General features: G+C 40.7%; 3 protein-coding genes across 6 annotated transcripts in view; 1 reads left to right on the forward strand and 2 right to left on the reverse strand.

Moving 5' to 3' along the window:
* The first annotated feature begins 31,029 nt into the window (after positions 1-31,029).
* LOC108918737 (leptin-B-like) lies at positions 31,030-32,976 on the forward strand. Its single transcript, XM_018726226.1, has 3 exons — positions 31,030-31,044; positions 31,834-32,003; positions 32,603-32,976. Exons 2-3 carry the CDS (start codon positions 31,854-31,856, stop codon positions 32,969-32,971), a joined length of 519 nt encoding a protein of 172 aa, XP_018581742.1. The 5' UTR covers positions 31,030-31,044; positions 31,834-31,853; the 3' UTR covers positions 32,972-32,976.
* A 22,468-nt stretch (positions 32,977-55,444) lies between these two features.
* LOC108918734 (transmembrane protein 53-A) lies at positions 55,445-58,257 on the reverse strand. Its single transcript, XM_018726224.2, has 3 exons — positions 58,048-58,257; positions 57,270-57,756; positions 55,445-56,221 (listed from the first exon to the last, which is right to left on the reverse strand). Exons 2-3 carry the CDS (start codon positions 57,739-57,741, stop codon positions 55,860-55,862), a joined length of 834 nt encoding a protein of 277 aa, XP_018581740.1. The 5' UTR covers positions 57,742-57,756; positions 58,048-58,257; the 3' UTR covers positions 55,445-55,859.
* Positions 58,258-63,969: 5,712 nt separating this feature from the next.
* LOC108918784 (inosine-5'-monophosphate dehydrogenase 1b-like) overlaps positions 63,970-72,089 on the reverse strand; it is a 16,173-nt gene continuing 8,053 nt past the window's right edge. For all 4 annotated transcript variants that reach the window (XM_018726322.2, XM_018726323.2, XM_018726321.2 and 1 more), the window contains exons 5-16: positions 70,779-70,880; positions 70,554-70,628; positions 70,225-70,431; positions 69,945-70,032; positions 69,605-69,804; positions 69,084-69,174; positions 68,766-68,861; positions 68,479-68,622; positions 68,188-68,332; positions 67,947-68,090; positions 67,652-67,735; positions 63,970-66,680 (exon numbers count right to left, since the gene is read on the reverse strand). In XM_018726322.2, the coding sequence (XP_018581838.1) occupies positions 66,659-66,680; positions 67,652-67,735; positions 67,947-68,090; positions 68,188-68,332; positions 68,479-68,622; positions 68,766-68,861; positions 69,084-69,174; positions 69,605-69,804; positions 69,945-70,032; positions 70,225-70,431; positions 70,554-70,628; positions 70,779-70,880 (1,398 nt within the window). In that variant the 3' untranslated portion in view covers positions 63,970-66,658. The remainder of the gene's footprint in view (positions 66,681-67,651; positions 67,736-67,946; positions 68,091-68,187; positions 68,333-68,478; positions 68,623-68,765; positions 68,862-69,083; positions 69,175-69,604; positions 69,805-69,944; positions 70,033-70,224; positions 70,432-70,553; positions 70,629-70,778; positions 70,881-72,089) is intronic.

Genomic DNA, 72,089 nt, shown 5'->3' on the forward strand with positions numbered 1-72,089 from the left:
TAAATGCATCGCGGGAAGGTGGGGGGATTTTAATGTTACAAAGTGTAACATTGATCGGAGAGGAGGAAAACAGTAAAAAGATGTCCAAGGTATTTTTATAGAAAATTTTCTCTATTCCCAGTGGATATTGTAAAATACCACAGTGTCCCGGAACACTGGATTCACGGTGAGATGGAGCTTTACCTTCTTTCCTTGGGTGTTCATTAGAAGCAAATGATGATGGGGTGGGAAGGGGGGTTAATTCCTTGTGCAGTACTACCATACTCCCTTTCTTTTCTGAAGTATTTGCTGTGGGGCACAGCCGTTGAGTGTTTTCAGAGCACGAATCGTGTCCGCACACTGATGGAGCTTCTCTAGAACCCGTCCGTCGCGCGAGACAGGTAACACACCGCACATCACTGAAACCAGCGTCCGTCTCAATTCGCATTTTGTAAAGCACACATACATAGCCCGTGTTTCACTTCGTATTACGGTCATGAGCATGCTTCCAATTTCATTTCCCCAGGGATGGTTTGAGAAGTTGGACGTAAGAGAAATATTGCCGTGACTAATTGACTGGTGGTGCGTGTTGCTCTAGTTATTCGTGCGGTTTTGGTCGTTAAATAATTATAATGCGATTCTGAACTTAATGTCTCGTTATTTTATAGCTTCAACTTTACGCATCAGTTCTGGGAAACTATTTGATGCATAAATATCACAAGCTTAACTCAAAGGTGATGTTAAACTGAAATATGAGACATTTGGTGCCCGAGTCTGACACCACGCATGATTTCCGTAGGCATCTCAGATTTTTTTTTGTTCTTGAAAGGAGGGGTGGAGTGCAAAGTGTGTGTGGGGGGTTGAAGATTATAAAAGTATTATATATCAGTATAAACACTGAAAAATAGCCTCTTCCCCGGAAAAGACAGTGCACATAATATAATCCATACATACATACATGCTTTTACATTTAGTTGTGAGCACATTTTGACCCAAAGTCAATGTGTATGTAATCTTTGTAATTAAAAACGACCATGTTCAACAGCATTTATTCCCCTTTTTGTCTTTCAATTCAATCCCCTTCCTTCTTCATCTTGGCCATAATTTGAATGGAAGGGCGTTCACCGAGGCGATGGAAGGGAGTTTGGTTTCAGAACCATGGACAGCAATTCCGTCTGTCCCCAGCCTTCAGTCCCAGGGTTCAGCTGCTAAATCACCTCAGTACCTTTTCGTATACAAACACCATGTTACAACGGAATGTGATTGTCATTGCTTCCATTGATGGCTATTAACCAGTAATTTTTTTCTTCTGTTACAAGCTGATGAAATCGGTGAATTAAAAGCGACACAAATGTCAAAATAAATAGTTGCATTTCGATCATAAGCAGAAACGTTTTCGAATACACCTGTGAAAGTCATTACTGGTGTTGGAGAAGATGCAGGCAACTGTAGAGAAATAGGGAAAGGTTCTCCTAAAAGCATATAAAAACATGTTTGGCTATTTTAAAAATCTTTGGAATTCCACATATCTGTACATTCAGTCAGTCTTTTTTTTCTTTGATACAAGATGCAATAGAAACCTAAAACTATTTGATGTGACATGGAATAAGAACCTATTTCAAAAGCTGTAAAATAAGTATTACAGATTTAAAGCTTCATGGTCAATTTGATGGAAAAATAACATGTCAAAATTATTTCTCCAATAGTAAAATATTATTCTTAATTCTTAAATCAGTTCAAAGGTAGTTTTTTGAGAATGACATATGTAGCAGAAGATTTCACACTCAGACACAATGATACTGACTTCTTCATTGAAACATCTTGAGCTTTGATATATGTTAATGATAATTAACCTAAGATTAATTGCAGTTAATCTAATTTAGTTGCATTAACCTCAGTTGTTTTATTCATTTATAAAACAAGGATCTTTTCAAACATTACATTCATACTTGAATTATGCTTCTAGCTAAGTTCTGAATGGCCTTCACTGAAACATTTATAAAGCATACAATCCTAATTACTGGTGCAGTAAATTACATATTGGTGGTACTCCACAGTAACAAGAGCAATATTGTTTGAATATAGTATTTGTGTGCTCATTTTAATCTCTCAGTCTTACATGAGCACTCAGGCTAGATAGCATCCGGATGTGGTGGCCAACAAGAGACCCCCTAAAGTCCCACAGACCCCCACCAATGTCCCATCTCCATAGCCAAACTATGGGGAAGAGGTATGCCAAGCCAGAGCTGCAAAGAAAGAGCTGCAGTTGACATATATATGACAGGTGTGTTTCACAGAATAGCATAAAATATTTATAAGGCAAATAAAATACTTTTACAGGCACATACCAATTTTTAATGCAATTTTTTTTGTTTTAATAGTTGGCAAACCTATTCTTGGCATGAATCAATCTTATTTTCTTGGTCTCTCTAAATACGATAAACATAATAAGGATCTTGATGATTCTGAGATGCCAGTGGGTGCATGTGTAAACATGAGTGTGTGTGATTATCCATTGATCGACTGGCATCCCATTTAGGGTGTATCTCATGCTCCATGCTTCTAGACAACAGTGACCCTCCACTGGATAAATAGTTTTAGAGAGAGAGAAAATGAATGAATGAATGAATGAATGAATGAATGAATGGCAAAGATCTGTGTAAATTTCCCTATGATATTAATCCAGTTACATAATTTAAAGGTAAATATGATACAAACCAGTCAGAAGTAACTAGGCTGGTTCCTATAGCATATTACAGAACAGATAATTATAATTAGTAGAAAACTATGATAACTTGTAGTGTTTGTTTTTATTGCTTCGGTAATACAAGTTCTAAATAATAATACAACCCAAAGTGTGCTTTTAAAGCCCATTACCTTGATAATTGACATTGTGCTTCATTACTTATCATAATGGTACTCTGAAATATGAAAACATGAAATGTATTTTTAAATGTTATCTTGATATCAGCGAAAGACCACTTCAGATGTATTTTGCACTTAAAAGGTGTCAATTTGCTTGAAAACGGTGAATGAAAGCAATGAAACCTCCAGGCTCTGATGACAGAGATTTTCAGTTTAAAGTGGACTTCATGCATTATTTTTAATCTGTTTCTTCATAGACAAGATGAAAGAGGATTTCATGTGTTCTCCTGCTGGACCAGGATGAGTGCAGGTAAACAATTTCCCTGCATTAAATCCAACAACCATACAAAATCCAGAATTTAATAGAACAATACAATCAGTGTTGCACTGAAAAAGATCTCCAACAGGCCTAAAATCTTTCCTTCTAAGACTGGTTAAAGTACACCACAACCCTGACACTAGTTTGTGTCTTATTGTCACAAATGGTAAATGTGGATTATCACAATGGATGAGTATACATAAATACTACACAGTAAAACATTTCTATTTTCTCCTGTGCAACTTGCACCACAGAGAACAACAGACATAAGGATAATGTGTAATAAGTTATTGCTGCAATCAATGCTGAACCAGACTGTTTCATCTTCAGTTCCTGTTATATTTGATTCTACCCTTAACTAATAGTAATCTAGCAGAGCTGCTAATTTGTACTTAACCTAATTTGCAAATATTTGTATTGTCTGTGCACCTTGTCACGAGTATTTGTTCTTTGTGTTTGTGTAGTGTATGTATGTCTCTGTATCGGCAGCTGTATGCAACTGAATTTCCCCCAGGGATCAATAATGTATTTATCTATGTATAATATGTGGTTTTAATACGATACAAAGCACATAGCTGTAGTTAAATATGCTTGCTCTCATTTTTGTGTTTGATCATTCAGAAATAGAGATGAATGCTGGAAACCACGTGAGCGCTGTAAATTTTCCTGTCCTTTTCAGATCTTTTTGCGGTCTGGGCTTGCTGTTCCATGAACCAATAGCCAGGAAGCCCTTACCCCAAAAAGTATTTGCGGAGGACATCATCATCGGCTACATTTTTTGAGTACGGTATCAGAAGCAAGTTTCAGGAATAAAACCCACCTTTGTATATAATAAAAGTAAAATTATGGAAGGTCATCTTCAGAAAGTTGCTAAATGCTAGTCTTTCAAGTAAACCATGGCACCACACCCCCTCCTGTTTTACAGTTTTAAACTGAAGAATAGCTCAGAATGGTTTTTTTGTCAGAAGGTAGGCCAACAAAATTACCAACCCCTGTCATACCGCTTAATCACCTCTATTTCAATCAACAATATGTCATTGTCTGGAAATGTATTATTTCTGAAATACACAAGGGATAGACTGAGAAACTGAAGTAATGCTGAGATCATACTGAGATCAATTTTTCAATGTTCTTGTTTTTCAAAATTTTCCTTTTTGACCGTGTTATAAGTGTAAAAACTGAATTTTGGATTTATGTTTATTTCAGTAGAAACAAGGATGTGAAGTAGGGCAGCTTGTTTTCACATTTCTGGGTTCTGTGCAGTTTGTGAGGAAGAGAAAACTTCAGTTTTCTAAAATAAACTCAGTATTGGAAAAACTATACTGATATAGTGAAAACCTTCTTAAAATCTTGATCACATTTTAGAACAGCTCAAAAAGACCTGAAAAATTCACAGATGACTGATAGTAATGAAAAAAATCATTGTGAAATAAAAATTACCTTGTCATGTACTTCAACCCTATGATTCCCTAACTTGTAAATTATTAGATATATTTCAGCATAATTTGCTTTCCATATTTAGCAAGGAGAATTTTGATTATATTACTTCATGCTGTAGGTCAGTATACTAAAAAAAAAATAAGAAGAAAAAAGTTAAAATCACTGAAAAGTACACTCTCTGAGCCTGATGTAGGAAAAAACTCCAACAATTAAGTGAAATAAGTTACTTAAGTAGTTCAAGTAACCTTTTGCTGAATATTCTGATATTGTGTGTAAACAGAACCAAAAGGTATGATTAAAAAATCTTACATGCCTAACTTTTTCTGAATGCCCAGGTTCCTCTTTTCAGCTAAATTAACTGCTGCCTGAAAAAATGGCCAATATTTCAACATTCTGTATAAATATCTGTTGTTAATATTTTCTAACTGAAATTCCCTATTTTGCATATATTTGGAATTATATGGCTTTAGTGTCCTCTGTGTACCCCAGTCACTGTAGTCCCTATATAAAGGCAAGGAAGCTGCTACCTTTGCTTTCTTTTTAATTTACCCAGGACAGTTCACCTCATGGTATGTGGGTACAAGGCACACTAGAGCCTTTAAAATGAAGTGATTAATTTCTTAGTCATGGTAACTCAATATTTACTGCAGACTGGATTGAACTTCCTGGTTGCTCTAAGGCTGTATATCTGCTCGTGTGTCTGCAAAGGTAGATACCAAACACAGAATTTAAAGTACCCTATTTTTATTATGCAGCTACATATGTTACAGGTAGTGCAGCTTTAGTTTGCCATGGGACTCAAATTATGGGTTCTGTTTCTTAACCAGCAGTAGTGATGCATCTCATAGTACAAAATCTGAGCCACTAGCGGAACGTGAAACCTGCAACCCTCCACTATAAGTTCAATGAATCAGCTATTCTACTTCCGGTTGCCCCATAGCAATAAGCTTGTCTAAGACAGTAAGTGGAGATTGTGTTAAAGAGCTAAGCTTTACAGTAATTTTTCAGAACCTTGAGAGCTGGACCATTTATTAGGTACAAACCAGTGAGAATGCAGTGTTGTGGGAACCTTCTGAGATACAGACAGGCCCTGTGATGAAGCCAAATTCATAGCCTGTCACCTTTGGTGTTTATTATTTATAGCTTCTAAACTTAACCTGTTGCCAGACTTCAACTTCATTCTGAAATAAAAGCAGTTTCACAAATTGTCTTTATAGTCTGAAAGATCAAACTTTCAAAAGCTTGCATTTTTGATTTTATTTTTTTCTGACCAATGTTACATTAAAGATGTTACATTTTGGTCAGTTATCATCTACTTCTGTATTTTTCCAAGTTGTTTAACTACATTGCATTATTTCATTTGGCTGATAATTTTCTCCAAAGCAAACTACAATGTTAAGCAGCTTATAATTATTTACCCATTTATACAGCTAGATTACTGCAGGAATCTATGGTAAGCAGTTTGTTCAAGGGTACTACAGCTAGAGGGGGAATTTGAACCTGCAACCTCCAGGTTGAAAGGCAGTAGCACTAACCACTGTGGTACCAGCAGTTAGTTAATCAGTTGAATTAAAAAAAAAAAATAAAAATCTTACTGAGATGCCATGGCAATTGTTAAAGTAGAAGGCCTTAATATTGATGTACTGACGGAAGGGTGGCATACGATATCCAAATTTCTGGTGAGATGGTTCAACAGCTAGCAGAATGCTAAAGAACTGTAACAAAACTAATACTTACCGGATCCCTGATTTTGAGAAAGGAACCTAGATTGGCCTGGTAATAGTGACAGTAACAATATTACTATAACCTATGTCAAGTCACAATGGTTGTATCTGTAAACTTCCTACAGGTCTGCTCTTATAGGTGTTTGGACTTGATAGACTAATCATTTTACTTGTACATTTATTTATTTACATTTACTTTCATCAATTTATTTAGCAGATGCTTTTATCCAAAGCAACATACAACTCAGAAGTGCATTCCGCCAACAGACGGAGAGATATGAACAGATGGGAAAGAATTTGCAGACATGCAAATTTTAAAGTTACAGTAAGTTTGTCCAATGTCACTATTTAAACTAGCATACATTATGCAGGCAGCTGCAAACAGAACTGACAGGAAACACAAAGGTAACAGACAATTTCATGCAAATTTATGGAGTAGATAACAGATCTGGAGAAAAATGAGTCTGAAAGATATATGTTTTGAGACCATTCTTGAACATCAAAAGGGATTCTGCAGTTCTGAGTGAGTTCTGAGATCATTGCACCATGTGCCAGCCAGAACTGAGAGCCTTAATACTTTGTTTTGGACCTTTTGTACATGGGACTACCAAGTGTCTACAGCTGAAGGAGCGCAGCAAGTATTCAGGTTATGGCGGTATCAGGGAGCGGATCCATTGATGGTCCTGCAGGCCAAAGACAGAGTCTAAAATTTCATACAGGCAGTTACTGGCAGCTAACAGAGAACCAGGATACCACAAACATCTTAGTTTCAACTGTGTCCAAGCACACATCATTCTGACAGCTGGACTATCACTGTGTAATAAAGTCTGAGATATACAGTGCATTCAGAAAGTATTCAGATCTGTTCACATTTTTTATGCTGCAGCATTATACTTAAACAGTTTAAATTCATTTTTCCCTTAATCTATTCTCAATACCCCATAATGACCAAAAAAAAACAGGATTTTAGAAACTTCAGCAAATTTTGTTAAAATAAAAAACTGAAATTTCACATTGACAAGTACAGTATTCATACCCTTTGATATTACACTTGATGGCCTTTAGAGGGTCTGTAAAATGCAGACATGTCCTGAAAATAATATTAACTAAATAAAAGTTTAAAATATAAATACTACTTGGCTATTACTATTGTAGATATTCTTTGTAAAGGTAGTTTCAGTGAAAATTAAATTTGTGTTCTAGTACACACAAATCCCAATAATTCTTTGTAAAGGTAGTTTCAGTGAGAATTAAATTGTGTTCTAGCACACACAAATCCCAATCAGCTGCAGGTTTTATGGAGGTAATATTAACAAAAAAATGTCACGAGTAGCCATATCACTCAAGCACTGTTCAAGGAAAAAAATTTCCACTCTGACTTGAAGTCAAGAAGAAAAATACACATTCAAAGGGGTGGGAGAAGTGTTCATTCTGAGGTCCTCAGGGTGCCTTTCTGCAGCTTGTCGATGAACAGTTTGTTATTAGAAAATTATATTTAACAATACACAATTCATAAATGGAAACCCCGTAACATTCAAAGTGTTGAGCGCCATAGCTGACCACTCTACCCCGTGGGTCCCTGGCAAGTGCTCTTAAAGTCATACACCTTACATGCACACATCTTCAGAGTGAACACACAATGAACACTCCTTAATAGAATGTAATGACAGAAAATGATAATGTAAATTTAGCATTGCCATAAGGCAAATTGTTAAAACCCACTCTATCAACAGATTATTAGTATTACAGTGTAACTCTTAACAGAACAAAACTTCACTGACATTAACAAATACCTTAAACTGGTTTAACTTTTTTTTTTCTTTCTAAAAGAAAGTACTAATAGCAAAGCCAGAAAAAGAAAAATAGTGCTTACCTATTCGCACTTTGGATCTTGTGGATTCTGACTAACTCATTTGTTCTTTCAAACCCTGTGTGGCTCATCTCATCATGAATGACTACAAATGCTGTATCTCATGACTCTTGGGTATCATAAGTTGAAAAAGTTGTCCTCTTTAATTTTCAGTTATTTGGTAGAGGACTCCTTTCATCAGAGTAAGTCTGGCTCCCTCCCACAAGAGCAATCTAACCTCAGACAATTCCTGCCTTCTGTTCACAGCTTCTGGGTCTAATCCCATTTCCAGTAGTTCTCTGAAGAATGGCATGGATGATCTATTAAATCAGATTTTTTCAGATCCAACATTTCTGACTCCTCATCATGTTCTGGCAATTGTTGTGGGATTCCAGAGAGCCCATCTGCAACTAAATTTTTCTTCCCAGAGTTGTAGTAGGTTGTACATTAAAAGGGACAGAAAACCATCTACAACTGGTGACATATAGCATAGCACTTTATACTGCCATGCCCCAGACCACACCCCTAGCAAATTAGGGAAGCACACCTGCACCAAATCAAGGAGAGGCATAAAAACAGCTCCACCAGCCACACCACCAGCAGAATCTCATTGAGACAAATGTCTACTCTTCTCCACCTGTTTTGATGTATGTGCTGACCTTTAGCCTGGATTTCAGATTTGCCTCATGGATAACCTTCACAGCTTTGGCTTTGCCCTGATTCTTAAAAAAAAAAAAAAAAAAAAAGTACTTGGGCCCAACCTCTTGTCTCCCTGTATTCTCTGAGCATCACTATTAGAACATGTGTTAATGGGTTGTTTTCAGTAAGAACTTAGACAGAAGCCTCATATAAGTAATCATGAAACTTCAGTAATAGCCCACTTAAGGGTAAGAATTTCCAGTTTATGTGCCGAGTAGTTCTTGTCACTCTTGGTGAGGCCACGACCAGCATATACTGCAATCCCAGTTGCCTTCTTGAGCCTGATAGAGAGGTGCACCCAACCCTGTGGTCCTGGCATCAGTGTGAAGCGTATATATGGCAGTCTCTAATCTGCAAAACCAAGAATGGGTGCTAAGTTAACTTCTCCTCAGTGTCCTTAAAAGCTCTTTGACACTCTTGACTCCGTGGACTCTCCAGTGCCTGCAATTGTGGCCTTCATCTATAATTCAAGTCTTTGTGTCTGGTTGCAATGTTACTTTTCAACGGGTCATTTAGTTGTCTGAGAACCTTAGCATAGTTCTGTACAAACTTCCTATAATAGCCTGCAAATCCCAAAAATGACCTTAACTCCTTTACTGTTCTAGCTTTATACCAGTTCTTTATAGCTGAGGCTTTATCAGAATCAGATTGAATCCCTTCTGCAGATATGGCATGTTCCAAGAATTTCACCAGAAAAATTTGCATTTAGCAGGAGACAACTTAAGCCCAAAGTTTGCAATCCTTTTCAGCACTTCCATCAATTTCTCTTCATGATCTTCTAATGTGGTACAGAATATCATCAAATCATCAAGGAAAGCAATAACCTCTTGTAGGTTAATCCCTGCCATAATCTTCTCCAGTGTTCTCTGAAAATTAGCTGGTGAGTTTGTAAAATCCCAAAGGCATCTTCCGAAACTGCCATGTCCCAAAATGAGTAGTAAATGCAGTTTTGGGGAAATCTTAACAGTTCCACATCTAGCTGATAGTACCCACTTATTAGATCTAGAATCCAAACCATTCTGAACTTGCAGAGCAAATTTCTCTTTAATACAAGGCAAAAGGTAAACATCTTTCTTGGTTAAGCTTTCGGTACTCACCATTAGTCACCATTTTTCTCATGCACAAGCACTACTAGAGAAGCATAATGACTACTGGACTCCTCTATGATTCTGCAGGCTAACAGGTTTTGCAGATGACATCATAAGTCATCAAAGTCAGCAGGCAAGACACTACTTGTGTGTTCTTTAAAAGAAACATGAGGCTCAAGCTCAATTTGATGTGACACCAGCTAGGTTTCCCCACATCAAGAGTATGTTTAGAAAAGACAAGTGGCACCTCCTTGTTAATCTTAGGCAATACATGTTCTTTAAGCTTCGGAGAAATAAGACTACCCACAAAATCAAGGCTTAAAGCATTCTTATCTACAAAACTAGTGTCCTTACCTGAGATGGCTACAAAGAATATGGAGTCCTTTCCTCAGCACACTGAGCATTAGCAAAGTTTGAACACATCACTGGTATGGCCCAATCTATGGATGAGCACTCAGCAAAAAACCCAATCCTTAGCTGGATTTGCTGGATAGTCCTTTAAGATCAAGTAGCTATACGCTCTTCATCCCAACAACCTGCTTTAATAATTGGATATTAACAGTTTTGCCTGCCAGTCCCTTCTTCAAGACTAGAGAGGTAATCAGAGTTCACTTCAAATATGTTCTGATGTTTCTCCAGGAACTGAATTTACAGCTTTTCACCATCCGCTACACTTCAATACACATTCTCCAACTCTTGAAGATACACATTTAGGTTTATATTCTCTTAAACACACAAGGCTACATTAAAGCCAGGAGAAAGCAAACTGTCAAGGAGCTGCATGTTGCATGTTCTTCAAACTGGCATAAAATCCCCTTCACTAAATCACGTAGATGTTGAACACAACTTTATCAAATAAATTAAATGCTTCCTACACATCCCTTAGTGTAGTACCTACGTTAACCCCTTTAAGAAAGAAGAACACCAAATCAAAATTGTACTTTCTGGAGAGATCCATGTTTCGGGTTTTGACTTGAAAATAAACACTCAACTAAAGCAACATATAACTAAATTCACAAGTGCTTTTTAATAGTAGTCATTATTCAGTGCATTCCAGCCCCATGCTGGAAGCCAAATTTTCCTTAAAAACCTGATGATTAAATGATCACACAAGGTCAAGTGAAATTTCAAAAGGGGTTTAATCTTGAGTTCCAACCAAAAGGGATTTGGACTGGATCGTACTTCTTAAAAATGAGATTGAATTTTACACAAAAGATTGACAAAGGAGAAAAGAAACTTCACGCGTGAAGTGAACCATGAAACCCTGTACCCTTCAATTTAGGGACAATGAAATTAATTACATTCCGACATACACACTGCTAACACAAAAGAAAGAACTGAATAATGAGTACATACATTTTATATTTACATCTATTTAATTAACAGACGCTTCTCCAAAACGACTTCCAACGAACTCAACTCTATTTATCAGCCCACACACCTTATTCACATACATACATATTGTATATTTAGTATGATAACGGAAGGTGTAAATGAATATATTATATGTATAGAAATATACACACACACATACAAACATACCAATCGCCTGCAGATTTTTTTACGAAGGTCTTTTTCTTCACCCTCTGTTACGCCACTGGCGTGTAGGGCAGCTTTGGCAGAGGTAATATTAACAAAAAAAAAAAAAAAATGTATGGGTACCCGTCTCAATCAAGCGCGGTCCAAGGACAAAACAATCTCCGCTCTTAGTCGGATTCGAGGAGAACAAAAAGAGAAATATACATCCAAAGGGGCGGAAGAAGTGTTCACTCCGACCTCCTCAGGACGATCCGCAGCTTGTCGGTGGTCAGTCCGCTATTACGAAATAATATGATATGTAGCAGTGCGCAATTCATCAGTGGAAACCCTCAAGATCCGAAGCGCACAGCTCCTCACTCTACGCCGTGGGTCCCTGGCATCATGTGCGCTTACAGTCACACATCTTCACACTGTGTGTCACTGGCTACCACTTAAAATAATATATGTCAGAGTGAAGATAGATCATTAAGTAAATTTACTACTGTCATAATATGCAAAAATGCAGCATATCAACAGACGTACCGAGTATTTACATCGCTGACCTGGCGAACACCTGGTCTAACTTTTTTCTTTTTTTTAAAGAAACTATTGATAGCAAAGTCAGGAAAAGAAAAAGAAAAATAATGTTACGTATGAGGAAATAATATTCAGCAATGCACAATTCACAATTCGAAGTGCCGAGCCGCGCAGCTCACACTGTGTTTGTACCACACCGCGGGTCTTACCTGCTCCCCTGTTACTACTGTATTTCGGTGGTGTTCGCACCCAAAACGGCAAATCAAATGCATCGCTGTCATTTTATTAAAAGTTTCATTTATTAAGAAAGAAAGAAAGAAAGAAAGAAAGAAAGAAGAGCTATGAAATGTTTCTCTGAATTAACTTAATGACACATTTTTCGGAGGGGTCCTATCGTTCTTCAAATACTTACTACTGGGTCCATGGCCTATAAAAGGTTAAGAACTCGCCCTAATGAAGAATGTGTTTATTCACTGTATTTTCTCTATGATACTGATGTGTCCTTCCCTGCATGTTCGCGGAAAATAAAGTCTCAGCGCATGAAGGAAGAGAAAGAGCTTTTTGCAGGCATGTCACAATGACGCAAGCGCGTAATCATCGTTTTTCCAGATGTCATCCGACCCACTGATGAAATCACGAGACAAGGTTACTGTTCATAATAACACTGGAGATTTAACCAAGCCGCATTTTTTAAAATCCCAATGAAAGTTATTGGCAAAATATTTCTTTTTAAAAATGCATTTTTTTAAAATAAATAGCAAATAGTTTCTAATCATGTGCTACTCCAAACAAACGAACATAACACATGCATGATCGATCACTTGTGTCACGACCCACAGAGACAATACCCTTCGTGACCAAAGGAGGCGCCTCTCAGTTCCACCAGTCCAGACCCCTGTACCAGTTAACAATTAGGTAATCAGTCGCATATAAAAGATCAAACAATTGAGGCAAAGTTGTGCATTCTTAAATAGCGTTGTATTGCGATTTCCTTGCGAACCTTAGTTACGCAGTTATTTTCCAAGTCCTGTTCCATAGGTGTTTACGTTCCAGTCCGGAGAGTGTCTGTCCTGTCTACGCCTGCCTTCTGTGCTTCCGTCCAGGTCCAGAGTTCCAGTCCGGTATTTCGGCACACCTCCGTATTCGAGTCCCGCTCACGGACACCTTAGTGACAATACACTTGTGCGTCTCTGTGTCCCGTCACGTGTTCGCTCCAACTTCACTCTATGCTTTAGTTTGCGCTGTGCATTTATAAATTCTCTGCACGTGAAGTCACTGTTACAGCAATAAAATAATAAGCGACCATGGTGGTTTATTTTGCTAGAACTATTTTATTTCAGAGGACATGATGATGTGCAAATAAAAGTGCTGAGTTCTTGCTATGACAAAACGCAAATCCTGGACAATCATGTTTGCAACTCAGCTGTATAGATATTTTATAGATATGATCGTTATTCCAGAAATCAACTTCAGGCTTGTATTACAAATGTTTAAACACAGTTAAAAATTAATATTAATTAAAAAAAAGAAGCAAACTCACGGGTACCTATTTTCACTGCAAGAAGTTAGAATCATGACAATAAATAAAAGTAATTTCAGAATATATTATTTAACAAGGAAAATGTAAGTTAAAAAAAATTAATTTGTTAAAAAGTTGGCTTTTTGTCACTTGTGCTAGTGAACATTTTTACTGCATAACTGTCAGTTATATTTCATACGTCAAACTGGAACAATGGCTGTTTTAATTTTTTGAACTGAAATGTGTTCACATATATACTGGCAGAAAAATAAAGAATTGAATATTTATGTTATAGTATTCTCTTTGATGTTAGCTTTTTAAAGTGCCTAATAGCTTTTAAGGTTGACTATAAAAATTATTACTGTTCCAAGTATTTGTGTGTGTGTGTGTGTGTGTGTTTAACAAAAACCTCAGCTTATATTGTGAAAAACTAACTGCACATAGAACTTACCTCTGACTATTTTCTGTTTGTACAAGTGACTATACAAGGAAGGAAGTGAATCAACATTTTTAAGTACAGTACAAACTGTTTCCAGTATTTCACAACTTTCTACCTTAAATGATGGCATACCTGTCAATACTGTCACTGGAAAACCAGTTTTCACAAGTAAGTCTCAGCTCATGAACAATGAGTAATGCTTAACTTTCACAAATCTACTTTACTCATGCTGAATCAGAACATTCAGTTAAACCACTCTGAAGCAGTTTTGGATCAGGGAGAAAAAAACAAAAACTCCAATGAGTAGGGGCATCAGAAAGGGAAGCAACTTGCTGTTCCTGCAGCACTGTACTACTTGGTCCGGGATTTAGACCTGCGTGATTCAGGCCTGACCAAAAGCAAGGACTTTCCTAGAATCTCTCATGACTCACCGCACAAGGGAGGCTCGTAAAGGGACATCTGAGATCTGACAGCGCTGGAACAAAAACCTCCACGACGCCTGTTAATTTGGAACTTCCTATGTTTTCGCAGCACACAGGCTCCTTAACGGAACACCCTACCCCCATTGAGTTAGCAGAGTGAGATGGTTTATGATGTGCCCGAAGCAGCTGTGGCTTGTCTTACTGGGTCACCGAGAGGTCGTATGACAATCTAACTCTGCCATTGGTTATGATCTATAAAACACAGCATATTTAATGCTAGCTTTGTATATTCAAGGTCTTCCAGTTCCTAATGATGAACTCTTCATAGTGGCATTTGTTCTTATCAAGCTGTTGATTGGGCTTCAATTGTGCTGCTATTAGAAATCATGTTTAAATAACAATTGTAGATGGATTTAAATTACAGTATTTTTGAAAGATGGTGTGATTAAACATTTAGGTGTTTTATATGTAGGAGGCGCGGTGGTGCAGTGGGCTTGGCTGAGTCCCACTCTCTGGTGGGTCTGGGGTTTCGAGCCCTGCTTGGGTTGCCTTGTGACGGACTGGTATTCCGTCCTAAGTGTGTCCCCCTCCCCCTCCAGTCTTGGGCCCTGTGTTGTTGGGTTAGGCTCTGGCTCGGGATGACCGGTTTCAGTCAATGTGTGTGAGTGGTACATTCAGATGCAGGTGTGAACCTGAGTCTGTGTAGTTTCCAAGTTCTCCTTATCTCTCCATAGGTTTCCTCAGGGTGTTCCACTTTCCTCTAACATGTCCAAAGATGTGTTTCAGGTGGATGGAACCTCTAAATTGTTCATAAGGTGTCCATGTTACACTGCTCTATTATATACTGTAAATGGGTGAATAATTAGGGGGGTGTGGTGGCGCAGTGGGTTGGACCGGGTCCCACTCTCCGGTAGGTCTGGGGTTCAAGTCCTGCTTGGGGTGCCTTGCGATGGACTGGTGTCCTTTCCTGGGTGTGTCCCCTTCTGCTCTGAGTTGTTGGGTTAGGCTCCAGCTCTCCGGGACCCTGCATGGGACAAGCGGTTCAGAAAGTATGTGTGGGTGGGTGGGTGAATTAATAATTAAAGGATCTTTAATGTAGTGCATCTAGCATTCTAAGTTACTTTAGACAAACGTGTTGAGTAAATACTAGGTAATAATTATTGCATGTGACTTTGGAGAAAAACATTTGCTAAATGAATGTGTATGTGTAGCTGTTACCTGTTTTTATTAGCTGTCCAAAGTCCACTTTAATCTCATTCCACCATCATACAAATTTATAAGAACAAGATAGAGTTCTTCCTGGGTCAAGGTGCAGTAATACACTTAGACAGCAAAACATCACAAAGCACAGGGAATTAAGGGGTGAAGTCAAATGGCACTCAGTTAGCAGCTGATGTAAAGCTAGGTTGAGATACTATACATATGTGCATAAGAATAGTGCAATAAGTAGATAAACAGATAAATATATAGGTATTTACACTAGATTCAAGTAACAATGTGCAAATAAACATTGTGAATTACACAAGTCCTGGGACACAAGGGTTGTGTGAGGGTGGAAAAACAAGCACAGACAATAGACAGACACACAAGTATAAACATTGCATTAAAACCATTTTTATACACACACACATTTTCTGAACCGCTTGTCCCATGCAGGGGTCACAGGGAACCGGAGCCTACCCAGCAACACAGGGCATAAGGCCGGAGGGGGGGACACACACCCAGGATGGGATGCCAGTCTGTCGCAAGGCACCCCAAGCAGGACTTGAACCCCAGACCCACCAGAGAGCAGGACCCGGTCCAACCCACTGCGCCACCGCACCCCCCTGGCATTTTTATATTTACATTTTTTTCATTTAGCAGATTCTTTTCTCCAAAGAGATGTACATCTCAGAATAATACAAAGATTGTATTACATTAACAGAAGGACAGCTTTGGATGTATACACGTGACATGAGTGTAATCAATTTGTCACTTACCACCATATGAACCAGTATATATTACATAAGTAGGTGAATATAGGCTTTTCCATTATTAAAGAAATTATGAAAAATCATTAGACGTAACTAAGCATAACATTTTTTAGACAACATCCTTGTGTTCATTTAGAGTACATGAGTAAAATCAGACTGTTAAAAAAATTATGGTCAGATGAATTATCTTAGAGTAAATGCCATCAACAAATTAAATACACACACACACTTTCTAAACCGCTTGTCCCATTCAGGGTCACGGGGAGCCAGAGCCAAACCTGGCAACACAGGGCATAAGGCTGGAGGGGGAGGGGACATACCCACAACAGGACACCAGTCTGTCGCAAGCCACCCCAAGCGGGACTCAAACCCCAGACCCACCAGGTAGCAGGACCTGGGCCAACCCACTGCACCACCGCATTCTCCGCACAAATTAAATACTGAAATGTAAATCATAATCCATTTTATCTATTGGCGTGTTCTTTCAAATTCAGACCTTCTGAAAGCAGACACAGTGATTTGTATGTAGTGGAGAATTAAGAAATCAGAAGTGTGTGTTTTGCACAGGAAAGTATCATGTGTGGTAATAATGGTAAGTCTTGATTAACAACCTCCCTTCCATAAATGAAATGATGGTGTGAACAGGAAATGGAAAGCTAAATCTGCGGGTGGGTACCGGGTATAAAGAATAACGTACACTGCTTTCCTGTGAAACACAGACTTTTTCACTGCCATCTCGGACACACAAGAAGATGACCTTTAGACTTAAGAAGGGTCTTGGCTACAGGGGTTCATGAAAGACACACACCATTGCATCTAATGGGAGTGCAGCCTACTGATCTACAAGGAGCCAGTTTTCTGCAGCTTTACAAGGAGTTTCATTTAACACCCCTACATTGGCTTACAAAGCATTTTTTCGTGTTTGTGAACACCAAATTCGGATTTCGTGCTTCCCAACAGCCAAGCAGTATGAAACCACAGCAATGTGATACCATGCAGTCTTCTTTTGCAGTTATAGTTTGGCTTGTGCTGCAAGTTCTCAACTTCCAGTACCCCTTGTTTGCTAGTTTCAGCCATTAGAATCTCAGTAATCATGGCCCCTGTTTGGACTTGCCAAACAATGTCAACTTGTTTCGTGAGTGTGAATTTCTTTGTCATTGATATGTTTTGTCTTAACTATTACAAGGTTGGATTAATGCATTGTTTCATTTTGTCAGTTTTGGGGCTCAGAAACACAAACATCTTTACCATGGAAATTAGTGGCACTAACATTTTCAATTTGAGAATTTACCTTAAGAACAGTTTTTAAGAACAAATTACTTTCATAAGGCGGGACTGTGTGACGTACGTGCAAAACAAAATCCGCATTGCCAAAGATGGGGTCTAAGAAGACTGAACAAAGCGCAGTAGGAACTGTGTGGCCTTTCTTATAAGTCCATTCAGAGCTTTCAGGTGGGAAGTGATGAGAACTGAACTAACAACAGTTCTCCTGCAAAGTGGTGTTCGACATGCACTGTGTAAAGATAGACAGTTCATCAGGAGGAGCCTGCATCAGGTGTCAAAGCATCTTGACAGACATAAGACCATGTGTTCAAACCTGGGGGCAATTTATCACAAGCATTTAGTGAAGAAGTGAAAATAAACAGTTGTGAATGGAAAACAAAATGAGAATGTATGTCATTTTTTTATGTCTTAAAGCCTTAATTAAAAACAGTTTTCTTCTGAAATTCTGTTAAACATTTTATTTAGTCAGCTTTACATGACCATTTTGTAAGAGGAAAAAAGAGATTCTGTGTGTTGTTAGCTTACTGGAAACAGACTTGCAAAGCCTTACGGTAACTGGCGTGAAGTGATGAAATTTGGCACGTAGTGTGCCTGACTCTTAATATTTTTCAAAAACAAAGAGGCAAAGTTTACTTCTGAAACAATGACAGAGCAAAATTATTCACTGATTCAGCTTTATCGCACACATAATTGAGAGTCAGTGAGGCATGATCTTATCCATGATGGCACCTCAGACAGTGTCTCTTCACACCCTGCCAATTCAAATTACCATTTGAGACGATGAAGATGGATTTGAATTGTTTAAAAACTACAGAAAGTTATTACTCAGTCATTGGTCTTTGTTTAAATCGACAAGAAGCATAGAAAATGTGTCAATTAGAACTGTGGTTGCTGGCCTACAAAAGTCTAATGAGTTTATTCTGTCAATGCACTGCAGATTTTCAGTTTCAAACAGGAGTCAAGTGGACAAACATGGTTCATTCTTGGGGATATGTTTGCCTTAGCATTTTCACAAGAAAGCTGTGTTCCTCAGAAAAAAAATTCTCAAAACATTATTGCTACAGAAGGTGTAAACGTTGTTAAAAACAGGTAACATGGTTCCAATTTTGCAATCATTACATCTACATTTATTTATTGCTTTGCTTTTCTCAGACGCAACGTACATCTTAGAAAACAATGTAAAAGTGCATCACGCCAACAGATGGAGCGATATAGACGCAGAGAGATTCTAGAAGGACAGTTTGTCTCATACCGCTGTATAAACCCTGACGGTAACAAGATATTTTTCCTATTTTGTTAATTAACTGTCCCGTACTACCAAAAGCCTTGTCTCCTTCACAACTGCTGAATTGCTCAGCAGAAACAGATGGACCTCCCACAAGTCTTTAGAAGATGTCTGGGGGGTAACTTGTAAATTGTGTGGGAAGGAAATGGTAATGTATGTTTTCATCACAATAATTACCTGTAAGAAAAGAACGCTCGCACCAATAAAACAAAACACTTAAAATAAGCCCCAGAATGCAGTTATTTCCTGAAATTCACATGTTCTCAGCATGGTATGAAGCCGATTGTTTGACCACTCGGCTTTACGAGCAGCAATACCTTTGTTCAAGACTGACGTAGAAATAACAGAAATGCACATGTGCACTGGCGTAGTGGGCCACACTACAAGCCAGAATCAACACACACGCTGGCTGAGGCCACTCATCCCAGATGGGGGTCACAGTGAACCAGAGCCCAGCCTGGCAGTGTGGGGGTGGGGGGGAGAGGGGACACATTCAGGACAGGACACGACACCCTAGGCAGGACTTGAACCCCAGAGAGCAGGACCCAGCCAAACCAACTGCACCACTGCATCCCACCAGCCAAAATCAAGTTCAAAATTATTCCAGACATTTAAACAAAGAGAAAGGGAGACAAAGAAGTATATTATTAAAGCACTTTCTAAACTTCTTTAAAACCAGACTGGCGGATGATGTTTCAGCGTACAATTTTTTTTGTGTCTGATAACTTACATTGTTATTAGCAGTGAGCTAATGTGTAATGTTCTAACATTGCAATACCTTACTCTGCATTTATTTAAAATATCTTTATATACTTATGAAAATGTGCATATTTATGTATGTTTCATAGGGGCAGTTGGTAGTTAATCTAATAGTTAAACTGCTGCATTCTACTTGAATGACCCCAGGTGAAATCTATCTCTTGCTGAAGCACCCTTGAGCAAGACACTTATTTTGAATTGTTCCAGTAAAAATGACCCAGCTAAGTGTGTAAATATTAGCAGAGACTAAAGACATCGTATTGTAATGCTTTAGCCTGATTTTTGCTATAAAGTCTGTTTTTGAGATTTAAGGTTCAAGACTGCAAAATATGTATTAAAAAAAAGAAAATCATTACATGTGTTTTCCGTTTTCTGAGGTTCAAAGCGATATTCATTGTTGAAATAGTTGAAAACAGATTAAATAAACCTGCCAACCGTAATTAAAAGTTCAAAGGTAAGCAAATAAGTGAGGGAAAAACTGTGGTATAAGGATCAGGAAGGTCATGAAACCCATTCAGCACATGAATATTCTTTCTTTCTTCTGATAATTAAACTTCAGAATTCGGATTTCTAGTAAAAGAAAAAGGAGCAACAAAACCAAGAAAATGTTTCAATATAGAATACACAGCACTAAACAATGCAGCTGGTGGCATAGTGGTCAGAGTGTGACCCAAAGGTCACAAATTTACATTCCACCTCCAGCTGTAATAGCCTTGAGCAAAGCACTTAACCAAAATTAATTCAGTAAAAATTACCCAGCTGTAGGAATGGGTGAATCTTTGTAAGAATCAACACAAGAGCCTTAAACAGAGGTGGTTCTAGAATGCCCTGATATGGTGAGCATTTTAAAATGTTTGTTGCACACACGTGTCTATTGGTGTATTGCGCTTTTGCGTTGCTTTCTGAGATGTATATCACTTTGGAGAAAAGTGCTTGCTAAACACACACACTTTCTGAACCGCTTGTCCCATATGGGGTTGTGGGAAGCCGGAGCCTAACCCGGCAACAGAGGGCATAAGGCTGGAGGGGGAGGGGACACACCCAGGACAGGACGCCAGTCTGTCGCAAGGCACCCCAAGCAGGACTCGAACTCCAGACCCACCAGAGAGCAGGACCTGGTCCAACCCACTGCACCACTGTGCCCCCGCTTGCTAAACAAAGAAGTATAATGTAATGTAGATGTTTTTGGTAGTAGAAATTGATGTGGGACAGCGAGTAGCATAGTGTTTAGAGCTGCTGCCTGTGGACCCAAAGGTCATAGATTCGATTCTCACCTTTAGCTGTAGTACACTAGAGCAAGATACTTACCCTAAATTGCTACAGTAAAATTACCCAGCTGTATAAATGGGTAAATAATTGCAAGTACGTCAACATAAGTTAAGGTAATAATTGTAAGTACCTTAACCATGCTTTGGAGAAAAGCATCAGATAAATGAATAAATGTAGATGCTGCAAATATCAATGTAGATTTGGATTAAAAGAACATGGACAGAAGTGCACAAATGACTATTTACAAGACATGTAAATAATGATTCTTATTTTGCATCTCAGTTCAGTTCATTTTTATATGGTGTTCCTCTCACATGGTGACATTGACCTTTTGTTCAGTGCTCTGAGACATAATACAAACAAAAGGTTGGGTATATATTAAATTACTATAATAAAGTAGTAATTTATTCTCTCTCAAATGTGGCTTCCCTGCCCTCTTTGTTACTTCACTGCACGCCTCTGATCATTTCTCTGGTCATCTCCTTCTACACCTGCATCATCACTGCTAACGCCTCTCCTACTCCTGCACCCCCTGTCACTTTCCACCGCAATGTAAAATCTCTCTTGCTCTCTTCCCTCTCCTCTGTTGCACTATCCTCATTCCCTTCTGCTGCACAACTCTCAGAGCTGTCCACAGACAGTACTATCAATGTCTTCCTCTCAGCCCTATCCTCCTCTTCAGACACTCTCTGTTCTCTCCAGACCACCATGGCCCAGTCCCACCTTATGACTACCATATGTACTACATGCTAACAGGACCAAACTCCAGGTTGCAAAGCAACGATGGCAGAAATAAAAGGCTCTCATTGACCGGGAAGTTTACAAGGAACTCCTAACAACTTTCCATTCTGCTGCTTCTTTGACTAAAACCATCTTCTACGACAAAAAACTACAGTCTACAACTAACAATCCACACACATTTTTCTCCACCTTCTCATCCCTTTTCTACCCTCCTCATCCTACCTTCTCCCTCGCGGTGGATAATTTTGCCTTGTCCTTCAGAGAAAGTCAAACCCATCCTGGACAAGGTCTGGTATCCACCTGCCCCAGTATGCTAGACCTCTCTGCGAAGTCATGCTCTATGCGGAAACTGAAATACCTCGTGCTGTCACACTGAGCCACCACCTGCTCCTTCAATTCGATCCTTTCGCCTCTATTACAGGACATTTCCCTGCAACATACCTCTTTTATCTCCAAGCTCATCAGCTCCTCACTTTCTTCTGGTTGCTTCGATTCAACCTTCAACTCTGCTCTCATTTCATAGAGGTTACAGAAACCCTCTCTGGATCCAGACTCAGTACAGAACCACACACCCAATATCTCTCCTCACTTTTCTGTCAAAAACTCTAGAATGGGCAACCTGTTATTAACTTTCTCCATTCCTCTCCCAGAACAATCTCCTCGACAGGTTCACGTTTCAAGGGTTTCAAAGCTGGACATTCTACCGATACAGTTCCTCGCAGTATCAAATGCTCTCCAGTCAGCTATAGCAGCCTCTCTCTCTTTGGTCCTCATCCTCTATTACCTGTCTGTAGCATTAGACACTGTCAACTACAGGTTTCTACGCTCCTCTCTTGGACAGCTTGGCATCAAATTAACTATACTAAAACGGTTTGAGTCCTACCTGTAAGTCTTACCAAGTGGCCTTGTGGGGCTCCCCTCAGCCTCTCTCAACTATCATCCCACAGGGCTCAGTACTCTCCCCCCCCGATTATTTTCAGTCTACACCTCTTTCCTTGGGCCTATAATCTTCTTCCACAAATTCTCCTATCACTACCATGCTGGTGATACCAAACTCTTCCTCTTCTTTCCCCAAGAAGTACAGACATTTCTATTTCCAGATAAGCACCTGCAACTCAACCTTTTCAAAATAGAGATCCTTCACCTCACGAAAATTGTCAGACATAAAAATCACCTTAATTTAGTTATATTTCTCAATTGAAAACAGCACAACCTTATCAATACAGCAAAATGCGAAAGAAATGACAGGTTTCCGTTCAACAAAACACCCAAGTCCTTAAAACAGTTTCTACACTTGAAGCTTAATCCATGAGTTAATGTGACTCTGTCAAGGATTTCAACAGATCACCCACCACAATACCTCTGTTTTACTGGTATTTTGAGATTAAGAAAATATTATTACTACATATACATTACTAAATATTTTCAATTTTATATTAGTAAAACTTACTAAAGACACAATATGTGATGAGTCTTATGAGGCTTCTATGAAATGCATAACTAAGTGTCAATGGCATATAAGTGAAAATTTACACTACACTTCTGAATAATATCACCCAATGGTAACATATAGAGTAAAAATAATAATAGACCAAGCACAGAGCCCTGAGGTACGGCATATTCAACCACAGATGAAAAAGAATGGACATCATCACCAGATTTTAGTTCAAACTTGTTACAATTCGGTAAATAAGAATAGAACCAATTCAGAATAGTGCCCCTTACTCTAACCAGGAATTGAACTCTACTGAGCAAGACACTATGGTCTATGAAACACAGCACTCAAGTCCAGTAACAACTGGAGGTATGAACAGCATCAGAGGAGATAAAACTTTTATTAACATGGGTGAGGGCTGCTTCATTGCTATTGTCATGGCAAAAACCAGACAAAAACTAAATGTCTTATGATGATTAAGATATTTTACGACTTGAGAAGTTACAATCTTTAAAAAAAAAATGGACAAATGGCAGATTAGAGTCAGGTCTATATAATTAAAAGGGTCTGTACAGTCAAGATCCAGTTGGTCATGGTCTAATAACGGCCACTTGCATTCGGAACACAGCCATTAAATAACGAAGAATTAATTATATTGAGAATAGTTTCTGTGAGAACAGAAAATATGGCTTTAAGTAATTTAGTAGCGATTGGGTCTATAGACAGGTAGTACATTGAGCGAATTAGCGCGGTCATTAACTGTATACTAATTAGAGATGGAGAAAGAATCAGAATCAGAATCAGAACGAGCTTTATTGCCAGGTATGTTCGCACATACAAGGAATTTGTCTTGGTGACAGGAACTTCCACAGCACAGACAGAATGACAGTGACAAGACAGGTGAGAAGATAGAGTATGTGAATAAGGGATAAAAAAAATATATAAAAATACACACACACACACACACACACACACACACACACTTTCTGAACCGCTTGTCCCATACAGGGCCGCGGGGAACCGGAGCCTACCCGGCAACACAGGGCGTAAGGCCGGAGGGGGAGGGGATACACCCAGGACGGGACGCCAGTCCGTCGCAAGGCACCCCAAGCAGGACTCGAACCCCTGACCCAGTGGAGAGCAGGACCCGGTCCAACCCACTGCGCCACCGCACCCTCTATAAAAATACAAAGTACCCAATATACAAAAATAGTCACTAGATACAAATGCAAGGGAGTGTGAGTAAGAGAAATAATGTGATAAATAGTTAAAAATATAAATAGCGTTGTGTATTGCACTGGTTTATTCTCTGGGGGGGGGATTTAGCTGTTCATGAGGTAGATGGCCTGAGGAAAGAAACTTTTCTTGTGCCTGGCTGTCCTGGTGCACAGTGCTCTGTAGCGCCGGCCAGATGGCAAAGTTTCGAAGAGGAAGTGGCCTGGATGCGAGGGGTCTAGAATGATTTTGCTAGCCCTTTTACTGACTCTGAACGAGTGCAGCTCTTGGAGAGCTGGGGGGGATGTGCCGATGATTCTTCCAGCAGTCCGAACTATTTGCTGTAATCTTCTGATGTCTGATTTCGCCGCTGAGCCGAACCAGACAGTTATAGAGGTGCAGAGGACAGACTCGATGACTGCGGAGTAGAATTGCATCAGTAGCTCCTGTGGCAGGTTGAACTTCCTCAGCTGGCGAAGGAAGTACAACCTCTGCTGGGCCTTCTTCACAATGGAGTCTATGTGGAGCTCCCACTTCAGGTCCTGTGAGATGGTGGTGTCCAGGAACCTGAATGACTCCACTGTTGCCACAGAAAACGAGGATTTTTCAGATTTTCATTAATTACTTATGAATAATATTTGGATCATGTGACATAAAAAAGTGCTTTCCTACATTTAGACAATCGATCGGACCAGGCTACATAAACGTGCATTTCAGTTGAACGTTATTTATGCTCTAATTTAGGACGTTGATTTTAACTTTATAACACGAGTCGGTTCGTTGATTGAGCCATATCGAGTTTCTTAAAGGGAAACTTGAAATAACTTCAGAGGTGGAATTAGAATGTGACGCAGGTTAAAATTTCACGATAAAAGCGCGAGTCCGGCTTTTGTCCATACAGTTTTTACAGATTGTGAAGTCAGATTTGCTCGTGTAATCAATACATTTAGCAGTACCTTTTAGTTTTTCATCAAGACGTTGCAGTTATTGGTGAAAAGCCACGCAGGTACAAGGAGTAGAAGGTTAACAAATAGTGGCTGGAAATAGTGTAAAGGAAACAGTTCCATTTATTGATTATGAACATCTACGCCATGTTTTGACGAGATCGGGAATACGTGGACCCAACAACTTGAGTAAATATAAGAGACATAAATCTTTTAAGAAACTATCTGACTACACATCTATGAGTATTAAAATCACCCAGCAAGATTTCTTTGCTAAATTGGCTATAAAGTTACTGAATTCGTTTATTAATGAACTCTGTTATGGAGGGTTATCTGTTAGCTTTCCCCATGTTACAGCTGTGTCCATGCCTAACTACAAGATATTGCAAATGCACAAAGAGCTAAATATAACTGAACAATGAAAAAAATATAACTGGACTAATCAAAATGACGAGAAATGAAACAATACCTGAAGGTCTGTGACGTTAACAACCAAAGCGTAAACCATCTTTCTTCACTGCACATTAGGAGGCCCCATATGGAGTTGCATTAATTCACTTCAGTAGACAATTTCAGTTACTGCGTTCATTAATATGTGTTAAACACACAAAAAAGTAAAGTTTTATGTGTTTTTTTCCCAATTTCTTCTGATTTTTCTCTTCTTTTTCCCTAATTTTTTAATTGGGTGGGCAGGATGCAAGGTAGAGAGGACACCACCCACACCTTCTAACCCATATTGTTGCCCCTAGCCTACGATAGAAAATTTTCAGTGGAACTTACATTTCACATTTACATTTATTTATTTATTTAGCAGATGTTTTTCTCCAAAGTGACTTACAATAGATACTATGTAGTGTTACCAACCCACACACCCTAGTCACCAAGGTGATTTACACTGCTAGATACACTACTTACACTGGGTCACTCATCCATGCATCGGTGGAACACACACACTCTCTCTGTCACTCACACACTATAGGGGAACCTGAACAGCATGTCTTTGCACTGTGGGAGGAAACCGGAGCGCCCAGAGGAAACCCACACAGACAACGCAACTTCAGTGAAGACTAGCTCTAAAATTACTGTTCTACTGTCTGCACCTGTACTGTATTTCCGAATTGCAGTTACAACTATTTTGCCTTCACTTTGAATCACTGCAACTGCACAATTTCGTTTAGTATAGTGTAAAGAGCCTGTTAACGTTAACTACTCTAACAACCCTCTGTGACTGCACTGTCAGCAGATTAACAGAATGAGGACTCAAGAAAAGCTTTAGTGGGCATCTGCATGTCGGAATACACATAAACATATCAAATACAGATGCCCTAAACTCAAACGTTAGTATTTTACATTGTCTTATCAAATTGTCAGATGAATGTAATGTAAAAACTGTCAGTTTTATTTGACAGCGTATAAAACTACAGGTTTTCAAACAATAAAAACAATCATTATCTATTAAACCCATCAACAAGCCTGCAGTTTAAAATCTGTCCTCACTGTCTTTTTTAAAAAATCTGTCTACTCCGTTTAAAAATGCTAGGGCTGAATGCAAAGTTTTCCAATAGTCTCCTTCAATATTCTCCCTCAGTAAGCCATTTATGCATAGAAACACAACACAAAACTAAAATAAGTATTAAATATCAACTATTAAAAACTATTAATTAAAACCAACAATTAACTTTTTGAAACAATAATACCCCTCCCCCCAGTTTCCAGATGTGATCCCTCACTACACCATGAAAAATGAAGCTAAGAGAGGATCCCACCTGAGAAAAAGCAATAATCAACACACTTGAGAGGATTCAACTAGGGACAGAGGCAATCTTCTTGGCCTTTTTGAGGGGAGCCCATCAAAACAGACAACCCTAGTGTAGTACCAGTGATTGGCCCACCCTCCCTCTTGCACCTCTTCTTCCTCCTGGTTCCCCTTGAAAAGTCCAAGTTCACATCATCGTGACCAGGAAAGTGACAAATCTCTTCAGCTGAAGGCACTATCCATCACCTCAGCCCCCCCGTCACTGCTCCCTTCTGGCCCCCAGCACCTGTTGAGGGTGAAGCCGTATTCTAGCTGTTCCATACTAATGTTGCACTACCTGGCACTTTACATTTGAGTGTGGTCTATGTTGGGAGTAGCTGTGGAAGAGATAACACTCTTTTCTGCACCAGGTACAGCAGCAAGGGCTTACACAATTCTTGGCCAGGTGGGCAGTCTGCAACTGTCACAAGTACATCTTGTCCTTACAGGCCTTCTCTGTGTGTCCCTTGCCCCAGCACAGACAGCAAGAGGGAGGCTGACCCTGATAAAACAGTTAGTCCACACTCCCACAGATGTTGAAGTATTCAAGGCAGAATTTCTCAGTGCCTGGAGGGTCAGGCCAGAGACTGGAACAGCCTCTGCATGTTCCAGATACCCAGCATCTTTATGTTCAAACAGTGTTGACAGACTGTGCCAAAAAAGTTCCCAGTGTCACTGCTAACACAAAGAGATTGAAGATGTGGGTTTAACGATCCTCCGGTCATTCCTCCATAATGGTTCCACAGGAGTAGGAGCACAAGATGGTGTGATTACTGCTTTTCCTAGACATCCTCCAATAATTCCCTTTGGTCAGCAACGTGAGGTTAAAGAACAACGATGGTCCGTTGTGTTGTGCTCTTCGACAGTGAGACTCAGAAGTCCTAGAACATTCTCCGAAGTAAAAGAAACTCACAAAGAAACCCATCATCATCCTCCCAGCTCCTCCACCAGAAGTGCATTGTGTTCTTCATGCCACCATGGGTTACCAAAAATAAAAAAAAAATTCTTTCAGGAGACAGAGTTTCCCCTCGGAAAGCTGCGGTCAAGCCACACACAGTCCCTTGTTATGTTCATCTCTGTCCCACCTAAAATCACCAGCACTACACTTTGACCTAAGCCAAACGGCCAAGAAGTGTCTTCTGAAAGCAAGTATTGACAGAGCATATACATACATGCAAAAGCTGTTTAAATAGGCATAAAAGTTGTAATTTTAATGCATTCTCCGCTCAACATTATATCTAACATCTCTTAATTCGGCAGGTGGGAGCCGTCCAATGAACTCTAAGCCCATGTGAAAGTACACTAAGCATTAATTCAAATGCACACCCAGTATAATACTTGTAATTCCTGAAACAAGTGCTCTCTTGAGTCCAGGTAAGTCATAACCTGAATCAATTACTCATGGCCATAAGGAAAGGATGGGAAAGGATGGGACATCCCTCCAGCTGTCTAGCACAGCTCCAGCAAGGGATATTTATTATTATTATTATTTTTATTTTTTTATAGAGCGCTCTTCTCACGCAGTGACACAGAGCGCTTTAACATAGGCATACAGCAAGAAAAATTGATACGAACAAAGAAGACAGTCAACTAACGGCTACCATAATGAAGAACTTATTATAGAGCTATAAGTATACCTACTGGCCACCAGGGAAAGGAACAAAAACTCCCAACTGAAGGTTGAGGGAGAAAAAACCTCTGGGGGTCCACGAGCCAGTGGTTGCCCACCCATCCTGGGCATTCTAGAAAGTAACAATTTATAAGCCGGTGTTTAACAAGTAATTATAATGTTGGTAAATGGCATCTTGGATCCCCAGCTCGGCATGGAACGTCTCGATCGTCACGGCAGATGGACATCATCCTCTGTCAGCATGGGATTCATCCGTCACCACTGGCCAGCCTCCTCAGGTCTTATGTAGCGAGGTAGTGCTCAACGAGAAGATAGGACAGAGTTAGCAATTTGTTACTTAAGTAAATTTAAAATGCATTTTTGTAAAGGTGATAAAATAAACAACCAAGGCAGGTCGAATTACATTACGAGGTGGAATGCCTGAGTGAACATACAAGTCTTAAGTCGGGATTTGAAAACAGAAACAGACGGGGCATTTCTGACAGTAACTGGTAGACTATTCCACAGTTTAGGTGCTCTATAACTAAAGGCGCAACCTCCTACTGAGGTCTTATTGATCACAGGTACTGTAAGGTAACCTGTATCTAATGAATGGAGATATCGTCCTGGGATATAAAAATTAATGATCTCACAAAGGTAAGCCGGAGCAATGCCATATATTGCCTTATAGGTCAAAAGTAGAATTTTATAATCAACTCTATAGGAGACCGGGAGCCAATGCAAGGATTTAAGTACCGGTGTTATATGGTTGTACTTCCTAGTTCTAGTAACAATTCTTGCAGCAACATTTTGTACCAACTGTAGCCTGGATAATCCAGCCTGCTGGAAGCATGAACCAGTTTCTCAGAATCCTATCTACAGAGGAATCGCTGCATTTTAGCTATGCTTCTTAATTGAAGGAAGCACGACTTAGTCAAAGCATTTACAGTCATTGGAGGATAGGCGGTTATGTTCCAGCAATATGATCACAGAAGAGCAAGGAAACAGGTAAGCATCACACCTCCAGACTAGGTTCATGTGCCGACCTATCAGCCTCATAACATATGCTTGAATCACTCATTGCACAAAACAAAGCTCGCTGGGATGTTTCCTCAACTCTATAGATTTGACAGATGTAGCCCCTCATGCACAAAAATTTTATACAGTGCTGTAAAAAAAGTACTGTTCTGAATTTAGAGTTTGAATGCTTCTTCTTAAACACAAAACATAGTGTTCAAATAATGTACTAAAACAGCTACATAATATGTTCCACTGCAATGACAAAAATGTGTATTGCTTATTGTTAGACAGCCTTCAGGGATTCAGGATCAGTAAAACGGGGCATATTTTCAGCGTAATTCTCGTAATCAGTTCTTCCCATGCATGATGTAGCACCGGATTCAAAACACATGCAATTCCCTGTGCCAAAAGTTAAATTCCTTTCATTTTTCCACAGAAAGAATGCATCAATCAAACATGTAACATGGAAGTGTTTTGAAATGGCTCATTGGGAAAGGAGTAATAAGAACAAGAACATGTCTCCAGAACTTGTGTGTTTTCATGCCCCTCTTTGCAGTAACTCTCCCTTTCAAAACAATCTTTACTATGTATTAGTTTATACCTTTACTAGTCAGCAATGTAGCCATGTTTACTGAAGACAGATTACAAATACTCTTAAATGTAAGGGTCACTGCATTCCTGCTATGTAAAGGAACAAAACTAATCGCCAATGAAACTGAACACATAAAATTTCTGGGATTTTAGAGAGTGCAGCCTACAACTCAAATGCTTACAATGTGCCAGCAAGAGATCCAGCCACTCTTCCAGTTAAAATGAGTAAAAATTCATTTTGCTAGTCAACAGAGAATGAAAAGCTTGGCTACAGAAAGCTGGAAAAAATCTGGGGTGGGGTACAGAATCTTCTGGCCTGTGGTATTACATAGTTTTGAGGACAGGAGTAATCTTATAGAGATGATTCTGCAGTGCCAATCAACAGCTGGGAGAAGCTGGAATGAAACCTGAAATTAAACATCTCTAAGGTCAATCATATGTTTCTTTTAACAAACTCATTATGAACAAAATGGTAAAAATAATCCTACAGAAGTATTTATTACAAATTAGACTTTTTTTTATATTCTATATATTCTTTCATACATATATATAATGTACAGATGGACAAGTTAAGAGTACCAGTACAAATCAGAGACTTAGCACTTTGCTTTTTGTGAAAGTGGAGGACATGCCAGTGAATATGATTCATGGATGACTCAACAGTCCACTATAAAAAGGGGAACACTGATGGTGTCATAGTATGATAGAGACCTTGAGCCTAAGGAGGTAAGTTTCACTCTTGCCACATTACATCTTCAAATAGACTGGATTTTAGAATATATCTCTTTATATTTAAATTGAAGCATAGATTTTTGTTTAAATACTTTTGATACCATGACTATTATAAAATAGGAAATGGATGAAGCTTGGATTATTTAGATGTTTAATTCAATTAACAAGTAATAGAAATTGATTTCAGGCAATTACTGGGGCCCAGACAGTCTGCAAAAACTAAAAAAAAAAAAAAACAAAAGGAAAAACAAAGAATGTTTTTGGTTAGAAATCTGCTGTTTCAACCATGTTTTAAACAGGAAGATCAGTTAACATTAGTCTTTTGATATACTGAGTAGTTTTTATAATACATGTATTAGTAATATATGTATGAAATACCAGAATAGTCAAATTAGAATTGTATACATTTAAAATACGTGTGTTTTTATCTGTGGGAAAAACTATTGATTGTAAACTTTTGACAACATGCTTGATAATGTGTTTCAGGCATTAGAGAAAACATTCCAAATGCAACTCTTAACATCATCTATATGTACATCATATGTACTCTATCTATATTATAAACCATGTGAAAAAATGTAAAGAGATAAGCAATTTAAAAAAAATGTAATTTTTTATGTATGAAATCTGAACTTTAAGACAATCTGTGTAATCTGAAAGTAGCTATATAGAAATGTAATTCATGTAACAAACCAATAAAGCTAAATCACATGGAAAAATGCACAATTTAAACTATATTGTGTTCTGGAAAGATGGTCTGACAGTATATAATAAATATTCCAGGTGACAGAGAGGCCTGAAGAATGATCCGCTTCATTTCCATCCTGTGCTCCTCCATACTGATGCTGTTGTCCACCAGTACTGGCAAGCCACTCGCAGTGGACATAGTAAAAAACAACGTTAAACTACTGGCCCAAACCACTATTGTGAGGATAGAGAAACTTACAGAGGAGGTACTGGTCTACCCTCTACTTATTCACTCTGTTCAGCAAATTTGTGTGTTTACTACCTCTCCATAAACAACCATCAACCTCAGTATTAGAAAACATGGTTCAGCTAATGAAATAAATATGACAACTGATCAGTTCAATCATACTGGTGGGTCAGGACAGGAACTGAGGAACCCTGCAATACGAGGACATTGCATTTGTTCTACCTGATCACTTTAACATTTCTTTACACTAAGCATGTACTGTGATTATGAACAACTACAAGAGGAATGGAAAACTTGCGTATACTTGTTGAGTGAAGATCTGTACACATAAGTTGTTAGGCGACCAAATGAAGGATGCAGAGATAGCTATTGGCAGAAAATAGGAAAGCTACACAAAAGCAGGAGATATAGATATAAGATATACAGAAGACATAGTGCCAGTGAGGGTGGCTTAAATGATAGAGGTGACAGGAATGCAGAATTTATGCAGTGAGGTCTGTGAAATATTACTCCAATATTCAAATGATATAGTCATTTTACATAAACATCTGAAATTGTAATACACAATAAATTAGCAAACCTTTGAAATATTAAGTTTTCTTTCTTTTTTTGGAATAGTTCCATATGTCCCCTAACATGGTGTTCAGTGGATTGGAGCTCATACCAGAAACCCCACTGGACAGACCCATTGAGGGACTGGCCTCTATCATGGAGAACCTCAACATATTCCAGATGATTCTGTTCAGCCTAGAAGTGGATGGAATGAGTCAAATCCATGCTGACCTTGTCAGCCTGCAAGGCATCATCCATTCACTTGTCTTGACCTTCAACTGTGCCTTACCGAAACCAGGCAGTGAGAGCCATTTGGATGCCTTCCTGAAGACCAACTCAGCCTTCCACGTGACCATTGGGAATGTGGCACTCAACAGACTGCAGAGGTTCCTTAGCAAGTTGATTCTAAACTTGGACCAGCTAAAAACATGCTGAAAATTGTACTAACGCATAACTTATTTTATATATTATTTCAGAATTTTTTAAGTATTATCTCCTCTGCAATATTTAAGATATTTATAAGCCCAAACTGTCTTTGTACTGTATATTTCACACCATAGCTATTTTTATATACATGCACTGATGTAATTCTTTTTTTTTAGAAACTGAGAGTTCTCATTAAACCTGTTTTTGTAGATATTGTCATCCAAAGGCATTTTGATAATTATAGAACAATCCTTTTTATAAAGAGTATACTGTATTTTCACGACAGCACTGTTGTGACTGTTCTTTTGTCAAGTGGCAATTGTTTATGCTTTTGCAGTTGGGTGTATTCGCAATGACTAGTGACCAATGTTCTCCACTAGGGAAACAGTGACTTCCTACAGTGAAGTCACACTCTGTTTACAGGAATGTAAGCCATGCAATTTGTGCAATAGGAACTTAAGTGGTGCTCTGAATTAATTATGATGTTTCTTAGCTATTAGAACAATCTCTCCTAATCAATCTCTCTAATCAATAATTTTACATTAATTTAAAAAAAAAAACATTTTGAAATAAACTCATCTTTTTGAACATTTCTCCAATTGAAAAGCCACAACAGAAAATACAGAACATGGGTCAGTATTAGCCATCATTAAGGTAATGCCTTTCTCTAATTCAACTTACAATATTAAGCTTGTATACAAAGCTATTTACAGTTATTTCCACAGCTTCAAAGTAGTGGACACTGGAGCAATTTACAGTAAAGACCTTGCTCAAGGGTATTAAACCAGGAGCAGGGATGAAAATCTCTGCAAGCCATTGTCTGGAAACCTACGCTAATAACCAATATGCTACCTGCAACCTCAGATTCAGGTCAATGTAAAATCCAGTATGTAGTGATTTAAATTGTTTATTAAGGAAGAGAAGGGGGGTGCAGTGGTGCAGTGGGTTGAACCAGGTCCTGCTTTCTGGTGGGTCTGGGCTTCAAGTCCCTCTTGGGGTGCCTTGCAATGGACTGGTGTTCCATCCCGGGTGTGTCCCCTCCCCCTCCAACCTTACGCCCTGTGTTGCCGGGTTAGGCTCCGGCTCCCCATGACCCCGTATGGGACAAGCGGTTCAGATGATGTGATGTCTATTAAGGAAGAGCTTTCAAAGTGCAAAAAATGTCAGCAATTGGCAAACTACAATTCTAAAATTAGTATAAGAATTATAAAACTTATGCAGAAGTTGGAACAAAAATGAGAAAACATATTTTAGTTCTACTAAGAAACACTTAAAAACCTGAAAGCAAATCATTGCTCAATATGTTAGGGTACAGAAATCTATTGTTATACTATTAACGCTAGAGATCACAGCATCAGCTGTAGAAAAGTAAATCCAAGTGAAAACTTAAGGCCTCAGTAATTTAAACACAGTAGCTACAACCTTAGCAAAAAATGGAAAAGGAAAAGTTACTATTATGTTCTTCACAAATATAGAAAAATGAGCACATATGCATCTGAAGAGGCCTGTAGCCCTCTGCTGGTAAAATACAGCAACCTCTTCTCATACAGCTTTCATTTATTTATCCTTTTAGCAGGTACTTGTATTAAATAAACACATACAATTATTTTAAACAAGTATTCAGCTGATGTCATGTATCCAGGATGATAATCAGTGCTACATGTTTTATATTAGGGTGCAGGGAGGTGCACTAAGTACCTTGAGTCATTACACTGGTTCAATCTGTTTTGCTTTTGTTCATGAATAACCGGAAATTGCAAATGACAAAAAGTCCTTTTTTCTTGTAATTTGTTATTTCATTATTTATTATTTTTCCTGGAATATCTGCACCTTGATGCTATGTTGTCATGTTGCTGATCTGCTGTGTGAGAATTTTCCCTGCACTGATAGTGTTGTCCCACCACAAAACAACACAGAATCATGTACTGTATCTATTTACACAGCTGAAAAACAAACATACGCGAAGGGCAATTTAGAGTCACCAGTTTACTTGTAAAACCTCTTCAGGACTGTGGAAGGAAAACAAATCCCACTTAGGCTGAGACGGTTTTAAACCAATTTCTGGGCACAATGCAGGAACTGTAAGGCACCAGAGCTCTCCACTGTGCCACCCTGTAATGTTTGTTGATACAAATACAAGCTCTTTTTTTCCTTATTGATTGAGGCAACAAATGTGAATTTAGAATTGGCTGAAACTGGGGATCAGAAAAAAAGCAATACCTCTTTTATCATATGTGTATCATATACACATATATGAAAATATGAGGATGATTCCGAAACCACCTCCTGCTTTTTAAGTACAAGATGCATTTCCCATCTCATGGCTTTGAGTGGATTACTGACTGCAAATTACAGTTAATGTAATTTCTTTGAAAATTGCTGTCAATTACAAAGAGCTCATAACTTTTAAACTTGGCCATAATATGTATAAATTAACCAGACACACACACACACACACACTGTCAGAAACTGCTTGTCCCAAGCAGGGTTGCAGCAAGCTGGAGCCTAGCCCGGCAACACAGGGCACAAGCCTGGAGGGGACACACCCCGGACAGGGTGTCAGTCTGCTGCAAGGCACCCCAAGCTGGACTCAAACCCAGACCCACCAGAGAGCAGGACCCAGTCAAACCCGCTGCACCATGCCTCACAGAAAACAATAAAAAGAAATCCCACAAAATAATGAAGTACATCCAAGAACAAAAAAAATCAATGTTTCAGAATGGCCTGCATAGTCCACAGATTTCATATTTGTTGAAAACATGCAGGGACTTCTTACATTTGAAGTACATATATATATATATACACACACACAGTGCCTATGAATATTGTAACAACCCACATTACTGGGCAGTATTACATTTGAGCAGGAAAATATTTATATTTATGTTTCAAAAGTGTATGGGGGGCGCAGTGGCGCAGTGGGTTGGACCTGGTCTTGCTCTTCAGTGGGTCTGGGGTTCAAGTCCCGCTTGGGGTGCCTTGCGACGGACTGGCGTCCTGTCCTGGGTGTGTCCCCTCCCCCTCCAGCCTTACGCCCTGTGTTGCCGGGTAGCCTCCGGATCCCATATGGGACGAGCGGTTCTGAAAATGTGTGTGTGTGTTTCAAAAGTGTTAAGTAAAATCTCCCTAAGCTTAGCTTTGACTACCAATCTGGTAGTCACTGGTCATTAAGAAGTGCAAAACATAGTAAATTTTCAGAGTTTATCTGCCAGAAGCATAGCTGCTGTAATGCCATTGACCAAGAAACTTCAGATAAAATTGCCCAGCTGTACAAAAAGAATCTTAGTATAACCTTTAAGGTGCCCTGGATATAGGCACCAGTTAAATTGATACACATAGGTGAGATACAGTACTGCTTGAAAATATGTGATTATAGGATGGTCATTACTCTTGCATAAAATGTTAACCTTCTAAAATCTACATTTCAAAATAAACTTTTAAAAGAAATAATTATGATTTACACACCTGATTCTGCCTACATTATTGGTTTAACCAATGCAACTTGGGGTTATTTTAGCACCTGCACGACTATTTTTCTTCTACTGTATGAGTTCCTCTAAAACAACATAAGAAATTATGTCAGATGAGAAAGACTGGTTCTGACTGAATAACTGTTTCATGGTAAAACTAAGGGATGCAAGGCATTCACATAATTTCAAGCAGCACTGCATGCAGTGATGAGTTAAGGTTCGTGTAGAAGCCATGTAAATTATAAAAAAATCAGGTGGCAACAAATACACACACACACACACATTTTCAGAACCGCTTGCCCCATACGGGGTTGCAGGGAACTGGAGCCGACCCGGCAACACAGGGCGTAAGGCCGGAGGGGGAGGGGACACACCCAGGATGGGACGCCAGTCCGTCGCAAAGCACTCCAAGCAGGACTAGAACCCCAGACCCACCGGAGAGCAGGACCCAGTCCAACTCACTGCGCCCCCCATGCAACAAATATACTCAAGTTGAATTTGTAACACACCACAGTTCTCGTGCTCCCCACTCTATCTTGCTTGTTTTTTCTGTTGAAATAACTGTGAAGTAGTTTTTTAATTAATATAAATATTCCACAAGAAGTGTCACAATTGCACTGGTTTGAGAGACGAGAAAATTCAGGCTTCACATTTTGGTGCATCTTTATTTTAGATTGGGTGAGTTCTTGGGGAGAAGGGGGTCAGAACTGTAGGCAGGATGCAGAAGTCAGTATATCAATATACCATAAGGTATAGCTCAGTTGTACAGCTTTTCACTGTGGCTCAAGAGATCCTATGTTCAAATCCTCATGTCTCCTAAAAAAGAATGATAGGTGTTGGTGGAGGAATATTGAGGGCTGCTTCAACTGACTGAGAGCAATTCCATGAGTTTGGGGAGAGCTGGTAGTGTAGCAGTTAGAGCTGCTGCCCAAAGGTTACAGATTCCAATCTTAACTCTGGTTGTAGTATCCTTGAGCAGGGTAATTATCCCAAATTCATCTACAGCAGTAGGTGAGATTCACACTGGCAAGTTTTGGATCCAAAGGTAGAAGTGCTATGGTAGCACCCTTTAGGTGTGCAGGTGATCTCAGCAATTTGCTGAATGTTTCTATGAGATGAACCTAAAAAAAAATGTATCAGCTGGGAGTACTAATGGGGCTGACCACCAGGGGTCTTTGCAGGATACCATCAGAATCATGCACACCTGTACTCTTCGAATCAACCTATAAAAGTATGGTCCAACTGCAAACCTTGTGGAATCACATCAGAGAACACATGCTCTTCTACATTCTGCTCCAAAACCTTGTCTGCAGTCTTCATCCTCTGTTCTGACCCCCATTTTTCCCAGGACCACAACCACTGGCAACCTGACGACCATATGGGTTTGAGCCACACTTCAGCCACAACCTTGGCTTTGATCCACCATTTGACCTTGACCACAAACTTGACTTTGACCAGGACCTTAGCTTTAACCCCACATTGCTGATGACCACAACTTTCCTTAAGTATTATGAACACAGTGGCCTACCTCGTCTTCATCCTCCTTGTCTGTTTACAGTCCTGCACCCTCACCTCTGCCAGTCTGAGTTGGGCTGTGGTCCAACATCTGTTTCACATTATTGCCGTATGAACATCACAGTTATTAGCAAGTTGTTTTTCCAACTTAAAGAAATAAAGTATTTGAAGACATTCCAAAAACCTCTTTAAAAACATTAAACAGCACAGAACCAATAATACAAAATCAGAACCGTTTATTACCACTGTACAGCATACTTGAATTGGTCGTGGTTCTGCACCAAGCATTAAACAAAGTAACAATATACAAGATGGTAAAGGATAACACAATGTCAATATTCAAAACAGTCACTATGTGCAAATAGTAAATAACAGTTATAGAGACGTAAGCAGTAGAGCAAATAATACACATTGGTGCTATTGACAGCTGTGTGAAGATGAATGCAGTGTACAAAGACAATGGCAGTAAAGAGATGTAATGGAAATATAGACAAGATTTAGGGCATGCACTTATTTGATTTTATTGAGGAGACAGATGGCTTCAGGAGATGACGTGTAGTCTGAGTGGTGATGGACTTGTACCTCCTCTGAGATGGCAGTTTGGTGTGAAGAGGTGACTGCTGGGATGCATGGAATACACAGCAGTGCAGCTAGATATTCAAGCCGACTAAGTAAAAGACTGTAGTCAATAGTATCAAATGCCACACTTAAGTCCAACAACATTATGAAATGAAATATCATATTAAATTAAAATATAATTTTCAACATTTGTTAATTCTGTTTCTGAATTATGACTAGGTTGGAAAACAGAAGTTTTTCAAGTGTATTGTCTTGGTTGAGGTAAATATGAATTTGCAAAGAAATGCAAACTTGAAATCAGTCTGTAATTCACAGGAGTATTTTGGTCTAGATCTGATTTTTTCAGCAGATAAAAACTTTGTTGTGTGTCCAATTCCTCATCGGCGTGGATATTAAAATCACCCAACAAAGACTACTTGTCATGGAAGATAAATAAATTGACTAGAAAATTGCTAAATTCAGCCTCAACTAACAGAACTGTATCTGAGTTACGAAGCCAAGCTTCAGTGAAAAAGAAGAGATCAGGCTCGTAAGTGAGTGTCGTATCATTTACTAGTGAGGCTTCATTATTCAGTGAGGGAATATTTATTTAATAAACAACATTTTAAACTGCTTATTGTCAAAGGTTCCAGAATTTGTTGAATTCTTTTAATATATTCACACACACACACACACACACACACACACTGACTGAAACCGCTTGTCTCAAGCAGGGTCGTAGCGAGCCGGGGCCTAACCTGGCAACACAGGGCATAAGGCTGGAGTGGGAGGAGACGCACCCAGGACGGGACTCCAGTCTATCTTTAATATATTCACTGAATTTAAATGATGACTAACATGCAGTTGTAAACCGTAACAAGTTGAGGCCACAAACAAAATGGAAAAAATCCTTCTAGGAAAACGTAATAATAAAGCATACAGTAACAGACAGTAGGTGCTAGAGTTAGTAACATACATAGGTTATCTGAAGACTGCTGCTGATTCAAGCTCCCGAAGGGATGAACAGGGTTTTGCCATTTAAAAAAAAAAAGAAAAAAAAGAGCTAAACAAGGGAAAAAAAATACACACACACACACACACATACACACACCCAGACAGACAGACACTTTGTGAACCGCTTGTCTCATACGGGGTCGCAGGGAACCAGAGGGCGTAAGGCCGGAGAGGGAGGGGACACACCCAGGACAGGATGCCAGTCTGTCACAAGGCACCCCAAGCAGGACTCAAACCCCAGACCCACCGGAGAGCAGGACCCAGTCCAACCCACTGCACCACCACGCCCCCTTTCCTAATCGCATGTCCCATACGGGGTCGCGGGGAACCGGAGCCTACCCGGTAACACAGGGCGTAAGGCCGGAGGGGGAGGGGATACACCCAGGACGGGACGCAAGTCCTCCGCAAGGCACCCCAAGCGGGACTCGAACCCCAGACCCACCGGAGAGCAGGACCCGGTCCAACCCACTGTGCCCCTCTGCCCCCTATGGAAAAAAAATACACACACACACACACACACACACACACACACAGGGTTACAAGGAACCGGAGCCTACCCAGCAACACAGGGCATAGGGCCAGAGGGGGAGAGGACACACCCAGCACAGGACGCCAGTCCATCGCAAGGCACCCCAAGCGGGACTCAAACCCCAGACCCACCGGAGAGGAGGACCCGGTCTAACCCACTGCGCCATCGCGCCCCCGGAAAAAAAATAGTTTTCTACAAATAGTTTTGTACAAATTGTAAATGTGTTGATCCTCACAGGAATACCACCATCTCTTAAGCAAGGGTGGCACAGTGAGCAGTGCTGCTGTCTTACAGTGCCTGGGAGGTGCGAGAGGACATGGATTCAATCCCCGCTCAGTGTGTGGGGAGTTTGCATGGGTTTCCTCCCACAGTCCAAAGACATGCTGTTCAGGTTTACCCTTAGTGTGTGAGTGATGGAGAGAGTGTGTTCCACTGATGTATGGATGAGTGACCGACCCATTGTAAATATTGTATCTAGCAGTGTAAGTCACCTTGCTGAATAAGGTGTATGGGCTGATAACACTACATAGTATCCATTGGAAGTCGCTTTGGAGAAAAGCATCTGCTAAATAAATAAATGTAAATGTTCAATAGTTCTCTTAAACGTTATCATCAAAAAGGTTGAATATGGTGTGCCTCAGGCCTCTGTACTGGGTCCGTTTTTCTTGTCACTCCAGCCCAGTAGTTCGCATTTTCTCCCTAAAACGCATGGGTTTCCTCCCGCATTCTCTCCCGTGTGTGAGAGAGAATGGACTGCTATATAGATGTGTTTTATTGTGTGTAGTGTATTTGCATTCTAAGTCACCATGGGTGAGGAAGGGTGTGGGCTGATTTTTCTACATAGTGTTCACTAGAAGTTGCTTGCAAGAAAAGTGTGTGCTGAATGTAATAATAAATAATGGAGATGTAAAGTGATCTGACCTGAATTTTCTGCAAAACCTGCATTTCTGTATTTCTGAAGGTTCTGAATCCCTGGAAGATATTTCTCTGTCTCTATACTCCAGTTATGTACAAATCTTTGAACGCAATCTTCATATATGTACTTGGTGTCAGTGTCCCCCACCATGACAGGCAAGGCATTGCATTACCAAAACCTGTACTTAATCCCAACTATTAGTATTAATAACCTTGTCACATACTCTCCAGCAAAATGTTCACAGCCAAGTCCTTGGAAAAACTGATGAGGATGAAATGAGTGAAGATGATAGAGTGGTTGCATAGCAGTTGACTCTGATATAAGACTGCCACTGTGTGGTGGTCTGACTCATAGAACATGTCAAGGCTAACTCATACCATGCAATACTCCATATCTTTTCGGTTTACATTTACATTCATTATTTAACTAGCGCTTTAACAGTTTGAGAAGAACAGCAGCTTTTAATAAGCTTTGTACATTTTGTCTAGACATCCCCACTATTTTTACAAGTAAATTTACTACTCATGCCACAGTAGTTTTTGGTCTGGGCCATGGAAAAGTGGAACGGCCAAGCACACCTCTGCATGTTGCACAACAACATAGCAGCAGAGGGGGAAGGGAGGGCAAAGAGAGTTGGAAATTCCCTTAATGCATTTGTACTGATGGTGTTTTCTAATATGAATCTTGGACGTTTTTCAAGTGGAAACAACACAGTCCTCCAGAGGTTGCAATGAGCCCAACACATGTTGAGATATAACCATCATTAAGGCCACAGAGGTAAATGTGGGGAACGGCAGGAGGAAAGTTTGTTTATGTGTCTGTTTCTGCTCATGTCATCAGAGACAGAAAGGTATGACTGTATGGGCTTCATTTCTGCAGATTTTTTAGCACTTCAAGAGTGAGTTAAAGTTTTTTCATTGGCTCATGCCATTCAATGTTTTGTCAACAGCAAAATATTTAGATATCATTAAGGTTGATGGATCAGTGCAGTTCTGGTGCAGCTCTAATATATTACAAAAAAATTAAGAAAGAGAAAAATTATAGCTATGTGTCTGACAAGAAGAATAAAATAGAAAGGTGAGCCAACAAAATCAAAAAATCCTGAGGCTGGGGGGCCTTTAACTCTTCTTAAAAGAGCATCATATCTATTATTATACAGTACATCAGCAGGCTAAGCATAACACTGAACTATTTGTTTATTAACTAAAGTCTTTATGAGGCATTTGTTTTTCAAAAACTCTATCGCATGGTCTCCTGTGTGTCACCTTGAAATTTTCATCCTTCTGGGGGACTCCAGGCATATGTTATCTGACAAACAGTAAAGTGGTCTGTGTGGGAAAAGCATACCTGTGACTATACTTTGTCACTTTATTTCCTCCAGGAATGACCTTGACCAGGAATTTTTTATGGAGGTGTAACTAACATTGCACAGTAAGTCTAAAAATTCAAGTGTACTCTCATGATAAATCTTTCCAACATACATTGTAGATGTCCATGTGTCCTTGTGCAAGGTTTGGCTTGTGCCCAGTCACTGCTGTTGGCCTCAGAATGCCGACTGTAAGTTCCCTGCAGTAAAACATGCTGAGCTGTAGGTGACTGATAGTTTGTTAGCATTTAAACCTTAATTGTGAAGTCTCCAGTGTCCTTTGAAAGAGTGCCTCTGAACTTAAAAAAAAAATAAATAAATAACAAAAATGGAGAGACGTGAAGCTCACTAACAGCTTTCACACGGGCTGAATAGACTGTTTTTAAAGATATCTGCCATAATACTGCACTTCTCAGCTTTTTGGAAGACCATCACCCCGAGGGTACTATAACTCCAATAGGTAATCACTCGCTTCTGTTATTTTAATAAGCCAATTATCACATTCATCAGAACAAATTTCTATGAAGCACAAAGGGATATGAATAATCTTTTTCAAAAAAGAAGCTTTTAAATTCACATACATTTACATTTATTTATTTAGCAGACGCTTTTCTCCAAAGCGACGTACATCTTATAGAAATACAATTTGTGCATTAGAGTAGGAGAAAGAAACATAGCTGCAGACGTGTGATTCTTAAGTACAATTAGTTTTTCCTTTGCAATATGCACCGGCGTTCATCATCACAGAAGTAGCTGCATAAAACTTCACCAGTTTCACTTCGCCAATTCCTAATCATTCAGTTGAATTAATTCAATCCAATGAAATCATTCAAATAATAGGATTAATACCTTTTCCTTACAAAGATGTGCTCGTCTCTTTATCTCAAGTACTTTCAGCTAATCCAACGACAAGAGTGAAATGTTTAATAATTCTGTCCTCCTCGCCTGCTCAGTTTGCGAAGGCTGGATTTTCCACCATGTCTCAGTAGTTGTTGACATGACAGATGTGCTTCCAATTAAAGTGCCTGTTTTCATGGCCCTGTGCTTCACTTCTGACCTTAAAACCCCCGCTCTGAAATCTACTCACAGTTTCAATTTTCTGTCTTTTCTGAGAGAGAAAATGTAGTTGTCGATTTTTCTCAGAAAGGTAGCACGATTCCTCCGTTCTTTTTGAAGCGTTTTTGAATCAACCCCAAGTTTCCTCAATGGTTAACCAGAAGGATTTTTTTTTTTTTTGTGACAGATGAGCAATCAGTTTTGAAGAATACCTCCCCCTTTTTCAACATCTCTTCATCTTTATTAGTTTCTAATCTGTTGTGGGTAGCATGGGATATAAGGACAGGATAAACCCTGGACAGAATACCAGTCCATCACAAGTCAATCAAATGCACACACTTCCAGAAATGAAGCATGAGTCAGATTCATTAGAAAAGCACTTTTTTTATTTTAAATATGTATGGAATCCCATGCAAATGCAGGGAAGAAATAAGTAAAACTAATTTTAATCCAGATCCACAACCCTGAAGCTCTGAGTTAACAACAGTATCCACTGGGGACTCCTTTTAAAGAAATACAAACTACATACACTTCAAAATTCCTGCAACTTGCAATATGTTTTTTTATTTCTTATTTTTTTTTAAATGAATCTTCGCACGGGGGTGCAGTGGCGCAGTGGCGCAGTGGGTTGGACCACAGTCCTGCTTTCCGGTGGGTCTGGGGTTCGAGTCCCGCTTGGGGTGCCTTGCGATGGACTGGCGTCCCGTCCTGGGTATGTCCCCTCCCCCTCCGGCCTTACGCCCTGTGTTACCGGGTAGGCTCCGGTTCCCCGTGACCCCATATGGGACAAGCGGTTCTGAAAATGTGTGTGTGTGTGTGTGTGTGAATCTTCGCACTTGAATCAGCAATCTCCAAGGATCGAAAAACAGACTTTATAATCTATACCTTTACTATTTTAATAAATGTGAATTAAATCATGTATAAAACTGTGACACGAAGAGTGATTATATACCATAGATATATTCAATAGATTAAACGCTTACATGGAGGTCTAGTGGCTAAGGAAATGATATAATGTTCCAGTCTCAAGAAGGCACTGCTTCTGGTACCTGAATTTGTCTATTAAACCAGTAAAATGTAAACTTTTAAGATTAGTCTGCAACTATTGAATAAAGTTGTCCAGTCAAATATGGAAAGTAGTGTGAGGTGTATGTTGCTTTGGAGAAGAGAATCTGCTAAATGAATAAATGTGAATGTAAATGTCACAACCATAGGCTACAACATATAAGGATATATTGTTTGGATCTTTGGGGGTGCGGTGGCGCAGTGGGTTGGACCGCGGTCCTGCTCTCCAGTGGGTCTGGGGTTCAAGTCCCATTTAGGGTGCCTTGCGATGGACTGGCGTCCCATCCTGGGTGTGTCCCCTCCCCCTCCAGCCTTACGCCCTGTGTTACCGGGTAGGCTCCGGTTCCCCGTGACCCTGTATGGGACAAGCGGTTCTGAAAATGTGTGTGTGTTTGGATCTTTCACACACACATTTTCAGAATCGCTTGTCCCAGACGGGGTCGCAGGGAACCGGAGCCTACCTGGCAACACTTGGATCTTTCAGACAACTTAAAATACATTTAATAGTGCAAAGGAAAAATTTCCTCGCTAAGATATCAAAATAGATTGTATTACATATCTAAGGCTATAAACTACTATTAGCCTGAATGTTCAGTTTTTATCCAGACAGGATTAAATTCCAGCTCTGTCTACTAAGCTAGCTAAGGCTTCCAGCAGATTTGTTTCTTGAATAAATGGTTATTAAGTAGTATTTGGATGTCCGGTGTGAAAAATTAATTCCATATGTTTCAGAAATAATAATAATCATTTTGTTTTTAAAGGAACATAAAAAATACAAAAAATGTACTGCTGATAACTTGCATGATAGTTTATGGATTAAAAACATGGTAAAAAACAGTGATGTTTTTGTTTTTATTCACTAGAGGAAATGTTACGTGATACAGTCTGGAACTTCTGAATTTCAGTGAAGATGACTTCTTGGAAATAAGTGGTTTCTCAGTAAGGAGTGCACACCCCAAAACAACTTCTAACACTGCTGTAAAACTGTGCCACTATTAACTTGGCAGCACAGGCATCTGTTTCGAACTTCATTGCTCATATTGAAAATATGAGCATGACATTCCAAAAAATGTAAAAAAAAAAAAAAAAGAAAATATTAATATAAATACATATATTGAAAAAAAAGTGGTGTTCCTCAACAAAGCACTCCACCTCTCATATGGGAACATGGAGATCTAGGACTGCGGTCACAATATACACAGAACACAAGTGTTTATTTAGCTTTGTCACAACCCAGACCTTGCTGCTATGCATGTGCCCGTAGATGAACAACAGTTATGTTATTATGAACAGTTTAGTTACACACACACACACACAATTTCTGAACCGCTTATCCCATACAGGGTCACGGGGAACCGGAGCCTATCCGGCAACACAGGGCGTAAGGCCGGAGGGGGAGGGGACACACCCAGGACGGGACGCCAGTCCGCCGCAAGGCACCCCAAGTGGGACTCGAACCCCAGACCCACCAGAGAGCAGGACCCGGTCCAACCCACTGCGCCACCGCGCCCCCCATCAGTTTAGTTACATAGATATCCAAAACATCTTAGTGATGTCAAGCTTCCTCTGTAATTGTGGGGTCCAGGGCAAAGCAGGAGCTTCTTCTTCCATCCACTATTCGTGCCATCTGCCAGCCCCACCTCCGCTACTGATGGCTTGGTAGGGGAGCATGAGTCATGTCTGGGCTTGCTGTCTTAGTTGTCTGCAGCAGCACATGGGCCAAGTTGTTCAGTCCCAAGCTGCGCTTCAGTACTACCATGTTTTGTGCTTCACAGAAAACAGATGCAGAAGTAGTTCATCTACTCACATGTTATCTTTACCATATGCATACATACCAGCTGGGACAGCTGGTAGTGTAGAGGTTAGCAGTATTGCCCTTGGCCCCACAGGTTGCAGATTCAATTCCCCCCTCTGGCTGTAGTATCCTTGAGCAAGATGCTTACCCTAAAATTACCTAACTGTATAAATGGGTAAATAATAGTGAATACCATGACATTATAAGTTGCTTTGGAGAAAAGTCTGATAAATTAATAAATACAAAGTTATACATACTTGAGTGGCAGTGGAAGGAAAGCTCTCCTGTGGCTGTAAATAGTTCTTGGGCAGCTGTCATGGGGATGTAGGGGAGTTTACTGACCCCCAATTTTGTGCTGGTGTTCATGAACTTTGACTGGGTGGGTGTGTGTGTGTATGTTGTGAGTGCTGCTGTCTGACTAAACTGAGACATAGTAAAGCTTACGTTCCTGTTCTTCTGGCTCCGGAGCTGTTGCACAGTCTAGCCAGGCTGTATATTTCTTCTTAAACCATAAATTGCTGATGTTTATATGAGCAGTGTCCTCCAAGTTACTCTCTAATGATACTCTAATCATTTGCACCTGTTTCTGTGCATCTGATTGTAATTTTGGCATTTGTTGCAATGATAAAGATACTGATTTTTCTGGAATGGTACAAATGAGTGCAAAGTGTTATTTTCTAAAATTAGATCACATTTAGGTATCAGTATTGTTGTAATAACAATCAAATGTCCTTTGGCCCACACACACACACACACACACACACACACACACACACACACACACACACACATTAGCTGAAACCACTTGTCCCAAGCAGGGTTGCGGTGAGCCAGAGCCTGGCCCGGCAGCCCAGAGCATAGGGCTGGAGACACACCCAGAACAGGACACTAGTCTGTTACAAGGCACCCCAAGCGGGACTCAAACCCCAGACCCACAAGAGAGCAGGCCCTAGCCAAACCCACTGTGCCACCACATCCCCCCACCTTTCATCCAAAAATCTAAAAAAGACAAAACTTTCTATGGGGTGTACTTACTGTTTTTTTACACCACTGTACTTAACCTCCAGCAGATTCAGTTTTTTCATTCTCCTTCTGTATTTTTCGTAAGAGGTGGACATGTTTTTTTAAAACACTAGCACATCTGGGCATGCTTCTCAGAGGCATGGCTACAAAAACAGCTACTGAAGGTTGACGCTCACATTTATAGTTATTTATTTAGCAGACGCTTTTCTCCAAAGCAACTTCCAATGAACTTTATGTAGTGTTATCACTTTCAGCCCAGACATAACAGAACAAAGCAAAGACAAAGAGGGTGGCAAACAAAATGAAATACATAAATATGTCACAGAAAAGACCTTCACAATACAGAAACCCTATTCATAACAATATTTCTATTCCAAATGACCATTCAAAAGGAAATGCTACTCGTGGGCAAAATACATTTAGTCAATTATGAAACATTCCATTTTTATAACCACTTTAGTAGTCTGATAACCCAACAGATGAAATGGCCTCCTGATAATAACTTGGGTGAAATCAAAATTCTATATCTCTGGACCTCCTGGTGTTGCACCAATTCTACACAATGGTACTGGTGGAACATGGGTCTGAGAAAGAGTATAACAGTGCCTTCCAGTGGTCACTGCTGTTTAAAACAGCCGGTTTAAAAAACGACCGCAAGATACATGCAGTACATATGCTACATAAATACACAGATAAACATAGTGCAATTTTAAAAGCATTTAGAAAAACGTAAGATTCTAACTACACATAATTTCCTTAACGCTAGAACCTGTGTAATTCCTGTATGAAAAAAATCCAGATCACACCTATCTCTTCTGGTTAAGAAATAAGTATAATTATTGTGATTTTAGCGGTGCAGAGAAGAACCTAACAAAGAACTTCAAGTGGCAGAAGCGCAGCTTTCTCCAGGGAAAGCTCTACCTCCAGCTAGAATTTAATTTTATCCTGGATAGCCCATAGAGCCAAAGGTTCGGGATTTCAAGTTGCTTAACCACTGTACAAGCAGGGCGGTTTTATTTCTAGTTGTTTTGATTAGTTTTCCCAGATCTCCCAAAGATTTCAACAGCTCTGAGGATTCTGAAGATGACGATGGCTCCTATGGCTAGAACTAAAACTCCTAAGATGTAGACCACTGTAAACACCCTGCACTTCCAGTGGATGAACTGGGAGGACCTCTCCAGCTTTCCAGAGCAACATTTTTTCCACTCAGGACGTTCTAGTTCTAGGATGCCTGAGCCTCACCATTAAAGAGGTGGACTGCGTTCATTGTAACAGACCATTGTCATCCTTCAACCTCAAGCTGCTAACCAAAGGAGACTATCGGAAGATGTATAGTATGTAGAGAGCACCAATCACACCGCCTTACACCCTTATTCTGTGGAGCCATCGTTGAGAAACAACCGGAGGGTTGTGACAGACCATGTCTTCAACCTTTTCATTTTGGCAGCAGTCATGGAAGCCTTTACAGGAGAGTTTGTCGATTTCATCAGAAGACACAGAAATATGCAGAAGGAGCTGGGCTTTTGGAACGGGCAGAGACCGTTTCAGGTACTTCTGCATACTGACTCTGCAGGGGTTGAGGATTTCTGTCACCCCTGGATCTTTCAATGCCTGTGACATTACAAGCTACCTGTTTTATTGGGGCCAGACTCCCTTCTGCCCCCTGTGTTGGGACTGGCAGCACAGAGAGGACTGCAAGGACCTGATGTGCTGATGTTTGGAGAACGGCCAGCTGGCCAAGGACTGGATAGGCCCATGTCACTGTACCCAGTGCTGAGGCGAGAGTCATCTCATCCACAGCTGCCCCCAGAGTTGCAGCCCTTTGCTGGATAGGTGCCAGGTAGTGCAGTGCTGATGTGGGATGGCCTGAAGACAGTTCTGCTGTCAACAGGTTTTGGGGCTCAGATGGGATGGCTAGTTTTAGCGGATCCAACTCGGCAGGCACTTCTGCCTCCAGCTGAAGAGGACTCTTGCTGTCCTGGACATGAGAACTCAGATGCTGACTGTTCAAGGCTGATGAGGAGGAACAAGAGGTGCATGAAGGTGGGTGAGCTGGTTACCATTACTAGAATGGGGTGCATGTTTTGATGGGCACACCTGAAGAAGGCTGAAAAGATAACCCCCACCCCCTTTGCTGCAGGACTGTTTGATGTTTTAGCTAGAGCTAAAACCATTACATCTCTCAATTACAGATTGGTTTGAGAGCATTAAGTAGAAAATTGAAAAGGCCTACTTACAGTATTGTGCTTGGCAAAAGGTTCTGTGTAACAGGGCTATTTGCAGAATTAAGGGAACGCTAGAGAAAGTATGTGCTAGCCAAAACAATGGGAGGGATTTTGATTTTGAGAGGGCAGCCAGCTGCAGAAACTCCAAGCTAGTTCTCTTTTTGGTTAGTGTGTGAGTTAGAGGAATCAAGGAGAATGAAGCGTTCATCTCATTTCTTTAACAAAGTTAAGGAGACACACCAAGAAAAAGGTTTAACTTCTTTGCACGAAAGCAATGTTAGATTTTTACTGATACACCCCAGATGTTGGTGGTAGCTACAGATTTTTATGAAGATCTTTTTAAGGTTAGAGAAACACACCAAGCCAAAGAGGAGTATTTTTTTCAAAATGTACAAACTCCCCTCTGAGATGATGTAAGGGACCACCTAGAGTAATTCATCATCCTAGTCAAGCTGTCAGAAGTGCTAAGCAAGATGCACTGTTGGTTGGTACCAGGCCTAGATGGGTTGCCAGGGGAATTTGGTACAACCTTTTGGGACATTCTGGTTCCAGCCTTAATGGATGTTCTTAATGATGTGCTGTGCCAGATAAGTTTACCAAGAATACGACTTCAAAAGTCAATTCCTTTTTATACAATGTAGCACGACCCTCCGTTAACCTGACTATGTGGGCAGTGCCCTGGGTTCTGTTCTAAGCCTAAAATGTTACAACCCAAAATGCAAATAGCTTTATTTATAACAGAACAAACATCCAATTTATTAATTTTCCCAAACTTTGTAAATAGAAAAAAACAAAGTAGTATTCACCCTACAGGATTGTGTTGCTTAACACCAATGTTAAGCCCAAGGTCTCTTCAACAGATTACCGGAATGAATGCAGACAACATTATACATGACAGCAAGGTAAGGCTTATTAACAACAAGTTTGACATGATTAACTTGAATGAGAAGGTAGAAGTTGTTTTTGATGATCCCAAGGCTGTCACATCTAAAGTAATTTACATCGAGTAGTGTGTTGAGAAAGTGAAGCAGTCAAATTTCTCTGCGGTGAGGTCTGTCTCTGTGTCTGCCAAATTAACCTTGTAGCATCCATATTTTTATATTTGGCACGATGGCACAGCGAGCAGCGCTGCTGTCTCACAGTGCTTGGATGGATGTGGGTTCATTCCCCCCCCTCAGTCTGTGTGAAGTTTGCACGCTCTCCCTGTGTTTGCGTGGGTTTCCTCCGGGTGCTCTGGTTTTCTCCCACAGTCCGAAGAAATGCTGTTCAGGTTCCCCCATATTGTGTGAGTGACAGAGAGAGTGTGTTCCACTGACGTATGGATGAGTAACCTTGCTGAATAAGGTGTGTGGACTGATAACACTACATAGAGTTCATTGAAAGTCACTTTGGAGAAAAGTGTCTGCTAAATAAATAAATGTAAATATTGAGATGCCTCATTACCAATTCCAGAGCATGTCAACCTTGCTTGTCACTTGCTGTTTACACCTTTGCTACAGTACTTGAGTTTTATTTGGTTTGGAATGCACCTTATCCTAGTGTTTTTCTTAAATTATGTAAGGTCTTTATGACTAAACTAAGTGGAAACAAGCCACAATCTTTCTTACACCTTACTGGATTATTAAGGGAATGCAGTGTCACAGAGGTTATAAAGCTGGTGCCTCACAACTCCTGAGACCCTTGGCAGGTGTGGGGTTTGAGTCCTGCTCAGAGTACTCGGAGTTTGCATGTTTCTCCCAGTATTTGTACCCCTCAGGCAATGGCAAACCACTTCTGTTCCTCCCTTACCACAAGAATCGTCACTATGAGTCATGAGTATGAGTAGGTTGAAAATTACAGACTGGTCTCTCTCCTCTCCTTCCTGTCTAAAATCCTACAGTGGGTGGCCTGTGATCAACTGTCTGATTTCCTCACCCGGAACCATCTCCTCAATGGTTTCATCAGTCTGGTTTCAAAGCTGGTCACTCCACTCTGGTGGTGTCTGATGCTCTCCAAGCTGCTACAGCCACCTCCCTCTCCTCGGTCCTCATCCTCCTCAGTCTGTCTGCAGCATTCGACACACGACACAGTCAACCACCGGATTCTATTCTCCTCTTTTAATCAGCTTGGGATCAAAGGTGCGGCACTAAGGTGGTTTGAGTCTTACCTATCTGACAGATCCTATCAAGTGGTCTGGCGGAGGTCTCGTTCTTCTCCTCTGCCTCTCTCAACCGGTGTCCCGTAGGGCTCGGTATTGGGTCCTCTTCTTTTCTCAATCTACACCTCCTCCCTCGGTCCGGTCATAGCTTCTCATGGATTCAAATACTACTGTTATGCTGATGATACCCAGCTCTTCCTCTCCTTTCCACCTGGTGCGTCAGACATCTCCGGACGCATTGCTGCCTGCCTGTCGGACATCTCTTCATGGATGTCTGATCACCACCTCCAAATCAACCTCTCCAAAACAGAGATTCTTCACCTCCCAGCTGGCCTGTCCTCCTGTCACGATCTATTGCTCAAACTGGACAACTCACTCATTTCACCTACCTCCTTGGCTAACAGTCTGGGAGTAACGATTGACAAGAGTCTATCTTTCTCTCAGCACATCGAAGCCACAGCCCGGTCCTACAGATACATCCTGCATAATATTTGTAGGATCCATCCCTACCTCACTACTGACTCCACCCAACCACTTGTCCAGGCCATAGCGACTTCCCATATGGACTACTGCAACTCTCTCCTGTGTGGCCTTCCTGCTACTGCCATCAAACCTCTGCAGCTGATTTAGAATGCTGCTGCACAAGTTGTGTTTGATTTGCCAAACAGTTCCCATGTATCTCCTTTACTCATTTCTCTGCACTAGCTTCCTATAGCTGCCCGAATCAAATTCAAGACCCTGGTTATTGTCTACAAATGCATCAATAGAACTACTCCCAGCTATTTACAGGACTTGATCAACCGCTACACCCCAGCCAGACCCCTTCGCTCGTCTGCTTCTGCTTGCTTGGTGGTCCCGCACATGAAAGGTAAAGCACGGAGGTTCTCGGTTCTGGCACCGTTGTGGTGGAATGACCTTCCCCTCTCACTCAGAACTGCAGAAACTCTATCTACATTCAAGAAGGGTCTGAAAACTTACCTTTTCCAGACTCATTTTGCTCAAGGTCTCTCCAGCTCATGTACGGTGTAAATGTTCATGCACCGTAACTTCATGAGAATCCCCAGATAAGCCTTTATTCAGCCGTTACTCCAGCATTGTATGTGATTGTTTGTGTATCTTATAATATTTAAAAAAAAAAAAAAAAAAAACATTGGCAGGAGGGTATCAGGATTTGTCTATCCTGTGTTTTATCGGTGCAGCAAGCTGAAGGCAACAAACTAGGTTTACTTGAGAGTCACATGTCTGCAATCATGTCTCTTTCTCTTAATGTAATGCATAAATCGTACTTCTGCTGAGATGTACGTCGCTTTGGACAAAAGCATCTGCTAAATTAATAAATGTAAATGAGTCAATACTGCCTCAACATCACATCCATACATTGGGTTATTTCTCATTGTTTTAAATTTGATTGTTGAATAAGCTTTGATCATGTGTTGGACATGTTGGCCTTTTTTTTTTACTTAAATACCTGTCATAAGGTGGAGTTACCCCTGGAGAACTTTGTACTGTCATGGCCACCACAAACACCTCAGGAAGGCCATCCCAGCATACCTGAACAAGATTAGATAAGCAGAAATAGAAGAGGGCCACTTCTGGAATCTCACTTGAGCATATATGCCATGTACCATGCTTCTTTGCTAACAATAATTCCACAACCTAGGTACCTATCCAGTTTGTCCACGACCATTTTTTGATCCTGAGAATTTCTTCCTGGCTTCAGCCCAGTTTTGTCCACCATCACGGTTTGTCCAACCCTGAGCTTCCCAAACCACAGTTTCTCCCACAACCACAGTTTGCGCCACATCCAGAGATTCTTGTCCCGGCTTTGATTTAGCAACATATCTGACCTCTATCCAGTCCATGCCCATGACAGGTTCTTTGACATTGGCCTGGTTTCTGTCCCTCAACCCCAAGTTTAATCCTTCCCTGGCCATCAAAGCTCTGCACTTGGATCTGTCTTCTGTTACGACCCCAAGGTCGTCTAGGGGTGTAGAGGGGGGTAACATAAAGGTATTTGTGCCAAGTAACATGTTATGAACTGACAAGACAACAAATAAGGTGCACAAACAGGAGCCTATGTTTAATGTTTTAGTGAAAGAGCAGTTTAGGGGGAAGGAAAGCAGGAGGGACTCATCCCACCTGGGAATAATAACAAACCCTATTTCACCCCATCTGTCCAACAATGAGACAGAACACAGAACCTGAAAAGTTAAGCCACGACAGAGCCAAGGGAGATGCAACGCACAACCCTGCACTTCTTACGACCCCAGAGAGCCCTGCATAGCCCTGCACGCCAACCAAGAGCCCCTTTTCCTGCACCAGTCCCCCCCCTCCCCATTTTCACCCTTTTCCCTGTCCAGAACACATCGTGTCTGAAATAATGCTGAAACTCAAGATATGGCTGCGGTAGGTAGTGAGCAACTGGAGAGCCTTCTGCATATACATCTCCAACAGCAGGAGCCCATGGACGCTATGCTGATGGCCAAATCAGCAGAGCAGCGGATGCTGGTGGAGTCCCTGGCGGTGATTGCAGACTGCTCCGCTCAGCCACCGACCGTCCCATTCATCTTCCAAAGATGGCCCCGGAGGAAAACTCGGAAATCGTTTTAAAGGTTTTACAACAAACCGCCCAGGCACAGATGTGTCTTTTAAACATAATACTTTATTAAAATTGAGAGAAAATGATGGAACCCAAATGCACTCCTGAACTGCACCTAAGGACTGTTCTTGCTATAGTGTGGTGAATGAGGACCAAAATGCCAAGACAGCATATTGTGCCGCTAAGTTTTAACAGTCCTCATATCCAATTAATGTTTTAATTGTAGCAAGAGAGATGCAAAAACAAAGTCTCTGAGACATGCAGAATTCTGAAAATATTCTTTAAACTACAAAAATTCTAATGGAGCACTCTGTGCTACTTTTAATGATATGACCGTTTGAAAACATTTAACGCAAGCATAATTTCTTAGATTATTCATTTATGAAACACACACTCTGCCTACAACTGCTTGTCTCGAGCAGGGTTGCGGCAAATCAGAGACTAGCCTGGTGGCGCAGGGGACACACCCCGGATGGGACGCCAGTCCGCTGCAGGGCATCCCAAGCAGGGCTCGAACCCCAGACCCCCTACACGGTATGCCCTGGCCAAGCCCACTGCGCTGACACTCCCCCCCATTTATAAAACATGAAAAGTTTAATAAAATACATTCAGAAATGTATTTTAAACGTAGGACCAGAAAACCTATTTAAACATTTAAATTGAAAATTTATTAACCTATTAAACACCCTTCACATGTAACACACACATACACTGAAACCACTTGTCCCAAGTGGGTTCGTGGTGAGCTAGAGCCTAACCTGGCAGCACAGGGTGCAGGGCAGGAAGGGGAGGGGACACACCGAGGACGGGATGCCAGTCCGTCACCAGGCACCCCAAGCAGGACTTGAACCCCAGCACCACCAGAGAACAGGCACAGGCCAAGCCCATTGCACCACTGCAACCCCCATTCACATGTACACACTCTTCGCAATTCATTTCCTACCATAAACCAGAGATGGTTTCATGTGCTTTACTTGATTTACATTTGTCAGAAATTTCTAAGAAAAATATCATTTCACATGTAAATAAAATGTGTGAGTTGTGTTTGAAAACCATTGGATTTTAAGGTACACAAGTTTTCATTTCACTCATTTTTAATGTATTGACTGGACATTCTTAAATATTGCACCAAGTATTTCAAAAGGATTATTTGTCAACAAATAAAAAAGATCCTTTATCAATTCTAAAAAATTCTCATGTGACATGAATGTGCGGCAAGTTTATATCAACAAACACTCAGTTCTTAAATAACAGGCCTGCCAGATTCTGTTTGTACAGTACAGCCTTCCACTGGAAGAAGAATGATGAAATGTTTAAATCTTGCTTAAAAAAACCCAGATTACTTTTAATTGTATACCCGTAGTGTTTTACTCAGTTCATGCTGCTTTTTTTCTCAATTACACCTAGGCTTATGGCTACTGCTGTTATTTTTATTATTACTAATTACATTTTTTCCTGAGTTTTTATAAACAGCATTGCATTGTGCGTTTTCTTCTTTAGCATTTTTGCTTTGATCTTTGGCAATAAAGCAAATTTGCACTTCAAGGATATTTCCCAAATGATCAATGAAACAGTGACCCTTTATCAGAATAAAAATATTCACTTCAGATGCCAATATAAAGTTAGCTTTCACATTTTAGCCTTCAGTGGAACCAAGTCAAGAGACCGCAAGAAGCTCTCCAATACGGCCAGATATTCCTCGGGGTGCTGCCGCAGATGTGCTGCATGAATGGATTCCTTCCACTTCTTTCCCTCAACTACCATGCCTGCACTCCTCCAGCACTCAATGAGCTCCTCCATCTTGTTGTAATCACAGAGTGGATCATTCTCACAGAAGAAGAAGAGGGCAGGAGCTGTGACTGGGTGGTTCCAGAACAGGTCAACACTCGATTTGAAATAGTCCACTGTGTGTTTCTTGAAGGCTCTAAAGTACAACAGGCTTGCTTGCCGAAACAAGCCTTCCCACTGTGGGAACAAGGTTTTCCCTAGGCCTACAGAAAAGACAGAACGGACAAAGGTAAAGACATCCTTTTTAAAATGTTTTATGCCACCAAAATATTATGTTTAATAACACAGATGTTTAATATTCCTAATAAATGTGTTTTCTTTCATACATCTCTATTAAAAAGGATACTTTCAATATTCTGTGTGACCACACATTAACATTTGTGTATTACCTTTTATCTCCAATGAGATTTCTCAACTTGATTCTGAGATTAAACTCATAATTAACACGACACATGACGAAAAAAAAATTTTAATATATTTTTGTATATATAAAACGGTGTGTATATAATATTATATATATATATACATACACACACAATCATGCGCCGCTTAATGACGTTTCACTTAGAGATTGACCGCATGTATGACGGTGGTCCCATAAGATTATAATGGAGCTGAAAAATTATAGTCTAACGACGTTGTAGCCTCATAATGTCATAGCGTGACGTGTTACGTTTTCGTGGTGGTGCTGGTGTAAACAAATCTACTGCGCTGCCAGTTGTATAAAAGTATAGCACATACAGTTATGTACAATACACAGTTAAAAAAAATGATAACAGCTATGTTCCTGGTTTATATATTTACTATACTGTACTTTTTGTTATTTCAGACTGTACTATTTCTACTTATTAAAAAATTTACTGTAAAACAGTATGCTGTGGTACGCTGGCAGCAGCATCACAAATCTCGTGTTTACCATGTCTCTTGACTGCATCGAGGCTATACCTTCTAGGTTTGTATAAGTGACAGTCTATGATGTTTGCACAAGGATGAAATCGTCTAAGCGACGAATGTCTGTATATGCCATATTTCTATATATATCATTTATAGAAAATAATGAATACATAAAATATTTATAGATAATTTGATTCAAATTCTTCAATCAACTGTTTGCAAAAGCAACAGTTACTATTTCAGTAGAGCTATTAAGTCTGGAAAGATGGCCAAGGACACATAAACACCTTCACAGTACACTGCAGCAAACAGACCATGTCAACATGTCAAGCAAAAGAAAGAAGTTGGTACACTGACCTGTGGCCATATGCTCAAGGGATCCTATCACCAGGCTGTCATAAATTTGACCTTTAATTCTGTCAGCCAGGCTCTGGCACTGTTGGCTACAACCAGGAATGTGGTTGAGCAGCTGGGTGAAGGTGTAGCCCCCTATGGAGAATGCATGAACCAGCAAGGGCCGGGAGATGAAGGCATCCCTCTCTAGCACCTCCAGGACCTTAGCTCCATAGTCTAAGCCCCAACGAGGCCACAAGAATTGACTCACTTCAGTTTCCACCACTAGAACATCAAAGCCTGTGCGAAAGTATATTTCACAATACTTGGCCAAACCCTGGGGTCTAGACCCGAGCCAGGGAAGAAGCAGGAGTAAGGGCTTTGGTTTGCTTTTAGGGCTCTTGGTTACCGCTTTAGACTCATTCAGCAAATATGTGATGGTTTTGCTGATTTTGTGAGCAGTGACACCACTCATGACAGCTGACAAGGACATCATTTTGGTGACAGAAGCCTGTGGAGCAAATACAGCAATAAGAAAAGTTGCACCAGTCTAACAAAAACATTGTGGCGTTTTTTTTTTTTTTTTTGCAAAGGCTCAAAGGTGTACCAATAGAATACTAGTGAAAATTCCTACGCTCAAGTGAAATGTGTTAAACTATAACTAGGATAACTCTTTTTTTTCCAAACTAAAATAAAGCAAAACTGTGGAAAGCATAAGACAATTTTACACCAATCACAATATTAATATAACAGAGCATGCAGGTTGGAGCCAAAAAAAAAAAAAAAAAAAAACAAGAAATACCTGTTGTTCTGAGCAGATTATGGGCCGCTTCAGAGCAGTATCTCTCAATGAACAAACTGTATAAACGCTAAATAATGACTGAACCGTAACCAAATGCGTGCGAGCTATGATTTTGGTACGTAAATGGGTTACAAAAGAAATGATCGCTGGAGTGATCAGCGTTTCATCATGAAAACAAGGAGCAATAAAAAGCTGCTCAATTCACATGACTGAGGGGGGGGAGGGGGGAGGGGGGCGGCGCCTCCGTTCAGTCATGTAACCATGGCATGGAAACGACAACGTGACGTAAACAATGTCTTGTTAAGCTTCGTTCTTATTTCCACGTAGCTGAAGAAATATTATATAAACTTTAATATCCTGTGCGGTCTTCTACTTGAGCGACCCGGTTTTGCTGAGTATCGAACACTTCCTTTTCCATTGTAATTTTCCGCCATCGAGTCACTTTACGGCAATGTCGCACGAGAGGCCAGTACGGACACGCCCCTCAAACGGAGCTCTGACGGCGGAGTCACAAAAAGCGCAGACGACTGACAAGAGTTGTGAGGCGGAGCTCTGCCTTTTTTTCCTCTCTGCCGTTCACGCGCGCAGGCGCACTTGCACACGGAGAATGTCGGTGTGGCTGAGCGTTGCGGTCACAGTATTTTTTTAATCATTTTTCTGCCATTTTCCTGTTACTGTATTTACAGGGCTCGTTTCACAAGCTGATACTCACGTCGACAAAATGAGAAACATTTTGTTCCCAAACTCTCAAAGTTTTTATGTGTGTGTGGTGGGTGACCCGTTTCGTTTCCAGAAGAACGCGGGCAAAATCAAGTTTTTATCCTATAAAAATAAACTCTGAGAACAGGGGGGGGAAATGTCTTTTAGAGTTTTAAAAGTGCTGTTATGCACTTTTCATATTAGTAGGTTTTATTGATTTATTGTTTTATTTTGCCATGACAGTTTTTTTTAGGTATTTATAATTGAATAAAGATTCTAATTGCCGGAAATGAATGGAGAAATTTTTACTGTCCAACTCGACAGGTAAAAATTACTCTATTCATTCACAGTGTGTGGAACCAGACACCCTTGTTCTGATCTAGTAATCCATTCTGATCCGTAGGAGAAAAAAGTGTATTTGTGAATATGTTCTGGGGAAAGGAGGCTGAACAGAATATTTAATTTCTACGTGGTCTGTATAATTTTAAACTCACTTTCTTCAGCATTTAAAAAAAAAAAATCCTTGCACATTTTTTGAACATGTGATTTTCCCTTATAAATGTAGTAGACTGGTTATATACATGTTCTGAATACATGGCCGTATACACACATCACAATCTAAAACCACTTGTCCAATGCCCTCCCTAACCCAGCAGCACAGGGTGTAGGGGGGACACCCAGGACGCCAGGCTGCCACAAGGCACCCCAAGCGGGACTCAAACCCCAAACCCACTGGAGAGCGGGACCCAGTCAAGCCCACTGCACCACTGCACTCCTCTCTCCATGGCCATATAGCGCAATGAAAATTTTTTCAGTATCTCTCCACATTGGAAAAGTTCGCTTTAGCGTGGATTTGGTGTTACTCACAAAAAGTACAGGTTAATTCGAAATGCTAATTCATTTAATTACATTTGCTTGCCTGGACAGTACTTGCTAATTATTTTTAAAGTGGTAAGTTTTTTCATGTGTTGACAAATATTTTATATTTTAGTTTTCTATTTAGGGGGATGGGGGTGCGGTGGCGCGGTGGGTCTGGGGTTCAAGTCTCACTTGGGGTGCCTTGCGGCGGGCTGGCGTCCCATCCTGGGTGTGTCCCCTCCCCCTCCGGCCTTCCGCCCCGTGTGCCAGGTTGGGCTCCGGTTCCCTGTGCCCCATCTGGGGCGAGCAGGTTCGGGTGGGCCTTGCTTGGGGTTCCTCCATCCATTTAGGGGGATGTGGTAGCGCAGCAGGTTTGACTGGGTCCTGCTTTCTGGTGGGTCTGGGGTTCAAGTCCTGCTTGGGATGCCTTGCAATAGATTGGTGTCCCATCCTGGGTGTGTCCCCTCCCTTACACCCTGTGTTGCCAGATTAGGCTCTGGCTCTCTGTGACCCTACTTGGGACAAGCAGCTTCAGCCTGTGTGAGTTTCCTATTTAACTTTTAACTTCCAAACCTGTTGAAATGGCATTGAGAAACTCCCTATCCCAACCAGAGGGACACCAGCCACTTTCATACTGTCTGCAGAGATTGTCCTCTCAGGTCACTGACAGTCTCTGCTGAAACCTCAGTTAAATTGGGGTCCATCCAAAGTATAACTACTGTATTTATTTAGCACATTCCACTTTGACCTACATTAGGTCACACTACCCCTCTTTTCCAAACAATTATTGCACAAAACTCACTTCTGCATATGAAAACTCAGTAAAGATTAACATCCCCTGTGACCATGCACCTGGAGGATAGAGCAACTGCCTTTTGGCCCAAAGGTCCCAGGTTTAACCCCCCTTCCTGCTGAGCAATGTACTTACTCTAAATTGTTCCAGTAAAGAGATAGGGCGCGGTGGCGCAGTGGGTTGGGCTGCAGTCCTGCTCTCTGGTGGGTCTGGGGTTCGAGTCCCGCTTGGGGTGCCTTGCGACGGACTGGCGTCCCGTCCTGGGTGTGTCCCCTCCCCCTCTGGCCTTACGCCCTGTGTTACCGGGTAGGCTCCGGTTCCCGTGACCCCGTATGGGACAAGCGGTTCTGAAAATGTGTGTGTGTGTGTGTGTGTTCCAGTAAAATTACTTAGCTCTATGAAAGGACAAATAATTGTAAGTTTTGGAGAAAAGTGTCAGATTAATACAAATGTCACCAAGCCCAAATGCTGTGATAGGACCAAAGCAAACAGCTGGGTCAAACAGTCAAATGTTATAACTGTATAGCTCTGTACCTTTAATGCAGCCCTGTGGGCAAATGCTTACTGGGAAACTCAAAGCAACTTCCCACAAATTTTTTCTCTTTTTGTATAGTCTCTGGATCTCTGATTTTTCTTTCTAAACAATGTGTTGGTATCCAGTAGTTCCCCAGTAGCTCCCAGCAGCACTGGTGGTGGCCCCTGGCTCGAATAATAACAACTTTAAATCAGCAGATGCCACTTGCTCTTGGCCTTTTAAAATCTTTATTTGTTCTTTGTCTCGTTTTGACAAGAGCCCTGAGCCATTTATAGAAAAATATCACAAGCTAAGTTTTTACCTTCTCCCATTAGCTCTGCAGAGAACAAAGAAAAATTTTGTATTCCTTAGACTCAGTATTCATTAAAAAATATAAACAAACTACCTTTCCCCACAGCTCCACTTTGTCACGCGGGGCCGAGAGAACCGGGACGGCAGGATCCAAGTGTGGAGTCGTTCACCTGGATTCAGGGGATAAGGCAAGTTCTCGGAGTTGGGGACAGGCGAATGGTCGGTCGATCGGCGGTCGGAGTCAGAGCTAGGATCAATGGACGAGGTCAGAGGGCCAAAGCGAAAGGTTGGTCGGTTGGCGTTTGAACGAAGATCTGTGGACGTGGTTGGGAAACAAAGGGAAGGGACAAAAACCGGAAGACAAGACCGAAGAATAAGTGTTGAGTGTGCACTGGATGTCACAAGAGAGGGTGGTCGTCTCTGACGAGATTCCGCAAAGGTATGGGAGCTGAGGGGGGTATTTTAAAGTGTGAGCAGTTATTCAGGTGCTGGACCAGAGTCAGGTGAGGTCAGTTGAGTTGTGGGCGTGGACGTGGCACACTTGGCCATTAAACAAAAAAAAAAAAAGGTTTTATGGGATTGTTCCTTCTGGCCTGCAGGCCTGGTCAGTTTGTCCGTTTCCACACAGACAATGCACCCGTCAATGTGGAAACACTAATCATCAGAAGGGTCACAAAAACGGTGCAGGGGAGAATTACTGGAATTGTGCTTCATTAAAGACTAATGCAAAATGCAGAAAATCCCATTAAAAGATGTAATACATGACAGCTGTCAAAGTCCCTACACTTTCAGCAAAAAAAATGAGACTATAGTATTGGATTTATTAATCCTAGGAAACTGAACCACAATAATACATAACTGGAAATAAAACCTGTCAGTGCTTATTATTCCTGGTACATTGATGGCATTACATAAAAAATGAAGCATCCCACATTTCATTTCATAAAAACTATTGCTTATCTGATGCTCTAATCCAAAGGGATTTATAGCATTTAAGCAATTTATACAGCTGGGTATTTTTACTAGCACAATCCAAAACACATCCTTTATTAGAGTGTATCACCACAATAACAGAGAGTGGAGTCTGAACCAGCAACTATTGAGAAAGTCACAAAGACAGCAAAGTGTAGGCTTGAGTAGAGGTGTTTATTATGAACAATTGTATGGTGGGGACCAGAGCAGTTGTAAAGTATCCACATGGAGGACATACAAACTAACGTACAGGGGCTTATGCAATTCATCTTATCATAGTGTAAACAGAGAATGGCATTTTGATCAGTAGTCCTATTTTGTTAGTTTGTAATGTAAGACATACCGGTGAGTAAACTGTCATTTCAAAATCCTATATGCATGTATCCCCCACTTACACGCACATGTCTACAACCGCTTGTCCCGAGCAGGGTCGTGACGAGCAGGAGCCTAACCCAGCAACACATGGCACAGGGCTGAGGGGGAAGGGGACAGACCCAGCATGGGACGCCAGTCCGCTGCAAGGCACCCCAAGCAGGACTCGAACCTCCCAGCCAAACCCACTGCGTCACCGTTCCCCCTTCCTCCACTTACTTCCTGCTTAAAGGTTTATACAGTAAGGAAGGTACATTTTATGTGAGTGGAGGGGTAAAATTTTATGCCGAGTTTTCTGGGCATGCCCATGCTAACAGATGTTCTGTGATAACCTCTTCCTGCATGGGGAATGGTGTAGCTCTGCCCATGCAGCTCCACTCATAAACAGGCTCTTCCCACTCCAGCTGCCACATACTGCAGCATACACACTCTTCATCCACCGGACGGTTGCAAGGCAGAAGGTGTGCCCTTTGTGTTAGTGAATTAACAGAATGTGTAAAAATCAGTGAAAAAAAATTTGACAAAGTTGTGTTATGCAATGTAGGATTCAAGAACGTTGTGTTCGTGTACAGTATTCTTATGGTGTACAGAAGACAACATGCAAGCATTTTTGACTAACAATGAAGTCAAATTAGAAATCCGAATGGAACCCTGTTGTAAGTTGAGGACTAATTGCATTATTGCTTTTATTAATGCTATAGACCTGTGAGCAAAAGGTTAGTACAACACAGGTAGTAATGCTTATGGTTGTGTTTATTCTGGCCTCTGCCATCAAACCTCTCCGGTTGATACAGATTGCTGCTGCACAAGCCATGTTTGACCGCCCATATATCCTCCTCCTAACTTCTTTGCATTGAATTCCTATAGCTTCCAGGATCAAATTCAAGACCGTGGTTACAGCCTACAAAACCCTTAACAGATCTGCTCCGTATTATTTACATGAGCTGATCACTCGCTACACCCCAACTAGACTACTATGGTCCTCCACCTTTGCCCACTGCATGGTCCCACACATGAAAGGTCCAAAATCAAAACCCAAAGGTTTTCAGTTCTGGCTCAGATGTGGTGGAATTACCTCTTTTCAGAACTCCTGAATCTCTCTCTACATTTAACAAAGGTCTCAAAACAGCTGATTCACTTCTCCCCCTGATCTTATAAGTGCTTGATAAATGTGTATGTATGTCATGTTTGGTTTTTAATAATTTGGTTAATGGAAAGCCTATATGCACCTTCTCATGTAATGTATATTGGTCCATACGGTATGTGACAAATGGACTGTACTCAATAAGCACCTGTCTGCATCCAAATCTCTCTTTCTGTTGATGTAATGCAGGTTTAGGATGGAACTGATAGGAAGAAACAAACCCTGTACCTGTTAAAATGAGCTACAGAAAAGCTGATGAGACTTTAAATGAAACTTTATTATCCTTCCAATATTGAACAGTAGGATCAGCTTTAAAGCTTCACTTTATAGGTAGAACATACAGCACTGATACAACGGACCACAAAACTGCCAGCTGCCACAAACAACAGAGGAGGAACCTAATATACTTGACCCATAGTATCTACCTACACAGAAAAGGAAGTTTTTCCATCTTTTTACCATTTGTCAAAATCTACAAATAAAATCCTTCTTGTGCAATTCACTCCCATCTTAAAATTGTGATCCAGCAAGGGAAAAAAAAAATGGCACAGAGGTGAGCTGTAAAAATAATACTGACATGTACTGTTTTATTCCAGTTGGTTTCTGTGGAACTGTGGTTCAACCAGGTGCAGCAGAGATGTAGCACACATCATGGACAATACATCTGGTCAATATCCAAGGCCATGCACTCTACAGAACCTTTACCTTCTTGTGGTTATGGCTATCAACTGAAATGTGTAACCAACATTTGTGCTAGAAAATGGGTAAAATGATTTGGTCAGAAATTGAGACAGGAACCTCCAAGACACTGCCCTGTACCTGTAGTTTCAAAACTAAGTGTAACATTTGATCTACATTGAGAAATTTAATTTTCAGCAGCTTAGGTTTAAAAAAAAAATAAATAAATAAAAAAGCTGATCAAAGTTTGAATGAAACTAGTTGGGATTATGCATTAGTCTACATTTGAAAAACTTCTGCAAATGTAAAACAAACCAGTACGCTGAACTGTACAGGACAAGCTTTTTGAAAATGTTCAAAGGATGAATACTGCTGAGATGAATAGTCAGTTATCTAGAAAAGTAAAAATATTGCTTTTACGTCATCTTTTTGTAAAAAGCCAGGCCTACATCAAGCCTTTTTCTTTTTTTTATATAAACAGAGGCAGCTACATTTTAGAAAGCATGAGAGAGACAGGAAACGTCACTGGTTACTTGAGCACTTTCCAACAGCCCGGAATCCACATGCACATTCTAACACCTTTGTGAGAATATCTTGACTTCACCGCTACAAGGGCACTAAATCTAACCCATGCTTTTAATGTTAATAAAAAGTAGTGTTTAATGATACGTGTTGAGAAATCAACTTGAAAGTCTATTGGAGAAGTGATGGCTCACACAAGATCAAACTGCTTTGTAAGAAGACCTTTTTATGCAGTTTGAAGGATGGCCATGCTGTCAATACATCCCACCAAGATTGTCACATGTGTCTTATTACTGTGCACTTTGAATTCAACAAATTCCAGCCTGAACATCTATTCAGGGACACCAAGCTTTTTCAATTTAAACCCCCCCCACACACACACACACACACACACAATGCCACCTGCAAAGAAAAATAAATGTAGACATGAAAATGAGGGGGTGGCAGACTCATTTCATGCAACAAAACTAATTTTTGGTCTCATCAAGGCATGTCGTTTTCATGAATAAGCAGAGTACATCCACTCAAAAGGTGATGGGCACTATAGATGGGTAAATCCCTTGACTCACAGTTGGGTTCTCCAAAGTATAATGGCAACACAAAAAAAAAACATGTAAGATAAATATGGAAATGTGTAAAGTACCCTTTTTGGAGAAATGTTATGAAATCCCATTGCATGCATTTAGCACCTGGCCTTTGTATTATAGTTTCCAACCCAACACCTAAAGGTTTTAAACTACTTCGAATGATTGAAGCTGACGATTCCAGTTGAAACTTCACTAATGACTGCACCATTATTCACACAGAACGTCTTCACACATAAGGCTCTTGGGTTGAACATATCCCAGATTTAAGGCTAAATGTTTTAAGCTTTTGGTCCCACACATTTTACACCAACTATCAGCATGCTGTACCTGCACTAGGGTGTTGCTTATTGAGCTGGCAAGGGGCTGCACAGTGTAAGCGCACAGGATCATTGCTGAAGTAGTGCACACTCCACATGCCCATTCTCAGCATCCATTCTGGCAATGACATGGGAGGACTGCTGGCAGTGCAGAGCGCAAAAGAAGTCTGTCTACAGCAAGAGAAAGCAGATTTTTGTTTTGGTTTTTACTGCTGGGACTGCTGTGAGCAAGGGGAGGTATCAGGGACCATTCCACCATCTTGTCACATTAACAGGACCATGTAGAGCTTCTCAGGAGTCCAGCACCACATCCCTGATGATCCTGCAACATAGCCAGCAGAAGCTCACCCTTCTTCACCCTGTGTTCTGCAATGTGACTGAATTCGCTGAGAACTAGATATGCTGCCATTTCTCATGGCATTACGTGTGTGTATCCATGGTAAAGTGTGTTTCAAAAACACAAGATTGCCAAGATGCATCAGGTAGCAGGATTAACATTTGTCTTGCATCACTTATGATGCTGGATGTTCTGTGAGGTTTTTTCTTCTTTTTTTTTGGTGAGTGTACAGTCCTTGCTTGGCTGACTAACCACAGAATGGAAGCACCCCTTACAGACTAGGGGCACTTCCTGGCAGGTCTGTGGTAAAAATTTCAAGAGAGAGTGAGCACCTCCAGCACAGAGGAGGGGTGGGGAGATAACAGGAAAGTTACTGAGAGGAAATGGAAGTAGGGTTGAGGGATATTTGTCACATGTATCCGTTGTGTCTGGTCAGAGTTGGAGTTGATATGTTGGGGGCTTGACCTGTCTGCCCAGCCTCTGTCGTATGCACCTGACCTCCAGATTCAGTAGAGCCGTTTCTCATAACTATGGGGGGAAAGGAAAAACGCAATTTTAAATATGAACGTTAGTTGTATCAGAGACTAATTCAAAGACCAACAAAACCACCCTTGTTAGAAAGCACACAGGCTAGACCGGTGCAATAGGAATTAGCTTGGGGGGGAACCCCAAATCCATCTGTTCAGCAGCAGAGGATGAAGCTTGAGCACTACACAGCACACAGTGAAAATACCAAGGGTATTCTATAACTCCAGAACAATCCTCAGTCTCTCCTTTTACCTTGGTTGACCTTTGCCAAAGTTCTCAGTGCTTTTCAAAACAAAAAAAATTTGGGAGTGGGTACAATGTACTATACAGGGGGCTCCGAGTCCCCAGTGAGTACACAACAGCCGAAATGACCTGGTTCCACAGATAAGGCAAAGGAAAAACAAGGACAATTCAGCTCCTGGCTTGTTTGCTACTGCCTGGCACACTAAAATGGAAGGAAGTGAATGGAATAACTTTTGCAAACAATGTAAATGTACCTTTCCAAAAAACACAAAAATTAGTAATAATGCATAAAGATTAAAAAAGACTTCAGAAATAAGGATTTTAAAAATGAGATGCCTATCCAACTAAGCAAAATTCCTCACTTAACCACACATCACCAAAAACTGCATTGTTATTTTAACACACTGGTATACTTACATGGCAAAAAAGAATACCTATGAGTGCATGAGTTTAAAAAAAAAAAAAATAAAAAAAAGGGAACAAAAAAAGATTTAAATCTACATGTCTAATTTAATAAGAGAACATTGCATACACATTCATGCATCTCCCTGGGGATGCCAGTGCCCAAAAACTGTGTCCACATGGAAGCTATAACAGTGTAAAAAGGCACCTGGCTTTCACACTTTCAACAGAGTTAAGAGGCTTTCAGAGAAAATCTGAGTTGTAAGAAAAGCCTGCTGGTGGAGTAATGGTGTTCAATGAAATTTAAATGCTTGGCAAACACTTACGAGTGGAGTCCATGGACACCGCCCTCCACCTGGGCGGACACGGTCCTCTTCTCAAACTTCAGTTCTCCAGAGTACATCATGGAGCTGAATATAGCAGAACCCAAAGTCACACACTGTGGAAACTCTCCTTTGCATATGCATGCACAGAAACATAGACTTCAAAGACCTTAGGTGGCCAACATTACAAGCTTACAGTTCAAAAGAACTCATCCTGCAAAGAGCATCACAAAGCAATCTAGAAACTTCAAGAGTGCATGTGGGGCAGACACAAACAGTCCACCCACAGCATACTCACCGCAAGATGGACAGGCTCTTGGCCCCAATATCCTGGCAGCCGTGCTGGATTCCAGCAATCAGGTAGGGGACAAATTTGTGAATAGAACCCTTGTCCTGGACTGAACCAGACACTCCCTGGGCCACCTTCACCTTGTCCCCCTCACTGTTCGAAGGACAGAGTGGATGTAATTAAGAGCCGTTTGCTCCCTGCCATAACCACCAGCCGACCCATCTTGCAACATCTCATCAACCAAGCTCACCTAAAGTAGCGCTTCTGACTACTGCTGCTCTTCTCCATGGCATCCAAAGAACCCATACCTCGATACTTCTTCAGTCGCACACCATCAGAGAAAAAGTACTCACCAGGAGCTTCTGTGGTGGCAGCCAGCAATGAGCCCATCATCACTGTGGTCAAGAATTAAAACAAAGCATGATCATAGTATGCCCAAGACCTGTGTCCCAAAAGCACACCCATTTGATGAGACTTTGTGAAATACATAGTAATCAGGTTATTTCAGTGGTTTAAGGGTCACAGCAAGTGCTAGAAATACCTGTTGATGCCCCCAGTGCAAGTGCTTTCACCACATGGCCCACAGTCTGGATTCCACCATCTGCGATGACTGGGACACCAAAGCGACGCGCGTACTCTGCTACTTTGTAGACTGATGTACCCTGGGGCCGACCACAAGCCATGACTGAAAAAGATCCCCACCACAAACACACAAAATGAATAATGCTCATTTGCAGTGAAATGAATAATCTCAGATGATCTTTCAAGAAGAGGGTTATCTAACTCAAGTATTTCATGCTTTCTGTAAAACCGAACCACCCTGCTGACCTTCCTGAGTGATACAGATTGAGCCACAGCCCATCCCCACGCGGAGTGCATCTACTCCAGCGTCTATCAGGTTCTTCGCCTGAGCAGCAGTCACCACTGCAGGAGGAAAACACCATGACACATGCTTAACATTCACACACTGCCTATCCTCAATGATGGACCACTCCAAACGGTTTTTAAAAAAAAAAAAAAGTTGTTTTAAGCATAATCTGCAGAGAAAGCATTTTTTTTGTGTCTCTAGAGCAAATTTGGTTATGAAAATATCAAAGCGATACTAGGAAGCAGGCAATCAGATTAAATCCATACAAAAATACTCACCATTGCCTCCAACCACCTGAAGCTCTGGATACTTCTGTTTAATGTAGTTAATCATGTTAATCTGGTAGACAGAGTTTCCTTGTGAGGAGTCCTGTTTAAACAGGAAAACATAGACCTTGTCAGTGCAAATGCAATACACACACCTATGAATTACTCATAATGACTCGCCCACAGGGTCACAAAAATCCAGAGCCTACGCCAGAAGCATAGGGTACGAGGAAGGGTACGCTCTGGACAAGATGCCAGTCCGCCACTCATTCACACTACAGGCAATTTAGAGTGGTCAATCCACGTGAAACACATTTTAGGACTGTAGAAGGAAACCCACACAAAGCTAAGCCAAATTCAAATCCACAGCCTAGGATGTGTGAGGCACCAGTGCCACCTGTTGCACCACTACACCTGGTTATTCTAAACAATAAAACTCCTGAAATACACAGTAGTCATAACTGGGTTTTGTTCCGTTTCTGCCGCATCAATGAGAATCGCCACCAAATAAGTGCAAGGTACTCAAAACGCACCAGAACGACTACGTCCACTCCAGCCTGCATGAGCAGATCCAGCCGGTATTTGTCATCCTCCCGAGTACCAATAGCAGCTCCACAGAGCAGCTGCTTGCGCGAATCCTTGGAAGCCAGTGGGTAGTCACGGTTTTTCTTCAGGTCCGTGCGGGCAATGATAGCCACCAGCTCATCATTGTCATTGACAATGGGAAGCTTCCCTAATCCAAGGGAGATAAGAAAAACAAAAAGTGCTTTCTTCTTTTGTATAGCAAATTAACTAAATTCCCAGCATACAAGAAAAAGCAGTTTTCCTTGGGCATCCTTTCACAATCAGAACAGAGTGGCAAACCAGCATTACCTTTTTTACTGCGCTGCAAAATGTCATTGGCTTCTTTCAGGGTGACCCCAGCAGGTGCAACAACCAAATCCTCCCTTTTGGTCATTGTCTACAAAGCATCAAAATTAGAAACGCATACAAATCTAACCAGCAATATAAAAAAAGAAAAAAAATACACAATTTAAATAAAACTACAGCACATACAAAACACAGAATCTGTTGTACGTGCAAAGCTTAAATGCTGAAGGAGATATGACTGCAGCCCAGCAGTAGACACACTTGCTACACCAGCCATACATACCTCCTCTAGCGGTCTGCTGTAGTCCTTCTCGGTGAGGAAGTCTATGTCCCTGGAGGTGACAATGCCCACCAGTTTGCTACCCATCTTGCCCGTCTCTGTGATGGGGATGCCAGAGAAGCCGTGACGGACCTTGGCCTCAAAAACATCGCCCACAGTGTGGCGAGGGCTCATTACCACCGGGTCCGTAATAAAGCCCTGTTCAAATTTCTGAGCCACAAACAAAAGGAGAGTCAGAGTGGATCAGTGCTGAAAGGCTCCTGCTGCTCAGAAGCCATTTGCATGTGATGCACTCTAGACAGCACTATCATGAGCTACCGATGGGCTCTTACCTTGACTCTGCGCACCTCGTTCGCCTGAAATTCTGGTGTGCAGTTGTGATGAATGATCCCAATCCCACCCATGAGCTACAAACAAATCAAACAAGACCATGCTGCCCATAACTACTTTAACATTTCACAATCAATCATGAGAGCTTAATGGAAGAATAAACTGTTTTCTACAAACTGAAACGCATCTATAAGCTACTGAGGTAACGATGTAGTCATGGTACACACTGCCATGGCGATGGCCATCGAAGACTCCGTCACTGTATCCATGGGTGAGGAGATCAAAGGGGTCTTAAGAGAAATTTTCCTGGTCAGAGCAGAGGTCAAATCCTAAAATCAGAGAGGAGACACACACAAAAAAAGTTCTCTCAAGGCAGACAGTCTATTACAGAAGAGTGAAGTCTGCATGTGAACACAGACATTGTTACTGGGACTTGCCCACAAAAAGTGTAGCTCTAATACACATTACAGCAGGAACAAAGCACTATCATCATCTTTCCAACTCAGTCAACACATCATAGATGTATTCAATGGGCACATCCACTTTCGCACCGTGTCATTAATATCATTGACAAACGCTAATGTTTTTGCTTTTATGAGAGATTGCAAGCGTGTGCTACACAGTATAAATAAGCTGTGCAGCATATGCAAATCTTAAAACTCATACACAAACATTAACTGGCACCTGTGCTACTTGTAATTAAGAAGGAAGCTCAATCAAGTTCATATTTACTGAGTGTCAACCAGTTACTGCCAAAACTGCAGAGACAAGATAGGGTGCCAACAGAAGTTGATCCTGACATACCATTTCAGATGTTAAAGAGGAAAAAAAAAAACAACTTTCCTAAATGCTCACCTTAAATCCTATCACATTTAGAGCTGCTTAAAACTAACCACTCAGTTTTGAGTTGAAATGACTGCCAGTGCAGCTCATCATATGTAGCACCTAGAAGCTACAAGTGAAGATCTAGAAGCACTATTAATTTTCCACTTAAAAAGCCAACAGTCCTCAGACTGCAATGGTCAGACCCACAGATTCATCATCTTGTTCCCAGATTCCATGATGATAATGGCCCCATACACAGGATGGAGTCAAATGCCTTCCATAGTCTCCCTAGTCAACAAATCTAATTACTACTGAACTTTTCTGGGAATTCCTGGAGCACAGAATATGAATCAGACTTCACATCTTTCATTGTTTAAAGAATTGGAAGCTTGTTTCTTGAACAGTGGTATAATATCCTACTATTCAGAGTTCAGGATTTGCATAACAGTATTCCACTAAAGGTTGAAACTATTCTAAAGGAAAAGGGTGGTCCTACTCCTTATTTGATCCTCAGTGTATTGTATTATAAGGTATTTCTCATTTTGTCCACCCCCTATAGATTTTAGAACTACTGTACTTTTACTGTATTTTATTCCTCTGCCCTCCCCACCAAAAGCATACAAAACTGCAAAGCCTTGTTGCAAACATTCAGTTTACAAAATTTTCAAAAACAAACCTTTCTAATTATATTTTTAAATACAATTTCTTCATTG

The sequence above is a fragment of the Scleropages formosus genome, chromosome 21 (assembly GCF_900964775.1).
Source record: "Scleropages formosus chromosome 21, fSclFor1.1, whole genome shotgun sequence".
In the NCBI taxonomy this organism is placed as follows: Eukaryota; Metazoa; Chordata; class Actinopteri; order Osteoglossiformes; family Osteoglossidae; genus Scleropages; species Scleropages formosus.

Bases quoted from the DNA above. Each gene is read 5' to 3' on its own strand.
- LOC108918737 (XM_018726226.1), top strand. From the start codon at position 31,854: ATGATCCGCTTCATTTCCATCCTGTGCTCCTCCATACTGATGCTGTTG. The intron at 32,004-32,602 runs GTACTGGTCTAC...TTTTTGGAATAG, and splicing joins TAGAGAAACTTACAGAGGAG to TTCCATATGTCCCCTAACAT.
- LOC108918734 (XM_018726224.2), bottom strand. From the start codon at position 57,741: ATGATGTCCTTGTCAGCTGTCATGAGTGGTGTCACTGCTCACAAAATC. The intron at 56,222-57,269 runs GTCAGTGTACCA...TCTTTTCTGTAG, and splicing joins CCTTGAGCATATGGCCACAG to GCCTAGGGAAAACCTTGTTC.